This window comes from Mastomys coucha, unplaced genomic scaffold, assembly GCF_008632895.1.
Source record: "Mastomys coucha isolate ucsf_1 unplaced genomic scaffold, UCSF_Mcou_1 pScaffold23, whole genome shotgun sequence".
Taxonomy (NCBI): Eukaryota; Metazoa; Chordata; class Mammalia; order Rodentia; family Muridae; genus Mastomys; species Mastomys coucha.
In genome coordinates, this window is record NW_022196906.1 from 26,925,899 (window position 1) to 26,997,987 (window position 72,089).

Genomic DNA, 72,089 nt, shown 5'->3' on the forward strand with positions numbered 1-72,089 from the left:
TGCTACAAGGGACTCATTTAATCAAAGTTACTTCTCTCCTCTTCACAGAATCCAACTCCCTATATTCAGGTCTTCTCCCTGTCAGCTTAGGTCCATCAGGTTAGAAAGTAATTCAAAGCCATTCAAATTCAATTCAAAGATTGGGGCTCATGCCCATGACTTCAACACTTGGATAATAGAAGCAGGGAGATTCAGAGTTCAAGACTAGCTTAGTCTTCATGACCTTATATCAAAAAGCCAAAAAAGAAACTGAAAAATAATAATAAATAACATTAACAACAATGATAATAGTAATAAATTCATAGTATGGCATCAAAATATCCCTGGAAGACTCAGCAGGTGTTCAGTTTTCTAACATGAAAGACATGGTTTCTACTCTCAAACTGCTCTCACGAGTTGGGGGAGAGGTCTGCCAAGATCCCATCTCAAGCAATATCTGTTTAAAGAATGAATTTGTGCTACTCAAAATTCAGAAACTACAGGAGGAAAATTTCTAGGAAAGGATCTGTTCTTATGGTGGGTGGTGATCGGAGAAGAATCCCCAAAGATGTGTTATAAAAACACTTTGGTCAGAAATACTGGAATTTAGGGTGATAAGGGAGAAGGAATAATTTGAAGAACCCCAAAGCTTTATTGAAAGCTTTATGTGTGGGGGGGGAGTAAAAAGAAAAGGCAGGACAGATATGCTGGGGTAAAAGCTGTTTAATATACTTCAGGGGAGACTGGGAAATGCTCAAATACTTAGTTCTCTTTCAGTGTTCCCTCAGTACTCACAGAGAATGAGTAGCATTCTGCTCACATGAGTTTCTTCAGAAGCCAGGGCAATTTACATTGATTCCTTTGAAGCCTTGAAACCATACTCCATTTGCACCCCTGGGGTCCAACTGACACCCACAACTCAGCACTCATATGACTTTCTATGCAATGGCCATGTACCAAGAGGGAGAGGCTGGGGTCTACACAGAAACTGAGATTTACTGAGGGGCATGAGGCCCCTCATGCACCCTCAGGTGAACATCCCTGCCAGATGGGTATCCTAGAGGAATGAATGTACAGACTTGGAGGGAATGAAGAAAAGGATCTGAGACTTGAAGCTGGGTCTCCAGATACTCCAGGATGATTGACATGGATGTAGTCAGGGGATGGTGGGTCAGGAGAACTTTTTAAGTATGCCATCATCTACTTGTGACACCTTTAGAAGTCTTATTTATAGCCTCCTGCAGAGGTATGCTGAGATCAGTGAGAGGGAACACAGTTGTTGGCTCACTTGAATTTCTCTTTTGTGCTTCCAGGCTCTGACATCCTGGCATGCCTATTAGGTTGACAAATATTTTTTTCTTTGCCTGTAGTTTCTAGCTGGATTGTAAATTCTGCAGCAGCAGGCACCCTGGCTGTGGTTATGTGGTTCTTTTGAAATTACTCTCAAGATATAGCTTAGTAGTTGCTCAATAAACAGCATTTAAGGAATTATTACAGAGATTTGTGGATGGCCAGTTCCTTTCTGGCTATGTGAGATACATACTTAGCAGTTTTGCAGATACAGATTAGTTGGGTGAAATCTCAATTAAAACTTAAATCCATTAAGGCTTCTCTCTCTGGAAAGAACTTCATCCTTTTGAAATAGTGCTGAGAGACCCAGAGAGAATAGTCCCTATTCATGTCCTACAGAATCTGATTCTCTCTAACTCTCCTTCCTTCCCTATGGGCCAGGATTGGTATTTAGGGTAGCAAACACTCAGGAAACACTTGCTGAATTGACTTTTTAATGTGCTATATAAGAAAACATAAGAGAAAACATTTTAGATTCTTCCGAAATGAAAGAAGAACTTTGGGTGAAGATCATAAGAATTGTAGAATGAGTCTACCCAAGAGCATATCTAGCTTTGGGCATTAGTCCTACCTTTGTTGTATGCACGGGCATTCTAAGAGGAGGCAATGCCTTCTTGACTCCAGTTAAAGGGAGTTATCAATCATTTGAAGACCTAAGATTTTCACCCAAACTCCTCCACTTAATATTTCCACTTTTCAAGAGGGAGAAGGTAAGCATGGCTGGTCTATGCGTGAAGAAAAAAACAACTGAATGAGGTGAGGGAGTTGGATAAAGAGTTTGAGAATGTACCTTATTAGCCTTGGTTTCTCTTAGGCTTTGTAGTTCTCTCCAAGGTTTTCTCTATTCATGCACATGCAGTCCTGTAACTATAGACAACACCCCAGCTACACACACACACACACACACACACACACACACACACACTGATAATTTCTGCAGACATCTTTGATGAGTATCCTCGAGGCCACATGTTCTTTCATTCATGCTTTTTTTCTCTTTTAAATATTTATAAAGGTTCACAAGCTGAAATAAAAGTCCTTTGGATAGAAGGCAAACTAAAAATAGTCATTGTATTCCTTGCCAGGCAATCTGGCATCAATCAAGGCCATTGCAAAGATGCTCCGGAGGAAAGAAGAGCTGCTGATAACCTTTTATGCAGTTTTTTGGTCAGCCCTTTCTGTTATTAATAAGTAAGAAAGATTGGCAGCTTGAGATGCAACCCAGATGTTTCTAGATTCCTGCTGCTACAGATAGCTGCTGTTTCATGACTTCTTAGATTAAACATGTTCTTGAGGAGAGGGCTTTGAACTAGCTAATTGCCCTGTAATGTTGGTTCTCTGGGCAAAGAGGAGGCTGGGTGGATGTTTGGATGGGTAGAGACCTCAATCTTTAGATAACTCCCCATTTCTGCTGGATAGGCTTAGGCAGAGTTTTAGGCTCTGCCCACAGAGCTGTTGTTGACTAATTCAAGTGATAATCCCCATCTGCTTACAGAGCCATGAGATAAGGCTGGGTTTGGAGTACAATTACCAGAGGGGAGGGGAGATGAATAGACAAGAGAATCAGCAAACAGCTGAAATGAAGGAATCAGCCTTTGGCTAAGAGGTAACATGATTGGAAGAATGGATACAACGTAACTTACTGACATGTTTCTTGGCATGGTTTCAATATAGGTAGGAAAGCATTGGGTAACAGAATGACTGGATTCATTAGTGGTTGAGGGCTTAGTGTGAGAATTCAGAGACAGAGGGTGGCCTGGAAAGAAAAGTCAAAGCCTGGCTGGTTCCTCCTGATATTTTCCTCTACTTCTCTCATCAGCTTGGTCCAAATTATGTTCTCTTGGCCTTCCATGGCTCAGGATATGATCTGAATGACTTCTCTAAAAAGCTTGAGGGAATGAGGGGGACAGGAAGTGTTACTAAGTGATTGAATCCCTAGAATAACTTCTAGAGCAAATAGGTCACTCGTGGAATAAATGTGAGCCATGGATGAAGGAAAAATGATACCTGTGCCAACTAAATGTCACTCAGATGTCAACTAAGCAGAGGTACTGTAGATGCAGACTGAGTGGGAGAAGGGTTTATAGTCCGTGTCTCCTCATAATAGAAAACCTCCTTCCCTTGTTCACTGTCACATGCAAAGGCTCCCCTGTCTGTGTTTTTATTGCCTAGGGTTTCAGTTACCCACCATCAATCATGATTTGAAAGCATTTAATGGAAAATTCTGAGAAACTCAGTTCTTGTTTTTAAAATAACTTTTGTTGCAGTACATAATATAAGTGTGTGGTTTCATTATCACTCATTTTTTTCTAATCTCTTATTGTGGATAATGAATAGATATTTACCTGTAAAACGTTACATGACCAGGTACATCATTGTCTGAATTTTATTCATCCAATGGGTGAATCCCTAGTTTTGTTGAGGGTTACCGATCAGTAAGTTTAGGAGACTGTGCTTGGTATGGTAAACCCGGGGCGACAGCAAAGAGGTGACTGTGATTCCAGTCACTGGTGGACCATATCCCATCTTTACCAACAAGCTGGGTGATTTTTCTGAAGTTATTTCAAATCTCCCAATCTCAGTTTCTCATAGAGTAGGAGGCTCCTGTGGGGTTTCTAAGGTTCTACTCAGCTTAAAACTCTAGCTTTTCACAAACATTGTTGACAGTCAAGTATGGGGGATGGAGTTCAGCCCTGTATCTGAAATAGATCCAAGAGTCGGCTGATGTTCGCCACTGTCCTTGATATAATTCATATAGAAAACATATTGTATGTTTACTTTACATTTCCTATCTTTGTAACAACCTTTAAAAGGAATTTTTTTCTTTTTAAAAAATACTACCATTTTAAAATCATAACTTACTATATAATTGTAATTAAGAAAGAATTCTCAGACCAAGGAACTGGTACTTTGTTAATAAATTCCAGTGGCTCTTAGATGTGTGATGTTCCTGCCTCAGTTTCTTGAGTAGATGGAAATAGAGTCCTGCCCCACTAGAGCTAGCTTAGAGTTCCTTTTGGTTTAATCATACTCAGCTTTTGGTTGAGTATGAATAGTCGTTCTTTATTAGTTAAGCTTTAAACTGATAAGTTAATCCAGTATGTGATCATACTCTATTTTGACTGCAGCCTGTATGTAGATCTAAAATCTCAGGAGGTATGATAGTTGTCCTGTTTAGGGGGCTTCCGAATATCTGTCAATCCTGTTCATAGTAGTAAAGGAATTTAACAATGTTTGTTGTTTAATATATTTGTCTGTCTTTATTTTGAAATCTGCTTTTTGCTGAAGTAAATGTTTCTAAAGGCTTTAAGTAATACCCAGAAGATATGGGAAACAAGGAATAATGACATGTCTCTCTATAAATATATGGCAATGGGAAAAAGAATTTGCATAGTTTATATTATATAATTTTTTCCACTAAGAATAACAAAACAGGAGGAATTCTAACCTAATCAGTAACAAAGAAAAAACATCTCCATCAATCTGAGGTCTAACAGCGTATGCATGAGTTGGGGAGGTCAGGTTGGGAGCTGTTGACTCCATCCGGAAGGACTATTTTATCACCAACATTGCTTAGAGCTGCCTGTGTAATGATGATAATAAGAAGCAGTCTGTTTCCATCACGTTCCTATTGTTCTTAAGTTCCTACAGGCCACAGTACACTCTATCATTGCCCACATGCGGAGGGCAGCTCTCCATTCTTGACTCTTGAATGTGCCTGTGGAGGTTCATTGGTTTAAGAAACCCAAAATACTAACCTAGGAGAGTGTGGGCTAGCTTCCATGTCCCTCCATCTCTGTAGATGGGAGCACTCCATAATGAAATGCTATACTTGAGAGGAGCCTTTCTGAAATGAGATGTAGATTGCTCTCTCAACTCTCTTTCATACATTTATGTGCAGTTAAGGAAAGGTGTGAAGTAGGTCAAATAATGGGTGAAGCACAGAGAGTAAACTTCAAATCAGAAAACAAAAGCCTCTGAAGACTTATTTACTCCATAGACCATACACTTAAAATGGTTTATGTTTTATGTGTGCTGGTGATATTTTTATTAGAAACTAAGCAAAGGCAAACAAACAAACAAGGAACCCAAGCATTTAACCATTTAATTTGTTACATTGTCTACTGTCCTACCAAGGATTTGGAAGCTCCGAGAGGTAACCTGGTGTGCTCAGGCTGCACGGTGTCCCATCCACCTTCCCTAACCAGGACACTCTGCAGAGCAACTTCTCAGAAGGGAGCCAACCTGAAGTCACTGTAAGAGGGTATATAATAAAACAAAGTACCAACACTTTTAGGCTTACACACAGCACTCCACAGTTGCTTTCTTCTACTGTCCTGTTTCCTCATCTGCAAAACAAGGTATCTTTAAAAGAAATTTTGTTCTCACCGTTTTCATTTAGACATTTCAGCTCCAAGGTTCTGGGTCTTTGGAGGGTGTTAGCAAACACTACCTGCACAGCACGGGGAGGAGCCAGCTTTCAGGGCATGCCATCCTGAGACAAACAGGTTGGGGTATGAGGGGCCTTTACGCTTCCCAGCTAGCTCAGGACTCCTGAAAGCTTTTGCTGTGCCCATCAAGCAGATTTCCCAAAGTACTTAGCAATGAAAAGCCAACCACTTAGGAAACCCTAGTGTTCTATTGCAGAACTTGGAATTTCCCAGAACAATCTTCGGCATGCAAGGCTAAGTGTAGCCTGCCTTTCTCTTAAACTAAGATCTGTTAGAATATGGCCACATCCATTTGTTTTCACATGGCAGAGACACATGTTTGACAAGAAGAAAAAAAGAACCTGCCAGTAAAACTTTGCAGTGGTTCCTGGGGGAAACTGATGAGAAGAACAGTTTTTAAGAGATTATGGAAGCTATCTACTCCCCTCTTTCCCCAGTATACCTGTCCTTCTGGTCAGGGCATTTAAGGCTAGATATGGACTCACAGCTCCTCAAAGCAGTTATTACATTGCTGCCTAATTCTAGTTCAAGAGTCCCCTCTCCCACTACACCATTGTGCTTTCCCGTTTGGGTTTGCACATACTGGCAATTGACTGCTTCCCTCTGCCCCTCTTCTCTCTCTCTGTTTATCTCTTTGGTGGGTAGCACTGCTGAGTACTTACTTTATGGCCTTTTTATTCACTTTTGAATATTAATACAAAGCTGTATTTAAACCTGTAAAGTCATTCTGAGATCTGAATGAATGAGATCTGAATCTATATCATAAACGCAGGAAATCTGGTCATTAAAATACAGAAATTAGTGCTGTTAATTGTGAGGATATTTTTAAGTGATCTATGCTAAAGGATGTTGAGGTATCCCACAAAGCCACTTACTGGTATTCAGCTGACTAATTCTGGCTCGTAAAACTCCTCCATGTCAATGTGTGAGTTCTGACATTGGTGCAAGCTATTTCATTTGGGCTCCTGCTGCCTTCTTGCTATAAATGGGAAGAGCTAGTTACTTGTTCTTAGCCATGCATACTTGTGTCTTTAAGGACAATATTTTTAAACACTTTCCTCTTCCTCTCTTTTAGATTCCTATGGAATCCTATTCTTCATGTTTTTCTAGGTCCCATGATCATGTTATTTCCTGATTACAAGAAGAACTGATGATTCCTGGTGTTGTAGACATTCACTCATTCAATGATATGCCAGGCACTTTGCAGGTGTCAAAGGAGATCAACAGATACATAAATTGTAATTCTTGTCTGCAGGTTTCTTTTAAATCTAATACAGAGAAGCAGACACAAATAAGTTTGTTATTAGACATTATAAAGGAAGTACTAATTAGGATTACATCTGTCAAATGCAAATGTTGAACTGGAGACATTGGAAAAATGTTTTATGGAAAGGGCAGGATTGTAGTTCATATCAGATTTGATATTTTATAAGCAGCTGCAGTGCAAGAGGTAGTCCTCATTCTTAGCCTTAATGTGGTATTTGACTGTTTTGGGGGATCCTATGGTATGGCTATAGAGCAATATACTTCTCCTGAGATAATAAATATCTCAGGTTGAAATAAATATCTTAGGCTGGTTATCTGCCTTAGGTTGGGGTCTCTGTCTTCGCTTCTAATCTCTGTTGTTTCATATGAAATTAGTCAAGCATCATAATAAGTGGATGAGTGTGGCTATGTTTTATTTAAAGTTCATTTACAAGATGGCCTGATTTGGCCAATAAACTTTATGTATTTGGCCCCCTTGTGACATGCAGGATGGGTGACAATGAGTCTAGAGTGAGCCAAAACTGCTGGGCTAGGGATATTTCTGGATAATTTTCTATGGTAAGGAAAGAATTTTATAGAAAAGAAACCAACATTTCTGGAAATGCTCAGGATAAAACCAAACAAAAAAAATAATGTACACTAATTGATACACTAATTGATGAAATGGTTAAAAGTAGGCTTTGCTAAAAATTGATAAATATCTAACCCAAATAGCAGAGTATTGAGCAGGACCCATGAGTGAACTCTTTTATATATCTCTTGTACAGTCACAGTGTTAATTGTGTAGATCAGGACACCCAGTGCTTTGGCTGGGTAATCCAAGAAGGATTTAGTTGAGACTATTTACAGAGATGTGGATAAATTGAGGGAAACCATAAGAATTTGTGTGGTACTTCAATGATCTTAAAAATAGGTTATTAGGGTCTCTGAAGTGGTGAAATTTGAGAACCCACAAAGACAGAATGGAAGTAGATAATGGGGGAGCTCTGGCCCCATTTATGGTGATAATAGGAATAAACTGGAAACATTACCTTGACTTGCTTATCCTCTCCTACTGGTTCAGGAGCAGAAGAGGGACAAGAAGGCAGTCTAAAGCATAGGAAGTCCTAGGTTAGGTGAACATTGGATTCAGGTTCCATTTTCTAAAGCATGGATTAGGATGGGGAAAGGTAAAGAATGGCCCTGAGAGGAAAATTAAAATATTTGTTTTTATGATATATTGATGATGAAATAATTGTCCTTTAAAAAGTAATATAGAAAAGATACTTCTGTCTTTTCAGATACTGGTGAGTTCCGTAGCTTCTTGTATGGAGAAGGATGTGTGATGGATATGTACTAATGGAGATGAAGGAAATGTATACATCCTTCTAGGTTGAAGTTCTACAGAGATCTCAATAGACACCCTGACTCTTCCTTTGCTCTGGCAATGTGGAGGCCAGGTCTGGTATAGAAGATCACTGGAGAAGTAGACAGGAGCCTGTTCTCATTCACAGAAGAACTTTTGCCTGGAGTATCTCAACCATTAGCAGAGCTTGGACCATTTGACAAGTTTTGTTGTATTGCTGTTGAGTTTCTGAGGATTTGTTTCTTCCTTCAGCAAAAGTGAATCGTGCTGATGAGTATAGTTAGAAAAACTGTAGCCTTGTACACAGAACTCTCCCAAAAGTAACCAGCTAGTATCACTTTTCTGAGAAGTTTAGTGGTGTAGTATATTGTGTGATGCATTTATGAAAGACTACCAATCATTGCCTGCTAGCTAGCTATTTCTTTCTGCAGGGCTGTGATACAATTTTATAAACCTGGCATCTTACTCATCAAAGTATTTGATGAAGTTATTTCTGAATGTGTTTGTTTTCCCAATTTTACCCTGTCAGGCTTTCCAGGTGTTACAAAGTCAGGCTAATTATTCAGGGTTACTCTCTGGAAGTTGAAATGCTTGATGTGACTTGGATCTAAGGTTGTTCATGTAGACTCATAGCATCTCCCTGTGGAAAGAGCTTAGACTTTCCAACCTGAACTATCCATGCTTGAGTTTCACTCTGGTCACTCATTAGCTATGTGATTTCATGCATGTGGTTTAAATGAAACTTATTTATTTTTGGCAATCAAATGATGATACCTGTGGGGAAAGATTATTGTGGGTATTTAAAGATCAATGTCAAGAAAAATTAACACAGTGGATGATTGGTACCTTGCAAGAATGGAATGGTTGATACTCTCTTTGTATTCGGACTATGAAAATTCTGCTAAGATTTTAGTTGGCAGTATTTGAGTTAGCCAGAACATAGCATTAAGTCTTAACTTCCTGTGTCATTTTGTTGGTTGGGCTTGAATCTCAATAGAGTTACAATGAGTAACAAAGAAAGTAGTTTGAGAGAATAGTCTATAAAGGATTCTATTCAGTTAAAATCACAGAATTGTCAGGCATTGTGGCACATCCCTATGATCCCACCACCACTGGGAGGCTGATATGGGGGGATTAAGGATTGTGAAGCACAAAACAGTTTGGGTTACATAGTGAGATCTTGCCTGAAAAAAGTACAGAACAATACACACACACACACACACACACACAAACACACACACTTTGGACTAATGGATCAGAGGTTAGCATATGAGTTAAGACAGATAGATGGTAGACCACAACCACCATTTTAATCACATAGTGTGTTAAATCACTTATTTTATCTAGGTTCTTGTATAATCAGCAATGGATTGGAAATGTACCTTCTTATCATTTAGAACTCACAATATTGCTGTAAGGCTCAGAGAAGAGCACATATGCAAAGCAAGAAATGGCTACTCAGAAAATACCATGAAGGTCAGTTCTTCATACTTTTGGTACCTCGCCTTTGACAAAATGCCACTGAAAACGTGAAATACATGAGTACATAAAGAGAAACTATTAGTGCCACTCAGATTACAGTTGGTCTCCTAGTGATGGAGGGGTCAGAGAAGGATCTTGGAGAGGATGCCATGAGTTGAAAGTCAAATAGCTTAATTCTTCATTATCTATATATCTGTAGCAGAGCATTTAAGTATAGAAGGAGAACTATCTTAAGATACTGGCAAAGCCAGAATCCCAACACTGTAGGATTTAGAATGAGTACTATTTGCGTTGTTTCAGTGTCTTTCAGATTTGATGAAGGCATTGTACACACTCCAGGAAGAATGCCTAGCTATTGTTAACACATCTGTCTGTGAGATTATACCTGCACACTGTTCTCTACATAAACAAGCTGTGCAGTCATTGATATTTAACACTTTCTTTTTTTCCCTAAGAGTTCTGAAGGGATATATAATTGTCTTCTGAGAATTCAAAATTGGTGGTTAGGTTACCTATACCACCTCTTTAATTGAATGGAGGGTAAAACATGTTGAACTGAGCCTGCTTCATGGGTCTAGATTCTAGAGTTTCCATGCAGATGCAGAGGTAAAGGTACACGAATGCTATCACATACATAGTTCTGTCATTAATGAACTATCTATGAGGCACTGTTCTTGCAATAAGGATTCTACAATATCACTGGGGTTTGTTTTTGTTGTAGAATAAATGCTGGCTTTTAAAGGCAGGATGTTCTGTGATACTGGAATCTACTTCAGTCTGAAGAAACTTGTTCTTGGTAGTTTGGCTGCCAAATAGAAGTTCTGGTAACTCACTACTCTTAGCGACTGTATATGAGATGCTTCTTGTTGAGTGGGAGTTTGTTCACTTGCTCCATGACTGGAAATTGATGATGGATCAATTCTTCCATGCCATTGATGCTTCCTATCTTGGAAGTAACTCAACACTGGATATCAGTGAAGCTCTGGGAATGTGCCATACACATGTATTCTTGTATCCTCTAGCCTTGGAGAACTATGCAGAAATTTGAGGTTCTCTTGATTTCACATAAACTCAATGGAAGCTCAAACTTCTGTCAGTTGATTACAGGGATCTTCACTTTAAGGTCTGGCTTAAACCTAAGGATCCAACAAAAATGCAAATGAAAATACTTTCTCATCTCCTCCTGGAAGAACATGCTTTCTTTACTCATACGTTTGGGTATCTTTACCGAAAGTGATTCCTCAGTTGTAATATATGATCACTTATTTTGATCACGTAATTGTATTCACAGACTAAATATATATCAGAAATCATCAGGGTCAGGGTTTCCATCTGGTGTTACTCATTTTCATATGAAAGATGTTTATGTTTGATTTCTAGAGCAGACTTAGAGCTGATTATGAATCCTTTGATGCAATTGATTAGACATGAAGATTAATAACCAGGGCCAAGTGATTTTAGGATTAGTCTACACTACTGGTTTGTGGAGTTTGTTGCATCTTGTGGAAAACAATGGGTTTGCAGAAGAATGGACATGAGGCCCTGTGCTCACCATTCATGAAACAGATGTGTAGACTGGAGAGTATGTTTCTGATTTCTCTTCTCCCATTTCTCATCTGCATTTTTAAAAATAACACTAATTACTATTTGAAAGCTTCTCTTTGTCATCTCTTACCCTGTGACTGGTGCCTTATCCAAGCTGAGGAGAATAAGGTGAGAAGGTAATTTTTTTCCCACTGTCTATCATCCTTGCATGTGGTCATAGATGACACTTCCTGTAGCGGATCCTTAGCTGCTGCGTGACCTTATTCAAGATGTTTGATCTCACTCTGGGTCTGAAAACTCAAACCAAAGAAGCTAATCTATATCTGAGCACTACATTCCCCAGAAACACTAAATTTCAACATTTCCCTTATTAGTTAAGTCTGAGGTGAGACAATTTCATCACATACTAAGCAGGGAAATGGGAAACCACAAAGACAGTATCAGAAAACACTAACAAAAATGAAATCAAATAACAAAATGAATTGTTTTTTGTCAAAACATGAATTTTCAGCATCCTGGCTTCAGAATTAGGTGAAAGGGCAGGTCAGAGCCTTTGAAATGGACCAGTGAGAGATCAGAAGAGCCAGTATGTGGTACATAGTTTCCAGGAGAAGACACAAATGCAGGTATCTGTGGCAACACCCTCTTTGTCTCGTTGTTTATCTCTTCAGCCGTCCTTCAATCTACACAGAACCACCAGTGCAAAACCACTGCACCCTCAACACGTTGGCCCACATAGATCTTACAGAGCTGACCTGAAAACTAAAACGGAAATTAGTTCACTGCCCAGTACCTGCTTTTGGCCAGGGCTGAATATTAGCCAGTATCAGGCATGTGTGCACTGAATTCCTACTTAGTCACAGTGACTTAGGGAAGGCAGTTTGGAACAGAATTTGGGAATCCCCCTCTTTCACCTGCAGCAAATCTAAGCAATTCTCCAAAATGATTCTTGATCATTTAAAACATGTTGTTTTATAACATGAAGCATTTATCCTTATAATTATATCATTTAGCACAGCATCTAGTATTATCTGGCCACAGAATCTCAAAAAATGTTTCCTTGAGCCAGGCACAGAAGTATATACTTTTTAACTTATTTTACCACTCTGAAGTCAGAGGCAAGCAAAACTTTGTGAATTTTATTCTATATTACGAGTTTCAGGCCATCTACAGCTAACTAGTGAGAGACTGTTTTTTTTTTTTGTTTTGTTTTGTTTTTGTTTTTGTTTTTTAATATTTCCTTGAAAGGTTGGAGATGACGCTTCTGTCCCAATTTATAAATAAGATGTGGACAGGATGAAGAGGTAAATGTTTCTCCTTTAAATTTACTAAACTCATGTAGGTGTTTATGATTCATTGTGGATGTATTTATGTATATGAATGGGTAAGGAATTGCCTGAATGTGCAACTCAGACGTTGGTTTTCAGAAGTCCCCTCTCTCCCTCTGCCTTAGGAGTTCGGGGAAGTGAACTTGTGTTGCGTGGTCGGGTGGCAGGCACCTTATCCACAGAGTTATCTCACTAGACTTTTGTCTACTTTTTCAGAGCTGAGAATTGCCAGGGGAGAAAAACATCCACGAAGTCATTCAATATTCAGATCTGTATCTGCGGGGCCTGGAAGTGTCCGTGGCCATGAATTTCATAGGGGCTATGATAAGGGGGTTTCAAATCCTTTAGTGTATCTCCTACACTTCTGGAGAAAAACATATTTGTACTGTTTATCCATTATATATTGTACAGGGCAGGATTTATCGTCGAGGCAACTGTGCAAGCCAACTACTTTTCTAATTTCCCCTGAATATTCTTTCTATAAGTATTTATAGTATTCCCATTCTGGAGCACCCTTCAGTCTCCTGGGTGACATTTGAAAAGCCCTATAGTCTAGCCTAAGGTTTTCAGTGCCATACTTTACACAGATACATGTATCTCAAAGCCAGCCTTGGAACTATCCATGTAAGTCTTCCTGCCATTCTCCCAGCTAGTTTCACGCCATGCCTTTCCTCTCTCCAGCTTCTGGTTGGCCCACTTCCTCCATGGGTTCATATTAGAATGTCCAAACTGTCCGTGCATCACTAACTGCTGTGTGTCTGTAGTGCTCTACAGAAGTCTAGTTGAACTTGTCATATCTTGCCTGCTCTGTGATTGTCACCTTCAGGCCCCGTTTATTCTCTCCCTCCCCTGGTAAACATAGCATGCATTGAAGACTGATTTCTGGTTGTTCTTTTATTGAAATACTTCTCATAAGTCACTTTTATCTTCAGACTCACCCCAAACCAAATAATCTTCATTTTCCGGCCTGTGTCCACTTTTGTTCATGTGTTCTAGTGTTCCATGTATACCCATCCAGGAAATCTCTCTCTGTAAATATGTTAAGCTGTGTTGAAGCATGCACGTGTTTGTTAAGTTGGTTTTATTGCCCTTAAACTCTAATTGAAGTGTCAGGTTCTTCACAGAGCCCATGACCGAACCCCTAAAGCCTCCCTTACTTACAGTGCAAACCCTTGCTTTCCTCACAGGGTACATATTTATTGGACTTGCAGCTTTTAAAGGCTTAGAGTCCATGCTTCAGGTGGCTTTAGGTTCCTGTTTATATCTCAAGTACTTGTCAGAATATTTGGTCAGTTTAAGAATAACGATTGATTAGTTAATCAACCATTTAATCAATTAATGGAAGATAAGTAAGGTGTAATAAGATAGTAAGTAATTCCATGGTCCAAACATTGAGGGTTTAAACGTAGGTTTTTTTTGTCACTTAATGTCCTATCACCACCCTTGAAATAAAGACTGTACAAGTCCTTATTGGACTTGTTCTGCCAAGTGCCTGCACTTGAGTAGAGACCCTGTAAGCATTTGTAACACCTCTGATTTGGCTGTAACACACTCCTGTAAGGAGGAGAGTATTGCACAAACTGGAATAGCTGGAAGAAGCCTCGGAAGGTAGATAGGTCATCAGTTGGGTCCTGAGTAGTGAACCATAGGAGAAGACATGTCCTGTTTAGTTTTTCTGTTTCTCCTTGGGTATCACCAAGATGCTTTCCAATGCCCACTGTCCTTTCTGATCTCGATGTTCTTTCTCAAACCCAAACAGCGGTCATCTTTTAGGATCTTGTGTTCCAAGGCTCCTCTTTTACTGTGCCTGGCTCTCATTCGACAAGAGGGCCATGAAAGCTGAATTCAGCCTGCGTACTCCAGGCCTGGAGCTCCTCCAGGCCTCCTACTGTCAAATCTTGTGTCTCCAGCCTTGCTGGGCTCAGTCCAGGAAACATCTGCAGAGACAGCTGCAGGGCTACATTCTCACTCACAAGGCCTGGCTTGAGCAACCTGCAGGGCCACCTTCTCCAAAAGACTGTATGGGGAAGCTGAAGAGAACCAGGAATGACATTGTCACCTGAGGCACAGAGGGTTCCAGTGACGTGACCCTATTGTCTAAAAGTCAGCTGGTTGTTGTTTTGTTCTTTTCAGTACAATAAATAAAGCCTTCAGTTGCTATAGCAATATCTGAACTGCCACAGTACTTCTGAAGGTCCCTTCTGCAGCCCCCGGCTGGGCTCTCAGCCTAGAGAGGTTATGGGGCACATGGAAAGCAAATTATTTGCACAGATCCAGCTAATGAATAGCTTTGGACAGGGGACTTCCTGAAGCTGGTGGTGTGCTCCACCCAAGCAACTTGATTGAAAAGTGCATTGTTGTATCTTCCACAAGGCTAAGCCATTTGTTGGGCCACGCCTGCCTGGAGGCCAAGCCTGGCTCTCTCTTCTCACACCTGAGCCAGCAGAACCTCTTCCCTGCTTTGCTTCTTCACATGCTGGGGTTCCTCCTGGGAAGGCCCTCCAGCTTTTGTGATTCCTGGGTGGGTGCAGTCTGGTTGGATGGGGTTGGGGGAAGGAAAGCCTTTGGAAGGGTCCTAAGTTCAGTTCTTTTAGGGATCTGAATGATGGGACAAAACTGTCTTCCCTTGTGCTATTCACATGCACACATCCCTACTGTGAGCTTGCAATACTACCACCAGGTACCATACCATGGTGCACAGAGATGGGTATACCTCTTAAAGGGAAAGAACAAAATATACTACAGGAGTGGTTAATGAACAGGGCAGTAGATTACTGAAGATGAGAAAAATGAGGTCTGACCTGCCAGAAGATTTTAAAGACTTTCTTCCTAAGCACGTGCCAAGGCTCTGGCTGCTTAGATCTTCTCTCCCTGGGAACCTCTGCAGTTTGTGTCTTTGATATGGAAATGTACCCATTGATCCCTGCTGGAGGACCTATAGCCTTGGACTGGGAAGGCAGCCTCAGGTTGAAAGAGAACAGAATTCAGCTGGTGGCTCTTCCCACTTCCTCCATTCTCTCCCCTGTCTGGAGGTTTGTTTCTTTTCCAGCAGTCTCTTTCCCATCTCACATTCTTCCCAGTGCTTTGGTCGGGACATCTCTTTGTTTTCAAAAGCAAAATAAATGAATTCTTGATAAGGGCTGCCATGCTCCTAAAAATCCATATGGGGATAAAATGTAGAAGTCTTCAAAAGGAAATGTGAGCTGCCAGATACTCCGTGGGCCCACCATGAATAATTCAACACTATAGGTAGACTCAGACTGGTTTTGAAGTGGCTTTTACATTAACCAACTAACCAAAGGAAAGTGTTGGGCCTGGTTGCAGGCAACACAGCCAAGGCCCAAGACACTCATCCAATATATTCATTAGGAATTCAGCTGCTGTCCTCAGTGTGTGTGTGCTATCAAATATATGGATAATTAAATAATGAGACTGAATGCTGATTTTGAAAGAACAATGTTCATATAAGGACATAAATTCATAAGTCTATGCACTTATCCAACCAAGAGTTTCTAAATATTCTTAGGATCTATATCAGATTGTTAAGAAAACAAAACAAAACAGCATGAAAATACTATGGACCAAGAAGGCATGGTACACTTGCTGTGATATGATTTTCAAAGTCCTGAAATAACATTAGAGACCTAAAAAAAACCTCAAAATTTAAAGTCATACTACAAATTTAATCCATATTAATTTGTCATTATGCCATATAATCTATAGTTATTAAATACAGAAATATTTTCCAGATTTATGAGTAAATTTAACAAATATGTATTGAATATATTTACTGTGCACAGTGTGATTTGGTGTTATATATCATCTATCTATCTATCTATCTATCTATCTACCTACCTATCTATCTATTCTGAAATGACTAGCTTAGCTAGCTAATTAGCCTATCATTTCGTATGTCTGTCTTTATTTTTATGTATTAGTAGAGATTTGGTCTCAATCATTTCCAAGTCTATAGTACAGTATGTCAGTCACCACCCTGTAGATGAGGAATCGGGGACCATTCATTCTACAGCTGGAAGCTTCTACACTTGCATCAGTGTCTTTCCACTTCTATGCTCCTCTCAGATATTGACAGACACCTTTCTAATTTTATTTGTTGTTTCCATAAATTTACTTTCTGTTTTATACTTAAGTGAAATCATACAGCATTTCTCTGTCTCTAACCATGACACCTTTGTTTCATTTGAGTTGTTTATAATGAGAGGTTTCCTTTTATACATGACTAAATTTGACTGCCATTCCTCCCACTGTGTATGTGTGTGGGAGTGTGTGTGTGTGTGTGTGTGTGTGTATGTATGTATGTGTGAGTATGTGTGTGTGTGTCATGTGTGCATCACAATTTTGTTATTAAAATTGAGTCTTGCTATGTTCTCTAGTCTAGTCTTGATTTTTCTGGGTTCAAGTGATCCTCCTAATTTAGTTCCTCAAGTAGCTAGGGTCCTAATTTGTTTTCTGTGGATTAATGGTGCTTTTGAAAGCACAGAGTTCATATAAGTACATAAGTTCATAAGACTATGAACTTGTCCAACCAAGAGTTTCTAAACTTTCTTAGCCAATTGTGTTGTTTATATTTCTTGTTATTACGAACAATACTGAAGTGCGCATAGGCATGCAGATGTCTCCTCGAGATTCAGACTTGGTTTCCTTCAGATGTGTACTCAGAGATGAGACTGATGGGTAACATGAGGCTCTTTATTTAATTTATACGGAAAAGTTTATATTGTCTTCTACAGTGTCTATACCAGGCTGCATACCCTCCAGTAATGTACAGACTTCTCTCCTCTGGATCCTCAGCAACACTGGTCATCTCTTCTGTCTCTGGTGTCTATTATATTAGCCATCTTAATTGGAGATGCTATTTCACTGTGTTTTAATATTACGTTTCCTAATGATTAGTGAAGTTAAGTGCCTCTGCATATCCTCAGTGGTTGAGTATTTGCAAAGTTTTTCTGTGAACCATATTTATGGAAAGCACGGGTAAAATAATACATATCTAATGAATCATAATGAAGGATCTCTAAGTTGGGGACCTATGCTATGAGAAGAATGTTTAAAAAAAGGTACCGCTACTGGTTTAAAGTATGAACCACAATTTACAGTCATGGAAAGGAACAGAACTATAAAGTGGTTGAAACAGATCCTAGATTCTATTCTAAGTTTTATTTCAGGATCTTGATATGACATAGGGGGAAAATCTCCTTACCGCTCAGACAGAATTTTGTCTCCTCATGAGAAATCAGTGATAAAAAATATTTGGCATATAGAATTTTTAAAGAAGAAAAGTCATTTTGTTTAATACCTCTCCATAAGAAAACTCGATAAATTTTCCATCACCATTATTGCTAATCTGTTGACCAAAAATTCATTCTTCACAATGTTTCCATTATGCATTATCTTGGGCTTTTTCTGAGGTTTAGGATGTCTCCCAGAGTCAAATATATTCCTGAAAGAATAAAAATTCACCTCCACTAAGAATGGTTGGAATATTCTGCTTCTGACTTTATGGACAATTTTAATGATTAGCTTGTGAGTTCTCCTGTGTTATTTTAGATCAGTTCCTGTACTTAGCTGGTTTTATCTGAAAAAGCAGAAGCTCAGATTAATAAGATCAATTGCCTTTCTCTTTATCCAAAAAATGACATTTGAATATCAGGTAAAGTTGCACATGGCATCCAAAAGCCACGAATCAGTATGTCTCCCAAATTAAAAAACTCTTTGTCTCTATAGGATGCCGTAGGCACAAAATCTGCATATAATCTCCCGTGGTAGGTTCCTGTCAACATATAGTGCTCTGAGGGCTGGGTATCCAGGTTTGTGGTAGAGTGTGTGCTTAGCATATTCACGACTTCAAGTTCAATTTCTAGGGACACCACATAAACAAACAAGCAAGTATAAGAGAATCTTGAATAAAATTTTATCTGGGCAATGTGTACACACTTATGTGACATCTCAGTCCCAGGGTATCTCACTACATACAAGCAAATAGTAACTTTGGCCCCAAGCATTTTACATAAATCATATAAAACCTCTGGTATTTTGTTTTGTTTTAATCAGGGGTTCACCATGTATGATTGGATGGCCTTAAATGAGCTATAGGCCAGAATGGGTCAAAGACACAGAGATTCACCTGCCTCTGCTTCTGCTAGGTTTAAAGAATTATACTGCTACACCCAGCTCCAAAATGTGTTTTGTTACAGGTCTCATATTTCTTCTCATTCTTACGTCTTTCTACAGTCTGAAGCCTCTTCACACTCACCTGGGCTGTTGTCTGCAGGTGATGGAAACATTATGGCATTTGTGACTTACTATCACATTGTATCGAAGTGCACAGCTGTCATAGGTAGGCACTCAGAAGGGACACTTATTTTTCTTTTGTTTGTTTATTTATTCACTTTTCTGTGACTAAACTAAATGTAGGAGCTGTGTGCTTATTTTCATTCATGAAGATGTATTGCCCACATAAGACAAAGTAAATACTTAGGATATGTAAGTTGAGAGGGCATTAGATGTATGCATAATGGGGAATTCAAGTCTCAAAGTCCCTAAGATGTATGTGAGAGTCATTGTCTTTTTCTGCATCTACAGCTAATGGTCCACAGCCAGTAATAGAATATTAAACATGTCTTGTAGATTCTAACACCAAGATTTTCTAGAATCCAATCTTCATTTTCTCCAACACTTCTTTATTGAGATATCTCAGTCCAGGTTGGCTTCTACCCTTGAGTACATGTAGATTGCACCATGCTGAGGATGCAGTTCTGAAATCAAGTCTTGGGTCATTCCTTTACTTTCCATGTAATTCTGGGAAATCAATGTAGGGAAAATAGTCAGCATGTAGTTTTTACCAGTCCTTAAAATTGTCTGATGCGTTTACCGTTTATCTTCCTCTGTAGGAATAACACCCATTTAATTGCTGGGACCTGTGGCAGCCCTGTAGACCACTGTGGCTACAGAATGAAAGAGTGGCCGAGACTAGCAGCTACTCACTTGTAGTACGCACTATCATAAATGGTGGTATAGACTGTACATGGTGACAGATTCAGGTTCTGATACCCATTGGATACTCAGTGATGGAAGCATTAATCCAGAAGGCTTCACATGCATGCCATCTTCATCTCCCTTTAATTCTCTTTTCATTGAGATCCAGAGTACTTCTTTATTGTATCATCTCATTGGTGCCTTTATCAGGTTTTATGGACCCTTTAACAGATCCAGTATGATGGGGTGAGGACTTTGCTCTGTAGTGTAGCTCTCTAGACCACTATGATCTAGATTTTTATCTAAAAAAAAAAATAAGCTCACCTTCTGCTTCATGTGTGCTGCATACACGGCTTTCTGCACATGTAAGACCCTCTTCTTCCTGCCCCTTTGACAGGTTACTATCTCTGTCTATTATATCTGCTCAATTCTTAGCACACACCCTCCGAGTTCTTTCACTATTACAATTCTGTTTCTATTAGTATAACAATGCCAAGGCATTTTAAGTGCCAGTCATAGTAGTATATAATGGAAGATGTGCCACTCTGTTTCCTCATTCATGAAAGGAAAGTTTTTCTAGCCTCCCCTTAGGTACATTCTAGAGTTACTTGATGACTTCAGTGATGATAAGGTTGATTGTTTAGCAGGAGCAGCCTTAAGAGAGAGAATTTAGGTTCTCTGGGCAAGCTTCTGCCCCGTAGCATAAAATCAAAGAGGGCACGTTTTGTTAATGTGCTTTATCTTGCCCATCAGCTCTGAGGACTAATTCCACAGGGTGATCACAGTTACTGTGCCTCCTCATCTAAAGAGATGCAATCCTAGGAACAGCTGCCCTTTGACCTACTGTCTGCCCTGTGCATTACTCACCCTGTCACTGGTCCGGAGTCTGGCCCATCACCTGCTGGGAACTCTGCAGTCTGGAGCAGCAGCAGAATGAAACAGGATGCTTGCTGGGTGAGAGGGCAAGGGTGGAGACTATCACACTGGGAGGAACATGCAACTCAGGCCAAACACATATAGCATACTCAGCCTTTGAGCCCAAGGACAGAGACAGAGAGAGGGGCCAGGTGCTCTCAGAGAATGAGGTGCCTGGCCGTTGATATCCAGATGCTAGGAAAAAGTACGGGTTTGCCAAAGCAAAATTAAGGCATGAGAGTAGCACTGATTGATGTGTTGGTGACTCTAGCTGTCTTCTGCTTTTGTTCTCCACTCAGAACAGAGCACCGGCTGTAATAATAAACAATGCAGAGTAGCCAGAGTTCCCTGGTGAGACAACTGAGCCTCACAGACAGTGTCCCTGGGCTAGTACCTGACTTGACAGGGACCATATCCAGGTAGACTGAACCTTGAAAGATTCCATACCAGATGTGAGTCTTGAGGGCTTAACAATACACTAGTCCAACATGTTCCTAGGAAAGTGAAGGATGGGTGAAAAGGGATGAGGAAATAAGACAAATTAAAGTATTAACTGAGAGAATACAAGACCTTGGTAACTGAAGGAGGAGGAAAGGCAAAGCCTTAAAAACTCCAGCATTGTCAGGAACAGGACTCTGTTGCAGAATCACGCCGCAAGCAAATTCCTCCCATCACCCTGAGCTTCACTTTATCATCTCAGATGTGGACATGCAAGGGGTGTCTGTGAAGTTAAGTTTGAAAGCAGTGAGAGATGATGGAAGCAGATGCACAAAGCTACTCTTCTCTCCATTCACCCATCCCACAGAAGGTGATCTTTTATGGGAGCAAGTCAGAGATGGAAAGGAAAGAGATCTTAGGAGACACAAATGTTATGCTTCTGTGAAGGCTATGCTTGCCTTCCTAGATATTTATCCACTTGGGCAGCCTTTTATCTTATTTATGGTTGTTCTTATGTTACACACCTCCAGCTACTAAACTCTGGAAATCTAGGGGGTGATGTAGAAATTGCAATTATCACTCTTTCTATATACTGAGAACCAAGGAGAGGATGATGTCTGACTCAAAGCCAGTATCTTTGGCTTTAACATAAAATCCACCATCAATCCAGACACGCAGGCTGGATTTGCTGCTGATCACATGGAAGCCCTTTGTTCTTGGGATGTTTGCATGTAGACAAACCTTTAGACTAGGCCATGTTGGCTCTCACTGAAGCACTTGCTGGAATAAATCAGAGCTGATGGATTCAGCTTGAGGAGCGGCTGGAGAGACGCTGTAAACAGGACATGGAGGAAGTCGGGAGCTGGATTGGAGCTGTTAACCCCCCCTGCGCCCCATTGTCAGGAAATGTGGGGAGCTGACAGCTACAGAGCACACAATGATGCAGCGGGAAGTGGCCTTTATAAATACAGGGGTCAGGGCCAGCCCTGCAAACAATAGGGGAAATGATGAAGGCAGGCAGTGGGCGTGGGGGGGCAGAGAGGACCTGGATGATTCTATCAGTGACAAGAACTGAGCAGGGAGGTGTGGGGGTTGCTGAGGGAGGTCTGGGGGTTGCAAATTAAACAATACAAGTTGCCAGGTGACTCAGTAGCCACAACAGAAGGCAGTGGGGTGTGTAAATAGTTTACTGTATGGGCCATTGTTCCTTCAAGAACCTCTCCCTGGCTTGTACGTGTCAAAGGTCTCTATGTTGCTGACTTACCGGAAGCTAGTCCAGTGTTTAGAAGATGCTATTCTGTGCCATGGGGGAATGGGCTATTGGGCCATATTCTGTGTCTGTGTTTACCTTGGAACCCCAATGAAAGCAAGGCAGAGGATCTGCAGGAATCAGGCTAAGGGTCCAGTGGTCAGTTTTGGTGTCATCTTCCTGGATCCATTTAGTAAATGGATGCAGATGAACAGAAGGAGATGTCATTCTGATTTGCCTATTGGGAGTTACATTGTTAAGTCATAAATGTATCCTTGTAAGTAAGCTGAGACAGTGAACAGTACAGGAGAGGCAAGAAATCAAAGTGGGCTGAGTGGTTGCTTCTCCAGCATGAAATTCCCTGTTGGTTAAGCAGGTGAGCATGTGGCTACTTGTAAAGCTTTTTAAAGAACCTACAGTATTGACTTAGTGGTCAGGCCTTATTCTTCCTATGAATAGACTACCTCAATCTTTTAGGCTCAGTGTCCACTCAGTACACAGGTACCTATGGAATGCTAGGCTTCTAGGAACAATGAGATTCCACATAAGAACCTTCTTCCTTTTCATGTTTCCCTGGGCAGCCCATGTCTGTGGAATATTGGATAATCCTGCTTTATCTTGACATGCTAGCTGGGTTAAGGAAGCAAGCATATGTTTCATTTGTCCCTGGAGCCTATGTGATTGCACTGTATATATATATAATTAATATATAATGTGGATCAGTAACTATTCTTTGTAAATATGGAAAATTTGAGATATAAAACTAGATATAGAATATCTTCTCAATTGTAAATATACACATAAATTTAAAAATATTAAAAAATGTAATAGATTAGAATTTTTCACTAATTTTGCAAAGGGAGTTTTTTCTTGATAGAATTCTTAAAATTCTAAAAAGAGAAGCCTTTCTTTTTCTAGAATTTTAAGAGAATCTATTTTAATAACCAATTTATGCATTAAAAACATTGGTAGGTATAAAGTTGAAATGTCAAATTTAGATCTCTCTATTATTCCCTTGGACAGAATGAAGATATAAGAGTCTTCAAAAAAATCAAAGACAGGAAGATATGGGGGTACAGTTATGTCTTGCAGGTTTTTTGAAAAGCTCATGGAGCTCAATAAAAACAGTATTCAACAGTCTGAAGTATGATGACATGAAGGAATGGAGATCTTCCAGCTACCTTATAAATTTATGGAATATCTATCTATCTATCTATCTATCTATCTATCTATCTATCTATCTATCTATCTATCTATCTATCTACTATCTATCTCTCCATCTATCAATCTTTATCTATCCAGCTATCAATCTATCTATCTGTCTATAACCTATACATCAATTTATCTATCTATATAACTCCATTTTCTATCATCTATCTATTATCTCCTGGCTTCTGAAAAACTACTGAAGTGAAAAGAAGAGAATGTATGAAAAGTTCCTTCATGGTATTGAGTAAAGGCATTGACAAATTTATGTGAGGACCCAGAGGCTCAAATGATCAACATTGTCATGTCTTTTATTTGCAGATAGACACCTGTTTGATTAAAGGATAAACAACCACAGTACAAAAAGGCAGCATGGTTGGATGTTGGGAACGTAGGATTGTTTGAGAAGCACTCATTGATTCTCTTGATTCCCTCTCTTATGTCATATATCATTAGTGGTACTTTCTGTGTGCTAAATCTTTGAATCCTTGAAGTGAAACTCATTTTTTAGAAGCTTTTGTTGTTCACATTTTATTACTTAGTAACCTGAGACACAGAAAGTGAAGCAACTTTCCCAGGGGTCACAGTCACAGGACTAGTTGAGAAATCAGGAACTGAACCTGAGATCTGTGCAAGGCTCTGCTTTTGAGCTCAGTTGTCACTGAGGCCAAAGACAACAGTTGTGCCCAAGTTAAATGGCCTTGCACTGATCTATTTGCATTCCTATGGTTTCTTCAGGAGGCTTCCTTCAGGGTAATCCCAAACTACCTCTTAAATGAGAAGAAAGCTGTGAAAGTAAATAGTGTGTTCGCTTAAAAATCAAAAGTCCTATTCAATACTCATTCATTTAGTAAATATTTATTGTCGATATCCTGGAAGCAGAGACAAAAGTCTTAATCCAAAAAGACTGATAGACACAGACATACCAATCAAGGATATGTTGATTATATCTGGGAACTTGAAGGAATTTGAGCAACATAGATGCCCTTATATTTTAGACATGTAAACAACGACTAGGATACAACAGGGGTGCAGGTGGGGAGATATTTAGAAGTAACTTAGGAATCAAGGTCACATATATTGAGGGTTTAATATATAAATGTTATCTGAACTGGAGGAAGGGGGTTAAGTGGTAAGGGCACTTGCTGCTCTCACAGGGACCCAGGTTTAGTTCCCAGCACCCATATGGTGGTTTACAAGCAGCTTCAATTCTAGTTCCCAAGGATCTGATGCCTTCCTTCTGACCTTTCTAGGTCCCAAGCATGTACATGGTACACATACATACATATATGCAAAGAATCATACACAAAAAATACAATGAAAGAACTCACTGAAAGGCAGGAAAGCAACAGAAATCAGGAATTATATTAGTTTGGGTACCCTCAGTAAACAGAGTATAAGGACTAATCTTGCTTGTCAGCCTGCCACACTAGGAAAGAGGAAATCCCAGTTGAAGAATTGTCTCTGTCCGATTGGCCTATGGGCATGTCTGTGGAAGATTTTCTTGATTGGTAATTGATGTACGAGAGAACCAGACCAGTGTGGAAAATATCACTCCTAGGCAGGTAGGTGTAGGATGTATTAGAAATGTTGCTAATCAAGAGCAAGGGAAGAAGCCAGTAAGCAGCATTCCTCCATGGCTCTGTTTCTGTTGGTGCTTCCAGGTTCCTGCTATTAGCCTCACTCAATGACAGATTGTAACTTGTGAGACGAAATAAACTTTTTCTTTCTCCAAGGTGCATTTGATCATGGCTTTATTGCAAGGTCAGAAAAGCAAACTAGGACAAATGGAATCCATTGTATCTAGGAGCTGTTAACAAGTTTAATGTAGGAACTATTTACAGAGTGCGTTTGTGGCTTTAACACATATAATAGGGACTACAAAAGAATTGGCAACACTAGCAGCAGGATTCTTTAAAACTTCCAGGATGGGGACCATCAGGAAGTGATGCTTACTAAAAAAACCAGACAAAGAACCCTGTTTGAAGGAATGTTTGGTGGAGCTGGCCTTGTGGCCAGGACTCAGTCATAGACACCCTACAGGGAAGAAATAAGGTAAAACTCAGAACATACTCTCCTATCTCCTCTTAACTTCCTGCTCAATCATCTGGCAGCGAGAGAGGACAGAACTCATCAGTTCGTGCTTCCATGCTCAGTCTCCTTGGGCTTGAGGATGGGTGAGGAGAAAATGAAGCATGAGAGGCATCCAGGAGATATTTAAGTCAGTGACATTTGCATATGTACCTAAGAGGGCCTACAAGCTGTCATGACTCTCAGGTTTGGGCATGGGACCAAGTCTTGAGAAAAGGAGTATAAGACAATATAAAGAATAACAAAACAATGCATTCTGTTGATTATGGAATCTGTTTTTGAAGTATATATAACCAAGTCATGTATGACTTCTCAAAGGCATATATATATGTACATATATACATATACATATATAATACACACACATACATATATATGTGTAAATACACACATATATTCCATTCTGTTGAGACAAATAAGCCAGTTTGTGTAGGTGACACATGAAGCCACATTAGCAAATGAGGTTAGGAGGCAGATGGGGCAATTTGAAGAGATGATTAAGGTTCCCCAGTTTATTATAGATATGAAGAAATTATCATTACCCTGAAGAAGTAGCTTTGGGGGGTTCAATTTCCACAAAGCTTCGCCTTTTCCTATATGCCAGGAGTCTTGTTTTGTAAGGAGTCTGTGGGTTTCTGGAGTCAAGTAATTGATGCCTGGTGAGTGGATTTTACAGCTTTAAAGTTACATATCTGAGCTGTTCTGCTGGGCTTCAGAATCAAACATCCACCAATGACCTTTTGTCTTAAAGCTTCCCTTTCTGGGATCCAGTTCTTTGGCCATTCTCTACCTTGCAGGGTGTTTTTAAGGATAAATGAGATAATGTCTATGAACCCCCTGGAGAGGAAGCATTGTTCAAGATAAGTTCACCCTCTGATATTTTTAGCTGAAGAGTGTTGGTTGTCCAGGATATGCCATTTAGCAATTTCTGGATCCTTGAAAAGGAAACAGAAAGGGTGGCTGGGGGCAGGGAATTGGTATATTCAACAATATTGTTTTTCGAGAAATCCCTCCCTCCCCAAGTGTAAGAATATACGTCAAAGGAAACAAACACCATTTGTAGATAATACAGGAAGGTGACAGATTTGCTTGCTTACTTGCAACTGTGACGGCTTGAGGCTAGTGGGCTCTGTCTTGACTGCTCTTTCATTCCTAAGGGGCATAGATACATGGGACAACTACTCCACTGATAATGAAACAACCCTGCAGTGACTCTTGCTTCTATAGAGAATGGCAGGAAACATCTTTACCACCCATGACTTCTTCAGAAAGTAAAGAGTTTAAGGAGGGGGTGTACTTCCTGTCCCGATTCCAAAAGTGGTTCTCAGTATTTAGGGAGGTAGGGGAACTAACATGCTGACCTAACACAAGCAAGCCTGCAGAACAACAATAGGGACCCATCTGCTCTCCAATCCATATCTGCTTCGTAAGCAAAAGGAGTTCCAAAAGGAATAACAGGAATTTGGCTCTGATAATTTGATTAGAGACATGTCTTGCCTGAGTTTACCCAAGTGCTTCATCAGTGTTCTCTCTTTCCATTCTGTAGCGTTTATCTCTCAATCCCATGGTGCTGACCTGAGCATCCTTCTCTGTGGGAAGTCAATAATGTTTGTTTATTGCTCTCCAGGCTGAAAGATTAAGATTAACATTTTATAAGCTCCACATAACTTTTCTTGAAGCTAGTATTTAGATATTATGGGTACATTTCCATACACAAGCCCTGGCAGATATCTAAGATTGAATGCTAATAGTCACGTCTGGATTCAAATTCTGCCTCCACTGGAGGAGAAGCATAGTGTTTGGGAAGTACTTTAAACATTTCCAGTTCATCTTCTCTATTCATAATTTGGAGAAACTGATGTTCATCATTGTATTGTTATGAAAATTCAATGATTTAGAGTAGACAAAAATTAAACAGTTCTGCTGTTACACTCAGAAACTTAAAATGAGGGCTGAGGAGACGGCTTAGTTGGTAAAGTGCTTGCTGCGCAAAAATAAGGACCCGAGTCCCATCCACCAGAATCCATGTAAGAAAGCTGAACACAGGGGTGCATTGCAGGAGTCACAGCAGTGGTCTGGGGCTGTGTGTGCAGAGACAGAAGCATCTGTTGGGCTCCCTGGTAGATATGTCCAGCCAAATTGGTAAGTGCCAAGCTCATCAAAGGCATCCAGTCTCAAGTCAAAGAGTAAAACAAAACAAAAAGCAATGTGCACACACACTAATGTTAAAATAAGAAAAAAATGACACACTCTCTAATTATGGCCTTTCTTTTTTTTAATAAAGATTTATTTATTTGTTTTATGTATATGAGTACACTGTAACTGTACAGATGGTTGTGAACATGTGATTGTTGGGAATTGAATTTAGGAATTCTTCTTGCTCCTGTCAACCCTGCTTGCTCTGGTAAGCCCTGCTTGCTCCAACCCAAAGATTTATTAATCATTATTATAAGTGATAGATATACTGTAGCTGTCTTCAGACACACCAGAAGAGGGCGTCAGATCTCATTATGGGTGGTTGTGAGTCACCATGTGGTTGCTGGGATTTGAACTCAGGACCTTCTGGAGAGCAGTCAGTGTTCTTACCTGTGAAGCCATCTCGCCAGCCATTATGATGTGTTTCTTAAGTTGCTTTGCTGTAAGCAGACAAGTTGATTCGGAGTGGGATGAATTGGAGAAGACAAATTTGCCTCCATCTTGGTTACCATGAGAGTTCTAAATCTCATAAAACATGGACATCTAGGTTCCATAAAGAGATCCTGCTAAGGACAGAATGCATTTTGGCCAGCTAGTGGAGAAGTTCATGTCACAGTCCCCAAAAAGTCTCATGTTGAGAGATTATCAATCTAGCACTTGCTTGAAAGTAAAGGACTGGAAGAAATAGTTTCAGTAGAAGATGAGAAGCTTCTAGTTATGCAAAATCCTAAAAGTATAGCTTCACAAAAAACACACTTCTTTCAGGTTCTAATCAGGAAACTGGGTACCAGTTAGGAATGGGTTAGTGAGTGTGGGAAATGCTCATACAAATTTTGCATCTTGACTGGACAATTGTGTGTCTGACATTGGACTCTGTCTCTCAGTCATAAGGTTTGGTTCTGAGTCAGGTCAAAGAGTGACGTCCTGAAGAGCTACTGCTCCTGTTTTTTTATGTGTCAACCTTCTCTTGCCTATGTCCTCAGGAAGTCCCCACTCCACTCAGGGAACACTGAGGATTGAAGCTGCTGCCACATGACAGTGGTCATGCTGCCAATCATATATCTCTGGCACTGAAAGCTTCTTACTAAGAGGGAATTAGACCAAGTGACAGACTTAATTCCAAACAGGATAAAAAAGTGCTAATAGCATGAACCTTTTGCTGCCCTGGGAGACCTCAATTATGCCCTGATAGTGGACACATGTCTGCATCTGTAGTCAGAACACTCCTTGCACCATTCATCCGAGACTTTGATTCTCTTCATGTTCTGAATATGGAGGGGATCTAGGCATTTTCTTCAAACTGAGATTTGGACATTCAATTTGTATAAAGGTTCATGAGTATTGGCTAGAAATGAATGCTTACAACGAAAAGGACAGACTAGCTGGTGTGTCAGCATGACTGCTATTCTATGAGTCTAACCTTCAGGAGAAGCCACAGATTCCATGAGGAGCGGAGGGAATTATCAGCCAAGAGAGTGCAAAGGTTAAATGGATTTCATCATCTCCTTGCCAAAATGATAATTCTGGTGTCAGGTTTCATTTTGGTGATGACTGTGAAAGGGGAAGAGCCAGCAACCTGCTCAGCATGCTCAGGGGCTGGAGAGGATATTCCCAGAAACACCAATATGTTGTTAGAGAAGGGAGAGTGGTAACCTGGTCTAGGTATGATCTTGACCACCTCAGAGTGTTGAAGAGTTCTCTGTCATATGGAGTTATGTCAATCTATGTGTAAGCCATCTACCACGAGGAAACCACTGGCAAGGCCAATGTGGGGTTTAAGATTCTTGGTGGCACCATTGTCCTGTTTTGTCCTTTCTCAAACATATCTGATGAGCTATGCATCTTCAACATTTAAACATTTTTTTAAAGATTAAAATGTGTGTGTGTGTGTGTGTGTGTGTGTGTGTGTGTGTGTGTACTATCTGAGTACTAGAGGAGTAGAGGAGGTTATCAGATTGCCCAGAACTTGAGTTACAGGCAGTTGTGAGCCACCTGACCTGAGTGCTGGGAACCAAACTCTAGTCTTTAGCAAGGGCAGCAAGTGTCTTAACTACTGAGCTATTTGTTTCTCAAGCTACTTTCTTGTTTTTTTCTAAACGATGGGAATATTAAGGCAAAAGAGAAGGCATCATGACAGCGGATCCTCAATATGTTTGTGTTGAATTTAACACTACTTACTGAACATGTTGTACAGTTGGATTTGTTCCCCAAAACTCAGCTATTCAAGATGTGCTACAAAGATTTCCACCATCTTCCTTATTTAGAAAAGCTTTAGAGGAGACAGACCTCAGGTCCTGCTGCAGATCCCTGCGAACAAAGTTTGTTATAGCAAAATTCTCACTTGCTTTCTGGATAGTGACGTTGGAGGAGTCTGCTGTATTTTTCCATCCAGTGACTGGTAAGAGCTTTTGTATCTCTAGGCTTAACTATAACAGACCTCACAGAAGTGAATAGACAGCATGAAGCCTATTCATATCCTATTTTAGAAAAGAGAATGTAGCCATTAAAATAACCTCCTGAGAAATCTTTTACTTCTACTTTCAAATATTACGATGGCTGTGTCAACTGCCTTGAGTTCCTTTAAAAGTTTTACCTTGTAGGAAGAATCATATTTCAACTGGACGTACATAGCTCTACAATATGACACGTTTACTAAAATGCTTAAATTGTATAGGTGAGATAGACAGGCTCTGCTGACCAGAAGTATGGCTGGAGACCTTGGTCACTGTACACTGTCTCTTCAGAGCACCAGTTAGAGTTCATATTTCAGTGTTCACTTCTTTTATGTTGGTTCCCTATGCTCAATAACAAAGCCAAGGAGCATCACATATGCTCCCATGGGTTCTTGCTAAATAGCTGGCTCCACAGTGACTGTGACATCTGTTTAGGTGTGTTGAACATTTGCGTGGTCAACCCACGACTGGCCATTCCACTTGGAAGGAGACACGTTTTACTTGCATGCACAAATAATCATGATTACTAATAATTCTTCTTTCCCATTTAAAAGTGTCTATGAACTCCAACAGAGCCCTAATTCGGACTTCCTTTGCTTCTTTAGAGAGAAATCATTTTTACTTCTCTGCAGTAGAAACTCAGTTTCAAGCTCTGAGTCCTGGGATTTTTTCCCCCTTTTTCATCTTAAAAGTGCCTTTTTCAAAGAAGGTGGTGGAATGTTCTACCTGCAATGTCCCTCTAGTCCTTTGGCCCTCTGCTAGGTGGCAGATAACTGTAATGACTCTTTGTAGAAGGCAAACCTCTTAAAGGAAGTCATGCTGACACATTGATAATACCATTTGAAAGACTTTACTGCCTATTTTCTGACATAGGAGCCCTTGCTCCCGCCCATTTGGTTTAAGCTGTTGTGGGGGTGTGTGTTTGTGTCTTTGTGTGTTGCTCAGTTCTGTGGTGATTCTGCAGCTGCCTCTACCACTCTGTGGGTGTTTTCTTGAACTGCAGTGGAACCACTGACTGGCTTGAAGCCTCGGCTGTTTTTGCAGTTCTCTGCAAAAATGGCTTCAAGTGTTACTTTGTTGGCTCCGCTTGGGGGCAACCACAACGATGAACAGACACGAACTCCTTACCATCTACGGTTCACCTCCGCAGCAGCCCGATAACATCAAACAGCAGTGCTGTGAGTGGTCTGACATACTCTGCTCTGGTGCTGGGCAGGAGACTAACTTGACAGTCTTCTGCTGCAAGGGCTCACTGGAGCTGCCATCTTCCCCTACACCCTACTCCCAAGGAGGGCTGACCTGAATGGGGAGGGGTCCTGCTGAGTTTTCAGACAGACACAGACCTAGAAAATCTTACTTGCCAGAATCTTACCACTGTACCCTGAATCCTGGTGATTCCCCGGTCCTAACTTGATACTAAGAAGCACCTTAGAAGAACAAGGATTCACACGCAGGTCTGTTTGTTCCAAGGCTCTGACCCACATGTCCTCCAGTCATTTCTCTGCTCTGATAATTGTCCCATTTCTGCTCCTTGGCTCATTGAAGCAGGGTCATACAAGGTCCAAACTAACAACCCAGGTAGTGGGACAATATGTCTGATAGGGTTTCCTAATTTCTATTTGTCACTTAATGATTTCTTGTGACTGAAAGAAAACAAGCAACCATTGGTGGAAGGATTTAGTAATTGATTTGTGGGCAGGGATTATCTGAGTCTAATCTTTATCATCAGAATAGTAGTCAGTAAATTCAAGTGACAAAACTAAGTAACACTCAGTGTTAGGGGTTTGTGGACCCCTTTCTAGAATCTTGTAGCCAGCTGAACTGAGAAAGTTTTGTTTTTGTTGTTGTTGTTGTTTTTTGTTTTTTGTTTTTGCAATACATGAAATAGAGTTGAAAAGGAGAAAATTATCTGGATTAGGGACACTCAGCAAAGTCAACAATGCAACCATGAGAAAGTAAGGAGTCATGACAGGGGGATTGTTATTTTTTTCTACAACTCACTAAAAGACATCTATCTGTTCACATTCAGAAGCTGTTCATTTTAATTGTTTACAGAAAGATATTGAGAAACAGAAATTGTCACAGACAAGCAGAAGAGGGTATATAGAAATGGTTTTGTTGAATATTTGCATCATTTCAACGAGGTCCCTTAAGGGGTTATTGCTAGCTTTGTATTTTACACAGAGAACTGAAGGCTTTAAGTTACTTGCCCAGATTCACTATACAGAAAAGGGAGTGGAGCTGATATAGGAGCATGGCCAGCTGCGACGTATTCATCCATTATCTCCTCATCCATATCTGAAAATGCAAAGCAGAGGTGCTTGTTCAGCACTTGTAGGGCTCACGGCCTACCTCAGGGTTTCTGTTGTCCATGTTCTCAGACTGTGAGTAGAACTCTCTCTTCTTAGAACATGCTCATCCTGGGAGGTCATAGCCATTGTTTTTTCAGAAAGTACTGAGGTCTCATATCCTCCAGCTACCAATCTCTGACCAGCCTTGGCCTTTCTATTTTTAGCCACAGGTAGTTGTCTCAATATGAGCTTTTAAAAAATGGCTTTGGTTCTTAGAATGAGGGAAGTATGGTAGACTGAAGAGTGCCCTAGCCCTCTTTGACATTCCAAAGAAATTCAACAATCATCACAGAAATGAGTTTGACATTTAGAGTCCATAAACCTAGCAGAGTGATCATCCAATTCAAAAGGGGGAGCAAGGCAGCAAGAGGGATGACAACATCCGAGATGGCTCATGGCATTGTTTCCAAGCTTTCTACTCCCCGGGGCCAGCAGAGGGAACTTAGAATTTAAGGGTATGACTGGCTCTAGGAGTTCATTCCCAAGAACATCCTGGCCAAAGGGAATTCCTCCCCCTGAAATGCTTCCACTGCTTTTGCTTCTTGTGTCCTTCCTTGGCCTCTCTGGGTTAGCTCTCAGTTGGCCATTTCTCTTGTCCAGTTAAAGATGCTGACTCAGTGCTGGACTTCATGACCACTGTTGGATGAATAGTTTCCAGACCTATTCATTGCTCATTCTTTCAGGTTTGAACAGCATGTATGTTTGTCCACCAAACTCTGGGGTCTTCAGTTTTAAAGTAAAGATTGGGCCAACTGATTCATGTTCTCCAGTGGAATTTTTCTTGATCCATGTGTGAGTAATTGCTGGTCAGGAGAAAAGGGAGAAGATACCGGCGGCCACAATCATGCCCTCTGACATATTCTCTGAATACCTAACTTTATCATAATTTATTTTTCCTTAATATACCTTACATAACAGGAGAGAGCATTTGTGTACACATCACAGAATACTCAACACACGTCCCGTGACAGTCTCCCAGATACACTGGTGCCTTTCCCACTCAACACCCCGTTGTCTTGGAGGTTTGGAAGAGCTGATAACCTCTCTTGCTTGCAGAAACATTACTTGAGTCAATCTTGTGCCAGATCCTTTATTTAAAAACCTTGCTCTAACAAGAATGTAAGCCACGATGATGCTGATGATGGAGATAATTTTAGTGCATGGTGGTTTTACTCCATGCAATTGCAGACTGTCAAAGGTGGAGAAGTCCTAAGAATGCTTCACTTCCATTTATCACATTTTGCTAATGGTGAAGGGAAACATTTGGGAGTCAAAAAGCTTTGGGCTCCTAGAGTGATCAAGGTTTGCTGCCCTCCAAGTCCCCAGGCTGCCAACCCATGATGTGGGCTTCAGGCCTGTCCTTTCTTTTTATTGTGTGTAGCATTGGGACAAGAAGGTTTTATAGCCTGATGCCCTCGTCACCCTTTCCTGCTTCTTGTTCTTGTATTTAGTTTCAAATCTGGCTGTGACCCATGCTGGAGGGGTCACTGGAAGTGACAGGGAATGAGAGAAAAATAAGCCTGGTCATGACCCAATTGGCGCACTCAATTTCCCAGGGTTAGAGTCTTTTACAAGGCAGAGAGGTAGAAGCGGGTGGGAATAGAGGTGAGATTTAGAAATAAAAAGATGGTTACCTCAACACAATTCATTCTGGAGTTAGATACAATGCTAGTGGCCCATGCTGGGATCAGAAATCTGATAAGAGCATGGCGATCAGGCAACATCTGCATAAAAAAGCAGTTCCAAGAATTCTCACTTAGCTTTTACTCAGCCATTGGTCAAAATAGAAAGACTAATTAAAAAAAAAAAACAATCATTAGGCATGGTTTAAACCTAGTGGTTCTTAAATTTTACATGTGTTAAAATGTGACATCTTGGTCACTTACCAGTGTCCTACATCCCAAAAGTTTAGTGTGAAATCCAGGAATATGTTTTTCTTTGTGTTCTATCTGTGTGTCTCTGGTGTGTGTGTGTGTGTGTGTGTGTGTGTGTGTGTGTGTGTGTGTGTGTGTGTGATGTGTTAAATAAAATTTTTTTGCCATTAGGGGAAAATAAATTTATATTTGTAAAGAAATTGCAAACATTATGTTTAGAATATGGTATGTAATATTAACCCTTAACAATTTATCTTGAATTCTAATTAGAGATTTAGTCCTTTATTTGTTTATGTGTGTGAGTGCCTGTGCATATGTGAGTGCATGTGCCTGTACACATTCAGACCTCATACGAGAGTGTCAGATCCTTTGGGGTTAGATGCTGGGGTCTCTTCATGATGCCTGCTAGTCAGCTACATGCTGGGATCCAAACTTTGGTACTTAGCACCACTTTTCAGTCCTTTTCCTCTAAGTTTTAAATTGTACAGGAAAGGCCTTAGTCAGTGGCACTAAGTGCATAACAGTGTTGTGCAGCTACCACCATGGTCATCTGCAGATCTATTCACATCCCCAGACTGAAATTCTGCACTCGTGAAATACCAACCCCCAATTCTACCCATCTACACAGTGCCTGGTACCTAACTGCCATTATATTTTCTTCCTATACATGTTGAATTCATCTTCATACCTCATCTGAGTACCTGATCTATGTAGATTCTTACAGTATTTATCCTATAGGATATGGCTTATGTCAGTAAGGCTCTTTAGAGTTTCCTGAACCTACAGCCTGCTCATTCGGGTGGCATCTATCTTGTACTGCCATTAGTGCAGACCAGAAGATTCACACTTTGGCTTTGCTGGACAAGCTGTGTGTTCTCTTAAGGAAGCACTTCTTTGGGTGATAGTGGGTGACCAATTTTTTTAATGTACCTGATTTTTTTTTTCTTGCCAGAGTAAAACACCAATCTCTGTAGTCTTTCAAGACACTGTTGTAAGTTTTATTTCTTTATTTACTCAACTCATTTTTTTTAATTAAGAACCACATATTTCATAGGCATTACTAGACCATGAAGATGCACATGGCCATCATTAGATTCTGTATTTAGATATACACCACCTATAGAAGAAATGCCAGGTGTAAGCACACCTGTTTATTCTCATTTTATAATTATTTTGTTCATTCGTTTGACAAAACCATGAGGTCTAGTCTCAATATAGCCATATGACTTTCCTGTGAGACATCACAGGTGTCATAGAGGGCAGTGTGCCTGAAGACAATGGAAGGAGGGAGCTAAAGGCCTTCCGGTATGGGGAAGGGTTGTCTGCTATTGCTCCAGGCAGATGATGTTCTTCTCCAAAAGTATTTTTAGTTCAGTATTTTCACAGGAAAGCTTTAGGAGCAGATGTAAAATGTATTCAAGGGGATACCTCCATGATAAGGAGATGCATCCTGAGGGCTTGCCTTCCATAGTAAATGAGGTGAAGCCCAAAGCAAAGCCTACAGGTGCTCTAGACAAAGGTAGCAATAAGGAGGTGAGAGGCATTTAGAGAGCAGAGGACCTGGATTCGAATCTGGTTGTTATTCTATTAATCTCCAGGGTCCTTAGCTACAGGAGAGGCAGTCATGACCTCAGTCTCAGGAGATCTTTCTATCTTCTCAGAGAGATGTCAATTCCTGGGGACCCCCTTGTGGTATCCCTGACTCAGAAGGAAACTCATCAGTTACTATAGCACACCATCATAGACCACTTCCTGAAAGACTTTGGGTTTTCCCTAGAAGGCTCTTGTTCATGTATAGCTCTGCCAGGAACAACTGGGGACCAATAGTGGGGCAGCCTAACTGAAACAGTGACCTAATTTTTAACAAATACACACACAGCACAATACACAAAGATAGCCACTGGGAAAAGAAAATAGCTGCAGAGGAGAACTGGTCCCTCCTTTCTCTAATCCCCTCTGCTACTCTCCATCACACACACACACACAAACACACACACACACACACACACACACACACACACACACAGGCAGACCCATGTCCACAGTTTGTTGTTTGTGTTGTAATTTGTGCATCATAAGTAGATACAGAAAGAAGAGAACCGGAAATAACCTTGACAAGAAGAAAGAAACCATTCATAACTGAGGGTTGCTAATGTTTTGACTTCATGTGTTCTATGATAAAAGGTTATCAGGCAGAGGTAGGTTCTGTGGATGCCTACATTTAGGAAAAGTTGAGCAAAATAAATAAAAGCCTTTCTCGTTTGGTGTCTCGGAATTGTCAATAGGCTAGTAGCATTGTAAATCTGTAGCCTAGGAAATTCTCTGAAAAGCTTCTCATGATAGAAATCTGTAGAGCACACCCCTAAGACGACACAGAGGCATGGGCTGATGAAGTTCATTTGAGCAATAGCACTCCCTGGGTTTTGGAGCAGTCAAGGCAATTACAGGGATATGAGAGGTTAGAGTTTATTCATCAGATTATTCACCACAGGACTTCTTGTATTTTTTAGTAGGATTCCAAGTTATAAATGAATTTTCTGAATTTATTATATAATCAAGGAGGTAATTTTAAGATAGAATGTGTTACTTAATAATGTTTGTAAACATGAACCATATTTAAATATTATATAAATTTCTTTAAACACTCAACAGTTACATTTAAAAATATTTTACTTTATTTTATTAAAAGTGTGTGTGTGTGTGTGTGTGTGTGTGTGTGTGTCTGTGTGTGTGCGCGCACATGCATGCATGCCCAGGTGCACATCTGGAGATCAAAGGACAACTTGTGGAGTTCTGTCTTTCTACCACATGGGTTGTCAGGCACGGGAACAGATGCCTTTATCCATTAATTCATCTCACCAGTCCTTATTTATTAGTTTTTGCTACATCAAGTGTTGGATCCAAGCCAAGAATATAAGCTGAAAACTTAGCTGTTGCTTCCTAATCATCTGCTTGATAAAAACCATCAAGATTAGCATAGCTGATACTCCTTCTCCCATAACACTAGTCATTTATCTGTACCTTACATAGGAAGTTGAATTTTAGCTTTTGGTTCTAATCTGTGGCAGAACCCAGAAACTGCTTCCTGATTGAAGAAATTTCTACAAGCTTTTAGTACCAGATAAAAATATGATAAAATTGGACATTTGTCATATCATTAAGAAGTCTGGCCTCTCCTTTTGCTTTACTAAAAGGCCTTCCATCTGCTGTGAAGGTGAGTCCTGGGAGAATGCTGCAGGAAGCATGAAGACCATCTCAGGATGTCATCCACTTCTTCTGGTAATTCAAAGAAGGAGAGAGTAAGACCATTGCCTTCCTGGGATGAGAGGTGAAATTGGTCATGTCATTTTAGCCAAGGAGAGGGGCTTCAGGGTTTTTTTTTTTTTTTTTAATATTTTAGTTCTGGTAACAGAAGGTGTTTTAGAAAGGAGAGGAACACAGAAAATCTTCATCATTTTTTTTTTATCTCCATGATGTCATTATACCTTATTAACACAATCAGACTGGGGACTGTTATAGTGAAAGGACAGATAATGGAGAAGTGAATACTTTCAAACTCAGTGTTTCTATTGTAGATGGTGATGCGAAAAGAAGATCTCATTATTAAACAATCAATAGCATCATTCTTATAGATACTACGAGTTCTCCCTGATTATCTCTCCTATTGCCTCACCCTAAACACACACACACACACACACACACACACACACACACACACACACACACAGAGCAAACTAGATATGCTTCCTTTACTTGGTTCATCAATTACACCCAACACTTCTCTTTAACAGATAATTAGAATTTACCACATGATATTGAAATCAACAGCTACTTGCCTTCTCCTACCTATGAATTCCTCAAAGATAAGGCTCAGTATACAATTTTCTTGAGATCACACTGATGGATTATGTATAATACCTCTAAACTAAATTTATGGGTGCACCCTAGGCCATGGATAAATTTGTTCAGATAGAATTCTTTGATTTGATCTGCTTTTTAAAAATGATGAAACCCCTTTAGGATGATCAACAATATGAACTTACTAGTACCCTCAGAGCTCCCAGAGACTAAACCACCAACCAAAGAGTACACATGGTGGGACTGATTGCTCCAGCAGCGTGTGTATAGTGGAGGATGGCCAAGTTGGTCATCAATGGGAGGAGAAGTCCTTGGCCCTGTGAAGGTTCTGTGCCCCAGTGTAGGGGAATGCCAGGGCCAGTAAACAGGAGGGGGTAAGGTCGCGAGCAGGGGGAAGGGGGAGGGGATGGGTTTGTTCTTGTTGTTGTTTTTTGTTTTTGTTTTGGAGGGGAAACTGGGAAATATGACATGTAAATAAAGAAAATGTCTAATAAAAAATGATGAAACCCATCAGAAAAAGTTTTCCTTCTCAGACTGGAAAGTGGAAATTGCCCCTCTAAAGAAGCCACATAGTAGCCAAATTTTGTATCACAGGCCTCCCATTCCAGCCAGTCTGGAGGCTGGAGCAGGAGGATAGCAAGTTCAAAGCCTGCCTAGGCTACAAAGTGAATTCAGGAACAGCCTTAGAAATACAATGAGACCTCATCTTGAAAGAAAACGTTAAGAGATGGCTAGGAATGTGTCTCAATGATAAAATGCTCGTCTAACCTTCACAAAGCCCTAGGCTTGATCTCTAACACAATGGGAAAAAATAAAGAAGGCAATCAGGGGTATATAACTTAAGCATCATGAATAATGTCAATCTGAAGACAAAACCAAGTGAGTCTAATTTTTGAGTTCAAAATTGAGAAAATCAGAAGAACAGGATTAGTTACAGGATGAAGAAGTAAGCAGGCTTTCTACTACCATTTGAGCTGAGGGTTCCCTGCATTTCATCAACATTTATTTCATGTCTGGAAAGGAGATTAGAATGTTCATGCCTAAGAAAATTAGTTTTAAAAATCTCATCCTTATATACAAGTAGTAGGAATTCTTTTAAGAGGATTAAACATTAAGGTCTTTAAGTTTTGATCTGTAACCTAACATTTTCTTAAAGAAGTGATATGAAGCATTAGAAAGTTATTCATCAGAATATTCTTCAGTAGAAATACAAGCTACAAATAGAACTTTTAAAAGTTCCTATTAGTCTCAGGAAATAGTTTCATCATGATGGTAATAGTTAATTAAGAATTATAATAATTTATTATATTTAATCTAGTACATATAAAATATTATCATTTCAGTATGAAACCATTATAAAATATTCATAAAATATCTCATTCTTTTTTAATACTAATTCTTTGAATCCCAGCATGTATTTTATATGTAGCATACATTTTTGTGCTAACCACAGTTTAGTGTTTGATAACTGCATGTGGCCAGTTGCTGGTTCAGAAAACTAGTAACATAAGAAAAAGATCTTGATTTTTCATATGGTTTTGCTCAAAAGATATTAGTATCCCAGCTTGATGGGTCTATGAGGGCTGAATATAGCTACCCTATTTAATAACAAATATCCATTGACTTCCTGGTGTTCTCAGAGTTGTTCTAAGGACTGAGAGTGTAAGTTGTGAACAAAAGCCCATACGTCCTCCCCCGTGGAGCTGCTATGAGAGAGCGATAATGTAGACCAGTGTTTCTTAACCTGTGGGTCATGAGCCCTTTGGCAAACTTCTAATTCCAAAAATATTTACATTAAAATTTGTAATAGTGGCTGAGTTAAAGTTATGAAGCAGCAACAAAAATAATTTCATGGTTGGGGGGGGGTGTCATCACATGAAGAACTGTATTAAAGGGCCACAGCTTTAGGAAGGTTGAGAACCACTGATATAGACAGTCATATTGATTAGTTTATTGTAAATTATGATCAGTGCTAAGTCAAAATCTTAGGACGTGAAGTAGAAGATGACAAGGCCAGAACTCCAGTTTTAAAAATAGCTGCCAGTTTACTGAGGTTTGGTTAAAGACACCTCCTCCTATTGATAAAGTTCTAGGAAAATTATGGTCTTGGGTACTGTTGACTTGAAGTAAGAAAAAGTAATGACTGTATAAAGTTATCTGTTCTTTTAAGATAAGGCCAACCAGGGGCTAAGGGTTGTGAGTTTAAAGATGAGCGATGCCCTTACAGTTTCTTTGTTCCTGGGGCTTATATCTACAGGGTGGGCATTGATTATATATTTGTAGGATGAACATACACAGTGATGTGGTGCAAAATGATATTTTGGTCAGTGATAGAGTGCACATATGAAGTCCAATATAATTGTATATCCTGTGACACCATAATCATATTGATTTGCCAGTATATTTTATAACTATTTGGGATCTATCCCTATTAGTAAGTGACATATGAGCATCATTAGAGAATGAGCAGTATGTGTGTGTATGTATGTGTATATATATGTATGTACATACATACATGTGTACATACATATATGTCAGACTGAGCAGGACTGAGGGGCTGTCTCTTTTTTCCCAAGTCAATATTGAAGAAGGCAGCAGAAGAATGTCTCAGAAGGCAGAGAACATCTCCATTTTTGTGAAGGCTCAATCTGCAGATGGTCCAGGCAGTGAATTTAGGTGTATCTGTCTGGTATGAGTGGACACGGTTCCATTAGACCATGTTGAAATTTAGGGTGGGAGTCATGGTTTCTTGTAAGCTCTACTAATGATTTTGCTTTTTGTCTTAAGATCAATGGGAATCTATTGAAATTGTTTTTTTTTTTGTTTGTTTGTTTTCATTAAGATTTGGTGGAAGGGAGTTGGGTAAGAATTTGTTGAGTTGTGAACAGAATAGTCATTGTGTCTTCCTTCATGAAGCTATTATTCTGTTATGGAAGACAGACAATAACCTAGGTGAACACATTTAATAGTATCTACATTAAACAGTGGTAAGTGCTGAATAAAAATATTGAGAGGTAAAGAAGAATAAAGGATGTTAAGGCAGAGGTTCAGGTCTAGGAATGGTAAATGATTATCTTCCCACTGAGACAGCAAGGTTTGCTTAAATTATATAGTGAAATTGGTGAAATTGGTGGTTTTATTTTGGAAATTTCAATATAAAGTTGGGATGTATATCCCATGATTCCAGGTTACAGATTCTTTGTAATGAGAGATTTGAGTCCATCTAGGCTCTGGGACTCTCAATTGGAGGGAATGAATGTTCATCTGAAAGTCAAGCCCTCAGAAAAGAGGCTCTTAGAAGACTTGTACAGCCGGGTGGTGTTCAGGTACAAATGCTAACAAGACAAAGAAGGACCAAGAGTTCTATTCAGAAAACATTCCAGAAAACTTTGAGGGGAGTGTTAGCTGCCTAGGTCTGTATTGTACCCAACAATTTAGAATCCATACTTAATGTCAATACCCTGCTCTGTGGCTCCCATTCTCTTTGTTCCAACATTTTACATTCTGTTTGAAAGTGAATAGAGGACAAGGGACAGTTATCAGCCAATACTGTCAATTACAAATGGTTCCAATGTGCTCCAGCCGCAAAACCCCTCACTGGCTGATTGAGGTTCTTTAGAAGTTGTTCAATTACAGGGCTTTTAATTTGTGCCTGTGAAGATCACATTTAACCTAACCTAATCTAAGAAACTTGAAAAGGAATTATCCAGTTCTTCTTTAGAACCTAACAGAATAAAGGACAGAGAGTTAAAAGATTTTGATATTAAAACTTGCTTTGAAGTTTTAATTTGATTAAAAATAAAGCAGAAAATGATGACCTTGAGCTGTAAATTCATTATAGAGAATTCCTCTTAAATAAGCCATCTTGTTGGTCAGCTTAATGTGAGAGTGGTGGCCAAAACATATTGAATTATAGCTATAGTGCAATTCTATTTTAAATATGTTATCCTATATAACCCTCACAACCACCCCATGTCACAAGTGCCATTAATAATATTATTACCTAAAAAAAGTCAGCTGAAACACAGAACTTGCTTCGAATCAGGGCGCTGCAAGCCAGGATTTTGGCTAGAGCCTTGCAGTGTGACACTAAGGCTCAGGTGCTGGCCCTTTTACTGTTAGATTGTTGCTATTCTCCTCTAAGTTGGTCAACACATGGTAAGGTACCCCTTGGGGTTCATGGTGAATGTCTTTTGCTAGGATATGTATTCCTTGTGCCTACTGAAAAATTGTTGGGTTTCCTGTTTTTTTCACTTCCCAGGTTTTTCCTGGCCTGAAGACCACAGAAATCACCACAGCACATTATCTTGATCACTGGTCATCTTGTTGGCATCATTTTCCAAACCCTACTGTGCAAGTAGTTCCTACTGAGTGCTAGTGGCTGAGCACATCTTCGAAGCATGCCCAAACTCTCTGTAGTAAATAAAGATGAGCTTTTCTCATAACTTCCTCTTCTTCCATCTTCTTGCTAATTTTCATAAGCAGAATATATACAGTGTGTGCCTCCAGGCCTTTTAACCACAATGAGTCCAGGCTGCTAGCTCATGGAAAGTTTATTTCAGGATACCAAAAGGAAGACTTAGTAGTGAATCCCTTAGGGCTATGTGATGATGGGAAGGCAAACACTGGAACTGGCCAAGCAGGACAGAGTACTTAAAAAGAAGCCTGGACAGAGAAACATTCACTGAGAGAAGAGGCTCATGAACCCTTCTGGGAAGGGGCAAATTAAGCCAAAGAAAACAGGTGTATTTTAGCTAAATGTGCTTAAAACTTGTAGGAAGAATTCCTGGAAGGAGATAGGTCAAGACAGAGCCTCATTAACTGTCACTGTCATGGGAGATGCTGGGGACCAATGAGATCTAAGCAAAAGGAGGGACTTCTGACCTCTCCAAATAGTCTCAACTGAAAGCTGAACCCATGTGTCCATTGAAGTCCAGTTGTCCCAAGGCTTCAGTGAAGTGTTTGTCCTTGAAGCAAGGGGTGAGGAGCTGCTCTCGGCTACCATCTTCTTGCTGTAAACAGTTGTTAAACAGTCATTCAGTTAACTATCCATCTGTCCCTCTGGAGACAGGGAGATTAAGCAAATGTTTGCCAGAGCACTCTCCTTTCCAATAGGAGTGTCCATGGATATCCTCTGTGTTCCTAGCAAGGCTGTTTGTTCCACTTTCTATCATTCAGAGAGCTTCTCCCATTGAATTTTCTACCACTGGCTCTGATGAGAAGACCGGGTGTCACTGCCCATCCCTTCTAGAGGATGGTCCTTGCACTTGAGATGACACAGTTGTGTCCCACCCTAGCCTCTCCCTCAGAGTCGCACACAGTGCCTCTTCCTGGCCAGTGATAGGAGGAAGCGGTAGAAGACATCTCCAGCCGCAGCTAGTGAGAGGCCGCATCCATATTCACACCAACCATGGTCACGTGGCTGAGACTGAGAGTCTCTGTCAAACCTCCACTTCACTCATGCTTTCTTTCCTCGTGCCTTAGTGGGAACTGCTCTGGGTAGTGGAGGGCCATGCTGATGTCTCCAATGGAAGTGGTGTAGAGTTAGTTGCCAAAATGATGAAGGATCCCAGGGGTCAATATCCAGGGTACAGCTGAGGCTGACTCTAGAATCTTCTGTTCCTTTACTTCACCTCTCTCCCATTTCCAGATCTATCTGTAGTATGTCAAAGGTTCTTTGGAAGCAGTGTTACATAAATCATTTCACATACACCCACACCCACACACACCCACACACACACACACACATACACACACACACACACACACACACACACACACACACATGGATTCCCAGTTGATAATGATGATGGCCAAAAAATATTTTAAAAATATTTCAACTTCTAAGGAAGAAGAACAGAGTGCACTTTCCCCAGGGCCTCTTGGCAGCAATAAGCTATGGACAGGTCTGCTGAGGCGAAGGGAAGGAAGGAGAAAGGGGCAGGTGATTAACCACCTTGAGACTTCCTTGGGACTAAGGAACTCTACTTTGTAAGTGTCTGTAGGCTTTTTGGCCTCCAGTATTGTTGGGGTAGGTGTCTGCGGGGAGCTGGGGAGTGTTTCTTCCACAAGAGTAGCAGAGTAAACTGACCACCTGAAAAATTAATGAGGAGGGTAGTGGAAATACAAGAGCAGTTTTAGAACTATTCCCCACTAGAGCATTCCTACTCTCATGCAGTTCATAAGCCAAGCCAGAAGAGCAGTTCTTGAATTTGGTCAGAAAAGGCCCCAGCTTCATCTCCTGCACAGGGTTATAGGCAGAAGATGTGGTTCTAATCTATAACTCACACTGCTTCACCTTCCTTTTTTAGCTTTCAGGTGAAGCAAAGGCTGGTGACTTTGGGTTATTTAGTATTGAATGTCAGGGATGTCACCCATGTCTATACTGGCCCAAGTCTAAACTTCTTTCATAAGCCTCCTTGCCCAGAGCTCCAGTCTCTTTACTTCTCCATTCGTCCATCTAATACACATGCACTTGTTCATGACTGGGTGCCAACAACTAGTTCAAACTCTCCTTCCACACCTGGAGTGCTGAATAAAACATCCTTTCAGGAGCTTAAAGTTTGAAGCAACTCCCTGGCATCTAGATAGAACATTTGATCAAAATTTGTTAACATCTGTATTGATGCAATTTGCAAAATGAAATTTTTTGTGACTATCAGCAGTCTTTCCTTGACAATGAAATCTCTTTGTTGAAAGTCCAAAACCTTCCTTTGTTTCTTTTACCTGTGTCTCCATGCCTCCTTATATGCCAGCCAAGGCATTCACAGACTGGCTAATTGCTCCTTCACCATGCCGTACAGTTCTCCTCTCTGTCCTGTTGCTCCTGCCGTGGTGTACTTATAATCAGCTTAGCTGCTTTCATGTTGTTTTCTGTATTGCCCAATTGCACAGAAAATTCTCAGGATATGGGCTTTTTCTCAATCCTTATCTATTTCCCTTGGTAACTAGCACCATTGAGCTTCAGTATGAGGCCAAATTCTAACCTCTCTTTTTCTTTTTTGCATTCTGCTATTGTTATTATGCATTCTGCTAGTCTGTTTATCAGTGTATACCAAATATTTCACTTGACTATGACTCATTTCTTGATATTTGTCTTATTTGATGCTGTCACTTGACCATACCGGAGCATCTGTCTTAGTCACCACTACATTTTCTGCACACCACAGGGTACTTGGCAAAGTAATAGGAACTTAATACATGTGTCTTTCTTATCGATGAATTGATTAGCCAGCTGGGGAAAAAGTGACAATCTGTACAATTTACAGTGTGACCAACATTGTGCCATATACAGGAATTTCATGGTTTCCTTACAGTGTCCTAGATGTATTTTGGATTGCTAAGGAAGCTGACAAAAACATTGGCAAGCATGATGCTAAATAGATGTGATTTGGAAGGAAGGTCCAAAACTGTGTGTTCTTACTATTTAGCTCATATGAATGAGATAGGAGAGAGAAGAGTAGAAAGAGAATGAGAATGAGAGATGGGAAAGAAGGATAAAGAAAAGGAGGAATAGAGAAGGGGAGGACAGAAGGAGAGGGGAGGGGAGGAGAATAAAGAGGAGGGGAAGGAAGAGGAGACAACATGGGGAAACGGGGTTGAAAGTCATTGCATGTCCATACACCCTGCTCAAGCTCTCTGAAATGCCATGATCATGCAGCCTTCCATTCTACTCTATATCTAGAAACTGACTTGAAAGTTCTGCCCTCATCCTATGAGTGCGCCACCCTGTAAGGAAGTTGCAAAACTGTAAAGGGTGCTATTTTCCCACTGTATTGCATCCACACATGGGCAACATGAGCAGCTTCCCACATGATGCCACTTCCCCAGTTTTGTCAGCAGCTCATACTCTTCTACGTCAATCTGCCACAGTGTGAGAACCCTCTGTCTTGAAAACACTGCTTTCCACAAAGGCTGGGTCTCCAGTGACTCTTCCGGCAACACAAAGCTGACATTTGACCTGAACATTGGGGTTAACAATAATGGACCCAGGTGACCTGCAATCTCTAAAGAACTGGGTCCTACTACAATGGGCCACAGGAAGTTTCTTGATGAAGAATTTGATATCCAGAAGCTTTGGAGCTAGAAGTATGGAGATCAGAGGATGGTGGGAGGACCCTTTAGTGGAACTCCATACTGTGTTAAGTACCAGGCCCGTTTACTTCAGCATGGCTTTTAAAGGTCGGGCCATGTTCTTCTTGGTATGTAGGAGACATCACAAACTATCTTGATTTCTGTTTTCTTGTGAAGAAGCGAAGCTCTCTTTCTTCAGGGTGTGTCTTGTTGCCACAGTATAGAAATGCAATATTTTTCACCGCACTTTGAAAACAGAGTGCAGTTCTGCGGCTGCCTCTACCTTCTTTGATTCTGCTTACGGAAAATAGAGACTCAACACTGTGCAGAAATGCTCAAGCCTAACACTGAAGTATCAAGTGCACTGTGGTCACGAGTTTTATTTGTCACAAAGGTGTTAGAAGCGCCACTGCTCCTCATTCTGTGAACTTTCGTGTCTTGTTCTGGGGGAGTCACTTTTTGTTGCTTGGTGTTCGAGAGTCTCTATGAACATTTTCCCTTTAGGGAAAAATTAACACCAAATGTCAAGTCATTAAAGTTAATCAGCATAAATAATTGAAGGGAGGCACTTGCTAGCATGTTCCTTCCTGTGAGAATGTCCAGGTCCATGCCTTCATTGTTAGCTTTGCTGCTTGTGCAGATGGTCATCTTATGCCAACCTCGAGTTGAGGGCTTTTCCTCTTCTTTCCCTGTGCTTTGTCTTCATTCGCAGGTATAGAATCTAAAAGGCCACTTCTGCCACCATTGCTCTTTTTGCTGCACTGCTGGGAGAGCAAGGAATTCTGGTCCTGAGGCAAACAAAATCTCATCCAATGAGTGGAGGATGAACATTTTCTCACTTACAATGACCACAATATTGTTTTGTTTTGCTAGGAAACAAACACAAGGGCTTGCTAGGCCCACCATTGAATTCTCAAACCATAATAGTATACTTTAACTCTTACCAACAAGACAGACCCAAGGCATGTTGGCTATCCAAGGGACCTAAGAGAGGGCTTAGTGGCTAAGAGCACTTAGTTCTTTTACAGAAGACCTAGGTTTGATTCCCAGCACTCATGTGATGGGTAAAAAACCATCTGTATCTCCAGTTCCAGGAATATGACTTCCTCTTCATCTTTGGAGGGCACTAAGCATGCATGTGATGTCCATACATATATGTAGGTACTCACACATACACTTAAAATAAAAATAAGCTTTTTTTAAAAAATGGTTGATTTTTCCAACATCTATTTGGAATTTCAGGAGAAACATAACCCCCCCCCAAAAAAAAGAACCCAACCAATCAACCAACCAACCAACTAACCAACCAACCAAACAAACAAAAAACTCAACTACTCAGAAAAAAAGTAAAAGTTAACTCTTCTGTTGAGGAAACAATCATAAATGGGAACTTGGTCAATTTCACATGGTATTAACTAACATTCATTTCCTATAGGCCTCTTGTCTCCTAAACTAAGGCTCTGGGGCACTAATTCATCAGACTGGAGATGCCAGGAGTTATCTGTCCTCCACAGTTTTTGCTGACAGCTGATCTCAAGATGGAAGGACTCTCAGTGATCTAACCGTTAGGGAGAAAGGAATCCAAATTTCATTGATACCTAGATGAGAGCCCAAGACAGCGCCAGAGTGTGACTGGCAATTAATTAGACAGATAGCATCTTATATTTGGAAAGGACCTCAGAGATCTCGTCCTATCTCCTTCCTGGTACAGAAACCCTTCCACAGCAAGCTTGACAAACAGTGCTCTGGCCTGGGCCTCTGCTCTGTGATTTTAATGGTCTGGATGAAACAATTACAGCTCCCCTCTAAACGACTTGCCCCCAAGGTACCAAATCCTTTGCCTGGAAGCTACCAGTCCATCTAGCTGACACGCATCTGCACTCTGGACATCTGAAGACTGTAGTTATTTGTTGATTCCTATGTTCATTTGCAGTCGTGTCTTAGACCTCTTTAAAATAGTTCATCCTTAGCAAAATAACCACTTTCTTTATGGCTTCCATATCCACTGATTTTCAGGATTTTCTTCAGAGGGCTCTTGTTTTCCCTGAGTTTTGGGGAAAATATTTGCAGGGTAATAGTATGCGTCATATTTTTGCTGCTTAACCTACACCAGTGGTGAGGGTCTTGGGATGCTTTCGTGGGCTGTGAGCTTTGTGCCAGAAAAACTTTGTCTGCCAGTCTCTTGATGGTATCAGCACCCTCGGCTGACTCCGTAGCCTACCAGCCAATGAGAACTGGTTTTCTTCCTGTAGTTTACCTCAGAAGCCACACCACCAGTGAGGGCACCAGAACTCATCGTCAATATACAACACAAGTCACTTATCACCACACAGTGCAGTTTTGGGCTTAGAAAGCTTTTTGCCTATCTAGTATTGCATCTCTTAAAACATAGAACAAAACGATCAGGTAAGTCATTTACCAGCCTCTTTGACAAATATACCCTGAAGGAGATTGAGTGACATTTGGAAAGTTGGTAAAAGCCACCAGTGTCAAATCAACTTCAAAAAAAAAAATTTTTTTTTTTTTTTGTGGCTGTGCTCTGTTTAACCAGGCCACACCTGCTTTTAGAAACCACTGAGAACATTCTGCAGATAAACAGAGATGCCAGGTCTGACAGTCTCTAAGGCAACAAGATACTGATCAATCATCACACTGTAAGAGACAGAGACACTGGTGGAAAACACCAACCTGATTTTCTAGTCTTCTCAAGAGTTGTCACAGCAGGTGGCGCCGGCCCTGTCTAAAAGGGTTCAGGAGGTCCCATCCCACATGAAGACTGAAACCCTAAATGTGAATATGAGAGAGAGAGAGAGAGAGAGGGAGAGAGAGAGAGACAGAGAGACAGAGAGACAGAGAGACAGAGAGACAGAGAGACAGAGAGAGAGAAATCCTTTACTTGTAACAATCAACAATCACTGGAGCACATGGAACTCACTTCTTCCTAAGACAGGAAATCCACAGCTCCATTACAGACTGCAACAGACTTCTGTGGGTTGATTTTAACTCATGAGATTATGATTATGTGTAAACACAGACACACCCTGTTTTCTGAGCATTTCTGTCCATATGTCTGATATTGACCTAGGTTATAGTTCTACCTATAGCCAATGCCATTTCTGTTTGATTCTCTCTCTCTCTTAGCCTGTGACAGTGTGTTAAGAGTAAAGCAGATAGGCATTTTATGAGAAATTGGCAACAGTGTGGGGAAGAAGCACAACCTAGTCTGTCTGCTTTCCAGCTTTCAGTTTTCTGTAGACCTAACATCACATTCTGCACTGCTCATTGTCAAGATAGAGTTGTTGGAGTGAGTCACCCTGGAAAGGTGCCTTTCTAAGTCACTGCAATGAACTGATATCACAAAGGAGCAGGAAGCGAATCCATGACACGAAGTGCCTTCAAAAGGGGATGGGGGATAAATGTCAATAATAGTGTAGGTTTGTAAGATTAAATCATGAACAGTAACAGAAAAACTAAGACTCAAGCTGGCCAGCAAGAGCTACCTTCTCAAAAGTCCTGAGCAGCATGAGCATTGGAAGAAGTTCAGTGAGAATGGGACATACAGAATCAGCTATGATGGTAAAGCAGGTCTGGCTTCATTTTAGCACTATGGAGACACTCCAATGCCAATCTCTGAAATGTCAATCTTTGAAGTCTGGTTTTATATTTTATTCTCAAAGGTATACATAGTATATGCAACTGAAGATACAGTAAACATCTTAGTCATGCAGCCAAGTAGTGTTTCCGGGGCTCATGTTCTATATGTGTCCTGCCAGCCTGTGCTTCTCTTCACTAATCATTGGATATACTACTCATAGAGGTATCCGTCCATCTTGTTTTAAAGGATGAGATCACATTGTATGGTGCTATTTTGTAACTTGGTATTTCACTGGACTACAGTCTGATATTTGTGTATTTTATTTAAATATTTTATATTATTCATGGCAATGGAAATATTATATGTACATGTATTATACATGTCATGGACTAATGTCCATTTAGACTGACTCTGAGTTTCGTGTGTGTGTGTGTGTGTGTGTGTGTGTTTGTGTGTGTGTGTGTGTGTGTGTGTGTGTATGCATGTGCATGTTTGTGTCTGATTTTTTCCTTCATTTCTTCTAAAAGGTATTTTTTTATGTGTGTATATACAGGCTTGCATGATGTTCATCAAGAATGTACAGGAGTTGGCAGACACCAGAAGAGCCCACAGCATTCCTTTAAACTGGAGTTATAGACTGCTATGAGCTGCTGGGTGTGGTGCTGAGAACCCAACTGAGAGACTCTGAAAAATCCTTAAGTGCTCTTCACTGCTGAGCCATTTCTTCAGTCTGTCTGTCTGTCTGTCTGTCTGCCTCTGTCTCTGTCTCCCTTTCTTTCTCTCTCCCACTCTCTCTTCTCTCTCACCTCTTTTCTTTCTTCCTTCCTTTCTTTCTTCCTCCTTCTCTTCTTTCTCCTTCTTTCCCTCTCCTCTCTCTGCCTCCCTCTCTCCATTCAGCTCTCTTTTCTTCCTTTTTTTGTATGTTTAAACTTTTCTTGAGTATCCTTGCTAGAAATCTCTTAATATTGTTTTTGGAAAAATTCATGAAATTCTCTGTTGGCAGTATTCATATCCATATATGAATCTTTTTCTTCTTTTAATCTACTATGAAATGTGGCTGAAGTTTAAAAAAATGATATGCTATATATCTACTTCGTTTTTTCAGAAATGTCACCATTGAAAAACAAGAAAACTTTAGGGGAAGTAATTGATTAGATCTTTAAACTTGGTTAACACTTTGGCAGTTATTTTTGCATAATATTTAGAATCAGGTCAGAGCAGTATCACCCCAAGGCACATTTACATCCTAAAGAGTTAAGTAAACATTATTGCTCATAAAGAAGAAAAGAGCAAGAGCCTCAAAAAATATATTATTTTAAGAAAAAGAGACTGATATATTTTTTTTAAAAAAATATTAAAATGAAAAACTTTTTCCAAACAGTGGCTTCTGGCTTTTAGCTGGTCTCTCTAGCTGACCTTTCTACCTGCCTTTATATGTCACCAAATATCCTCATAGCCCTTAAACTCCACGCTCATGTTTTATCCCTGGAGACTGTCAAACATCCCCTTTTCACTCCTGGCTTCCTAAAGAGGCACCACTTAGCTTGGTGAAGCTCTGGCTGTCTAGGTCTCATCCCAGCTCCCCTGTGGACTTCCCCTGTGTAACCTTGCAAGCTCCTGAGCCACTGGGTTCTGGTTTCCTTCTTTGTCAAAAGTGGCTCCTAGCAGAGCCTTGAATTGGAAGTCAGTGAATACTTGCAGTTGATGGGAATTCTGCTGGCCCTTGTTAAGTATACACATCTCCTGCTGTAGTTAATTCCTTATTCTGAGACTTGTTTGGCTAAATGGCTCTGTGAAGGACTAGGGGCTGCTTCACTCCGAGAATAACTTTAAAATTATTTACTGAAAGCTGTAATTCTAAGCCCTGGAGGCCCCGAGGCATTAGCAAAGACTCTGGGAAATTGGTAGAGGACACCAGAGACTCATTGCTTTCACTTACATGATTATTGCCTCACCAGCCTTTTCCCACCCATCGATGCAACACAAATCCACAGAATAATAAGAAACATGCATGGCAGTTGGGCTGAAAAAAAGAGCTGAGCTGAAATCAGCAACAGAGTTCTCACTATTCAGCTTGTACTACGAATGCCCTGGTTTACCACGCCTCTCATCCTCTCCCGGTGGCTAAAGAAGAGGCCACAAGCATACAGACACATGTGTATACACTTCTCCTAGAGCTCCCACCCCTCCCCCCTGCTCCTGGGCAGTTAAAGCTGGTCCCTAGCATCAGATAAATTGATTTCCCTGATTCCAGGCTCTGAATGAGGGGATATGCCTCTCAGGGCCTGTAGCATTACCAGAAACATGTCGAACTGTCCTTTTAAGCCACACCATGATATAGAATAATGGGCCAACTTAGTCACCTACCCACCTTCATTCATGTAATTTCCTTCTCAGCTCACATTAAGCAATGCTTGCCTAGTGGCTATTCCAAATATCCTGAATAACATTGCTCTCCCAGCATTGACAGTGATGCTAACAAGTAGTATGGAAATAACCCTGTTGTGTTGGACAGCACAGTTGGGAGTTCAAATCTCATTTGTAAACATTTGCCAGTCATTGTGTTTTCTCTTTTCTGCTGAGCTTCTTCCCTGATTATAAAGGAGAGTAGCTATGGGTCTATTTTTATGCCATTAAATGCCAGATTGGTGAGGGAGATGAAGCAGGGGCTCTCAAAAGGAAAGGGGCTCTTTCTGTTTCGCCAGAAAGGAAAGAAACAGTAGCTAAAACCTTTAACTTAATCTGGAGTTCCTTAGAGAAAGCCAGGAGACTTCCTTGATCTGGGCTATGTCTCCACTTCTCTTTAACAAAGATAGTCTCTATCAGCACTGGGCTTCAAGACTCAGGATTGGATTCTAGCTCTGCATCATCTCCTCACATGGACAAGAACCTCTTCAAGATGGTCTGCCCATCCTTAAACTTGGAGATGTATGTTGATAGCCCCTCCTACCATATTGGTGAGGCTGGTGGCATCATGAGTGTGGAAGCATCTTATCTACAGAATACTTAAAGCAGTTACTAAGAGTTTTGTTGCTGACAGTCTTTCAGTACAACACCTCGCTACAAAGGGGTAAGGTCTACAATGGGACATTTTCACTCGAACACAATGCCAGACAGTAGATAAACAGATGTTGGGCAGCTTCGAACACCAAGTCCTGCAGTGTTGTTAGGTTAAAAGGCAAAAGGCAAAATGGGAGACTGAAGTGAGTTTGAGAAGGTAAACCGTTCACAGCATGGAAAGCTCTGCCCTCCTCATTTGCTCCTTGGCAGAGGAGGCCGATTCCAGCTTCAGGCCTTGTATAATCACAGCTGTCCCCCCCCCCCCCCCCCCCCCCCCAGAGTGAAAAGACACTAGCCATGTTTGCAACCTAGTGGATTCCTAAGAGGCTTTGTTCTCTTACAAGTTTGTTTTTACTAATCTCAGGAAACCTCCAATTTTCTCAAATTTCCAGTTATAAATGAAAAAAAAATATTGTGCTGGATTTGTTCCCTTTTATATGCTGGCGTGCTTCAATACACGAGGCAGGGTTTTCAGCCCCACCCTTCCTTGATGCTTTGTTCTAAAGATAGTGCTTGGTGCTGCTGCCAGGTGTTAATTAATCTCCATTTGTCTCCTGAGAGGCATGCAGAAGCCCACAGATTGGGAAAGGGAGGCATAGATGTTTAAACAATCAGTCTGGAGACTTATCCAAGGTCACCAAGTGAATAAAATGGAACTAACAGCCGTCTGATCTGGTCACAAAGTTCCCCCAGGAGACTCATCTCTGCCCGCCTCAATCCATGCACAGCCAACATTTGCAAGAGCAGATGTCTTATCAAGCTAACTGCACAACAAGGCCCACCCTTGCCTATCAAGTGCTATCTGCTTTTATTATGCTTTGGGGCTCTAGCATGATAAGACCTCCCATATGGTACTTGTATTAACATTAAATAATGGCCATTGTATTGTGTACACTATCACCATAGAAATATTTACTTAGCTGGACACAGACACCGGTCAAGCATGGTGATTGAAAACAAGCTAATCATAAAAACCATTCATGCTCACATCTATTTATAAAATCTGTTTCACTTGTAGCAGTTAAGTATAGGCTTTGCTCTAAACAAACACACGCAAGCCTTCTGCACACCCGGGGACAAGAAAGGCACCCCTCCCTTCTCCCCAAAGAAAGGCAGGCCACAGGGAGAGGCTGTATCTGAGCCTGGGCTCAGCTACTCCTGACTCTTGAGGCCTGAGTAGGAAACTCTTGCTCTGTGTGGACCTTTGTTTTGATCACACTCCCTTTGTGGGGGTGCCCAGGCAAATTCTTAGAAGTCTCTGGCCAGTTGTACTGACTACACTTTTCTAGCTTCAAATTGCTTTGAAGTGGGGCCTAGGAAAGCTATAACGTGTGGCAGGCACAAACAAAGGTTGCCTTTCTGATGTCTCAGTGGTTACCAGTGAGTTGATCTAATGACAGCACTCCCTCATTGACTGGATGTAAGGAGGACGGGGATAGTACCCTTAAAGGGTGTGAGCTTAGCACATGGTTCATGCTGTGAGAAGTGTTACTGTTTTACAAGATTTGAGCTAGTTGTTCTGACCCAAGCAAAGTATTGGGGAATGTGCCTTGAGAATACTGTATACACAAGGACAAAGGTGACTGGAATTTGATACCAGCTCCATTATCAAAGTACAGGACTGACTTTGGGCAAAAGTCTCTTCTTTCAAAGAAGTCTATAAAACGTAATTTGTGTAATTTTAAAGATTATGAGCAGGATGATCTGTGACTGGAGCTGGAAGCCTTTAAAAAGACTTCTTGTTTCCACCCCACCTTACTCTGTTCTGATCTTAGACCTTGGCCAGGGTAAACCAGGAAGGCCTCTCTTCTTTCTCAATAAAGAGATACTGAGCCACTATGCTAGGGAAGTAGTGATCTGCATGCTGGGAATATGGCAGGAACAAGTCTGCATGACCCACGTCTTCCTTCTGGTGACCATAGGCCCAAGGTCACAGATCTGACTTAAGCAAAGGTGCTCCTTGCTCTATGATCCTAAGTGTTTTCGGCAGACTCAGAATAGAGAGGGCATTCTCTTTCCTGTTAACTTTTTTTTTCTTGCTTTAGATTTATTTATTTAATGTTCTGTGCATGGAGAGTTTTACCTGCATGTATGTGTGTGGACCACGTGTTTGCCTGGTGCCAGCAGAGATCCGAAGAGGGTGTTGCATCCCATGGAACTAGAGTTATGGATAGCTGTGAGTCATGGGTATAGATGGTACTAAGAATCCAACCTGGCTCCTCGGCAGCAGCAACAAATGCTCTTAAGGACTGAGCCAACTGCCCAGCTCCTCTCTTCTTTTAGCTCTGTTGTTCTTTCTGTTGGTGGCCCCTTTCTCCAGTCTATGACACATACACCAGGAGCTGAGTCTATGACTGTAGGAAAATGCTATTCTCATCCACAACTGTTTCCTATTTACTCATTTATTTTTTAAAGATCCACTCATTCACCTATTCATTTCTCCCTCTCTCACTACCCCCACCCCTGTATGCACACATACAACATTCCTAAAAGCAGTTGCGAATTACTTAATGTAGGAGCTGGGAACTGAACTTGGGTCCTCTGGAAGAGCAACATACATACCTAACCAATGGCCATCTCTTCACCCCTTAATTTCCTTGCTTAAAGTAGAGAGTTTGAAGTCTCCATCAGAAAATCTTTTCAGTTCTGTAATTAGTCTAAGTAACTCAGTGGAAAGAATCCTGCCCATGTACCTCCATTGCCTGATATGCTCTCATCTCCCCCATATACCCAAGTCTAGAGAGGGCCAAGCCATAGGTTAACTCTGAAGCTGTGTTGAAGAATCTATAGCTATTTCTTCCCCACCAAACCCCATTTATCATTTCTATGGTCCCAATGGTATATGCTTGAGAATGTTTTGATTTTTAGGTCTAGCCAAGAGATCTATATATACCAAGTGACAACTCCAGAAGTCCAGAGATGGGCATCGGGACTTCTGAGGTGTCTGGCTGTTAGATGCAAGGCAGAAGAAAGGAAGCCATTCTTCATGCATAGTACCAATCAGACTGCCCTATATTTTCTCTCTTCTCCGGCACCTGCGTGTCAGTGGGATCTGCTTTTCTGGCATAAGATAGATCCGGCTGTTCTTTCTGTTCTTTTCTCCTGGTTCTAGTCACCATCCATTCCTGCCTCTGCTTTGGGAAGAAAAATTGTAGAAGATGATTCTGAGTGGGTTGCCCTGAAGCACATCTCCCAGCGCAATGGTTTAGGCCAGGGTATACCACAGTTCTTTTCCTATTTGTTCCATGTGTACCCATACACCTCACACACTCTGTTTGACACACCAGCTAAGACCTCTGTAGAAGGTAGCCTTCCAAGGAAACTAGAACCTTGACCAGGAAGCACACAGAGCAACCTGACTGGAGTCACTACTCTAAGAAACCTGTTTTGTTAAGTGGGTAACTTTGGGGGGACACAGACATCCTTCATCTTGACTCCCCCCTGCCACAGTGATCAGCATCTAAACTTTCTTGTGCTTCCAAGAGCCTTTGCTAAAACGATTCAACCTAGGAGAGCAATCTGACCCATAGAGCTGTGGAAAAGACCCAGTGAAAGCAAGTTGGTTACATTAGGGATTGGGGTTCTGTTTATTGACAGGGTCATGGCCTCTTCTGGTTATGACCCCCGAGGGACCCTGGCATGAAAACAGGATTTGTAATGTAACACTAACAATAACACACTAGAGACAGCCGTGACAGGGCCTGGTTCTCCTACACAGTGCAGCTGGCTCCTGAGGACAAGGACAGCTTGGGGGTTGGGGAGTTGGTGGGGAGGCAGACAGGGTGGGCATGGGGTAGGAGACAAAGGAGCAAAATAAGGTTGGTGTAACTAGTATGTGCCCCACCCTCACCCCTGGGGGAGGGCATATGAAGTATCCAGCCATGGCTTCTATTGTCACTTAGTTGGAGAATTCATTTCTGGACTTTCTAAGCTGCCATGGTCCCTAGGTTATTCTACCTCTCTGAATAGAGTTATAAGCTCTGGAGTACCTCCACACTATCACCATCTTGGTAATTCTCCCTCTAGAGAGCAAATCTGTTCTCCTTTTGCTACACCATAGTCCTTGCTAGGGAAGTTATATGTCTGTCGGTCTATTTTCCTGTCTGAAATTGGGAAGGTGGGACAAAGGAGTGGATAAAATCTGAAGATCCAAGTTCTCTCATTATTTGTTTGCCCACCAGCAGCCTGGCCAGAGCAGAGGTAGGATTTTTTGGTAGTTTTCTGCCCTTGCCTGTTCAGGGAGTATCTTAGGGACTATGAAGTATATCAGCAGGTTGTGTCACATGGGAAAGCCTCATTTCCAGCATTCACCTGTGGTTTCTGTTCTTGTCTACAAGAAGGAGATGTCTTTATAAGTGTACAGGATGGGACACTGGTATGTAGTCCAGTTGGCTGATTAGGGCACGCCTTAGAGGAATAACTGAAGGTGGTTTCTTCTGTGTTTTCCATCAGGCCCACACTTCACCTCTTACCTATGCAGTGTACACGAGTGGAAGTGCAGATTCTAGAAGAGCCTGGCACTCATTCAGAGGTGATTTCCAAGGGAAATGCTTAGGAATCTTCTCTTTCCCTCTCAGAGTCTGGCAGAGCCAGTTTCCTTGAACCGTGGTGTCACAGACCAAAACACTTAACAACAGACCATGTTGCTCTCAACTGCAGCCCTTCCTCCCCAAATTCCTGTAGGTCCACAATTCCCAGCAAGCTTTCTCCTGTGATGCAGTGTGCTTCCCTGCCTCAGTGACATCCCGTGGTTCTCTGTGAGTGCTGGCTCCAACGTAGTCACACCCTCTGAGTTTGCACACTTGAAGGAGAAGCTCCAGGCAACTTCAGGCTGGGACTGAAGGATTAAACGTTCTCTGGACATGGTGTTCTTGACCCTGCCTAATTACATGTGCTGCTAGGTTTAACAGACAAGCTACATTTGCTTGACTGCTTCAAGTAGTAGTTGACATTCCCAGGCTCACAAAGCAGGGAGCCCTCATTTATAATTGATTTGCCATCTTGAAGATTTCCTGTATTCAGTGATCAGAGTTCATACTGAAAAGAATTTGCAGGGCCTTATATTGGCTTATACTATGGAGACATGGGACAGACAGTGGGTACTATGTACTTGCTAGTTACACATGTAGAAGAGCGTGGGTATGAAGCAAATATGATTTTTAACTTATTTTCTTCTTCAAACCCTGTACATAGATGTGTGTATGTCTGTGTGTGTAAACTCACGTACATAACATTCATATCTACCCCAATGATGACCTTTCCTACACCATAGTTTACAGATGCATTTTATATCTCTGTTTGACTGATTTTCATAAAATTTGCCTTGGCCTGCAGAAACCGTTACCCTACATCATATTTTTTTCTTAAAAATACTCATATTGTATTGTTATTTCCTTCAGGTGTCTTATGTCCTCCAAACAGGTTATGGTCTCTGAAGATAAAAGCTTCCAGAATGCTCTCATCCTGTGCTGGCAGAATTCATGGTAAGTGTGCCATCTTTATATAAGAGCCACAATGGAGAATCACATGGTTTGAAGTTCAGGTTCAGTTCAGAGTTATAACAAGGGATTTTCTTAAAGACATTGAAAGGGGAGAGTCCCAGATGAGTTGCAAGTAAGTTGTGTATCATGGGCCCCATCTTTGCCTTAGACCTACATGATAATGGTCTCATTGTAGGAACATTTTCAACTTTCTCCTTCTTACTCCTCCCCGCGTCTCTCTTCACAAACGTAAAGACCAACGTTACCGGAAGCCTCGAGATTGTCAGAGTTCAAAGCCCTTGATAAACATTTGACATTTGGAAGCATGTCTCCCACCCCTCCCTCTACATCCTCATCTTGCTTGCATGGGCACCAGCCTTAGAGATAACCATATCAGGCAGAATAAATGAAACTTGTTTTCTTCTAAGATGTCTTCCTCCTACACAATGCAACTAGGTACCCCGGGCTTGCCTGCATTTACCTTAGGCGTCTCTCTTTTGACTTTTAGGTCAGCAGATAGAAAAATTAACATTTTTCTAGCAAGAGACAGAAATCATGGAACTTTTAAAGCAAAAAGGAACTAACGGAATATATCCTGTGATAGTCTTGTTTGCTGCTGCTGCTGCTGCTGCTGCTGCTGCTGGTGGTGATTGGAGAAGTTCACTACATTGTTTGCATTCAGTTACATATGAACCAAACCTCAGAAGTTGTATAAAGTCAAGACTGACATGCCTAGCATAAAAGCTTGGTCAGGATACATTTGTTTTATCAATAATTCTGAAAGTTTAGACAGTGAGCTTTCCCATACTCTATACACTCCAAAATCTCTCATGAATTCATAGGAGAGATTCCGATATCTTTCTTGGGAGGTTCGCTGGAGGACAGAGTAGCTCTGGGTCTAACCTGGAGTTTGTGTTTCAGGCAACAAGATGAGCTCCTTGAGCTTTGTGTAACTGCTGTATACCCAAGACTTAAATGTTAAAACTTAACCTTACCCCACATCCTCCTCCAGGCTTCAAGATGTTGAGGGACACTGAGTTTAATTCTCTAATATCAGCTGAATTGGTGACAGAAGAAAGCTGGAGACAAGGTTGGGTCCCTGCTTCCTACAGTTTGTGGATATCCAAAAAAAAAAAAAAAAAAAAAAAAAAAAGAGTGTTCAAAGTACCTCATACACACATACCCTAAAGGGACAGAACACTAGAAAAGTTCTTTGTTTTTGGTCTTTAGGAGATTTTTAGAGCAAAGCCAAACAAAAATGAAATGGGCTCAAAAAAATACATGATAATATTCTCCTAGGAATTGCAAATGTGACCAGAGACAAACAAGAAGAGAGAAAATGGATGGAATTCACAAACTTGGATTCCTCTCTCTCCTCCCATCTTGGATCACATTTGGAGCTATCTGGTTGGAAGACCAGCAGAGGTGCGTAAAACTTGGTTCATCTGCCACAACATCATTTAGGGGCTACACCCGCTGGGCTCTTCGCAGCAGTGTAGTGCTCCATGTAGTTTGTAAGTGGTGGAAAAGTGGGGTCTAGAAGTAGCCTTGGAATCATAGCCCCCTGACACACACATGTTGTTCACTCCTGAGGCTCCCAGCTCACAACCAACCCTTTGCTTTCTCAAGGATCAGTGAGATGGCCTATTTGAACACCATGGCTGGCTCTCAGTCTAGGGCACGACCCCACCCGGTGCTCTTGGCTAGAGGTCTTGTCCCACCCTCAGCCTGCAGGGTCCTGCTGAAGCAGAACAGTACACGTCTGGGCCCCACACTCCACTTGCGTGCTTCCCAGCCCACTAGAGAGATTTTTCAGAAAACTATTTTTAAAATAGTAACCTCAGAGTAAGCAAGGCAGGCACTCCAGATTGGGCGTTTTGTTTTTTTTTTTTTTTTTTTTTTTTTTTTCTGGGGCAGCCGAGCTAAGGAGCATTCCTTTAAAGAGAAAGGTGTAACAGATACCCTTTGCTGTTCAGCCCCAGGATCATTTCAGATTCCTGGGTTTGACTCCCTCTAGTGTCGTGATTAAGAAGACAAGCCTAAATAAAGGCTTAGGAGACTTGTTGGAAACCAGAACAAAAAGTATTTTTCTTTGCTTTGTTCCTGTTCCTCCTCTGCTTTCCACTCTCTCTTTTGTGACAGAGTTCCCAGCATGGGAAGAAAATTAAGATTAAATATTAATTTAAGAATAGTAGAATAATTTATTTGCGTCTTTTTTTTTCTTATTCCTGGAAGGATCAGTGATTAAACAGAAGTTTATCTCAAGAATGAGGCTATAATGTAACTTCTGGATATCTCTGTTTACATAATGTCTATTCCCTGAAGAGAATCTGCATGTGCCCTGTTAGGGAACACTGTGTACTGTGCATCTCGTTTCAGAATTAGGGTCAGCAGTTCTGCTGCTTTTGGAGAGGACAAATTAAGTGGGGTGGGGGGAGTTTGTGGGCACAGAGACAAGGCAGCATGAGAGACTTTGTAAATGTAAGAGACACAGGCGCATAATGCTAGCAGCACAAAGCAATGTGTCTGTCTTTGAAAGTTGAAATTATTGGTTGTTTTATCATATTTCCCTGTGAATTTGATGAGCTTGCTTCAAGAAGGAAACAGAAAAAAAGACCTAAATGAACTTTTCTAGACTTCTGAATGTGAGGATTCTAAAACCAAGTGCAGTGAGATTTCCCTGATGGAAAGGAAGCCTAATTGAAGGAGTCTTCGGTAGCCAGGAGAGCCCAGTCCTCCAGTTGGAAAGTTTATCAGGACGGAAAAGATGCGGCAGACAATTATCTGGTTCTGTTATAAATGGCTGGATTTCTTCTATAACCCCACTGTGGCTTACTAACGTCTGAGTTACAGAGTAAACCGAAGTGACTGTGGGTAGCAAGAGGGAAAACGTGTGTGGTGCACACTTAAGACATGCTCATATCTCCCTGCCCGTTTTGAGTCAGACTTTGTGAATTATGGAACAGCAGTCATTCATTCAACAGAAAGCATTCCATTCACAAACACTGCAGCTAAGCTCACAATGGTTCATTATGAGTTCTTTTGCAGAAGGGCCGCTTGCCTTGCCTCGCCAGGGTTAACAGTCTCTTCTTTGACTGTTTTTCTGTTCTCGTTTACCATTTTTACATATTTCTCTTCAGAGCTTATCTGAAGTCTAGCAACCCCTGGTGGGGAGACTGGAATGCTCACCCCCTACACACACACACACACACACACACACACACACACACACACACACTCAGCCTGTATACATCAAATGATTTAATTCTTGAAGGTGGACTATTCTAGTGCTGACTTTCCAGAATGTATCGGTTTGTTTGCCTTTGCAGCCACAGAAAACAAAGGCATGGGCATTGGGTTGAGAAGATGGCTAAGTGTGTAAAATGCCTGTCTTATATGATCCTGATACATAGTCTCCAGACCCACAAAAAGCAGAACAAACAAACAAACAAACAAACAAACAAACAAAACAGTTGTATGCTATGTTCAATGACGATCCTGAATTGTGGCTCTGAGGATGATTTTACGTGTGAAGAGAGTATGAATGAAAGCCTGTGAGGATTTAAGTTTCAAAGTGTTGCAGTATGGGTGGGAAATGTCTTCCTTGTTCAATATACTGGAGGCTCTCATAGGTGAGGGCAGGGCAGTAGTTGGGGAGAAAACAAAACTACTGAGCTGAAATTGCAAGGAACTCAATTGTTTTTCTTTTCTGTCCCTTTTTTAAAGTTTTCATTGGCTCTTTGTGCGTTTTCCATCATGCACCCCAGTTCTGCTTATCTCCCTGTCCCCTCATATCTGCCTTTCGCCCTGCAATCCTCCCCCCAAATAAAAACCAAACAAAACAAAGCATAGAAAACACCTCATTGTGGAAGCTGTAGTGTGTCACAGCGTGTCCCACAGTATATCCCTCTGTCCACACATCTTTATTTGCAAAGGTTCATTGCAGTGAGTCATTGGTTGGGTCTGAAATCTCTGGCTTCTGTAACACCATCAGCATTGGATCCTCACCTCTCCTCTACCTATTTATTCTGTTGTTGCCCTGTGCCATGGAGATGCAGCAGTCTTAGAGCAGCAGGACCCTTTCATGCCTCCCAACCATTTGCAGATGTCATACATTTTGTTGGGCCAACTTAGAGCCTTGTGTGTGGGCCTAGGAGGTAGCTGAGCTGGTCAGCCTGTCTTGGCTCTCCCTTGTGTGTAGCACCAGGGTGAGCTCTCTAGCACTGCTCCAGCTAGGCCAGCCAATGCCACCACCCACAGGAGGCAGGGTCAGTTCTCCTGCCCTCGGGGCCAGCTCTCTTGACTGCCGCAGGTAGTGAGCAGCAAAGGGGCTGAGAGCATCCCCCATTTTCCCCCCTGGCCACTTCACATCCAATGAGTGGGAAGGTCAACTCTCCTATGCTCTTGCCCTTGGAACCCGCTCACCACACCCTTCCGCAAGGACCAGCTCTACTGTGCTGCCTGGGTGAGGCACAGGACCTGCTTTCTCCAGTGTTGCAGCTGGCAAGGGGCAGGGCCAATTTTCCCATGCTCATCACCCTGTGGGCAGCTTTCCAGACTGCTGAAGGTAATGAAAGATAGGGGATTGGGGCATTATCTCTGAGCCTATGCCACCCCATGACGGACAAGTGGTAGGATCAGCTCTCCCACCTACACTGACACCCTTGGGTTTAGCTCAACCACACCATTGCCACCAGGGCCAGATCCTCTGTACTGTCCAGGTGGGATGCAGGGCCAACTCTCCTGAGTGCTACCATGATGGGGCCAGATCTCCAGAGTGCTACAGCTAGTGAGGGGAAGGACCCTTCCCCTGGACACCCACATGGTCCCTGGTGGCTGTCCCAACCAGGGATATCTCTAGGTTCTCTAGTAATAATATGAGTCACAAACAGAGACACTGACCCTGCCACTGTGTAGCCACAGACCCTGACATGGCCCTCAGTGACACCTAGGGATGGTACCCCATCACGGCCCCAGGTGGCAGGGCTGGCCACTCTCTCTTCATAATGCTCCAGCTGCTTCACTTCTTCCTTTAACATCTATCCGCCACATAATCACTCATTGTGGTGGCCCCTGCTGCAGGTGGGCCACATGGCTGGTGGGCCCCTGGGTGGCCTTCTCCAGCAAATTGGTGTCTATAGTCTGCTTGTTCTTTGAGCAGAAGGGCAGGTCTGTGGGTGGCATGGTGGTTCACAGGTCTCTCTATCTGTCTTCCTCCTCCTGCGATGTGCTGCCAGGATTTGACTTATGCGTCCCTAGGCATAGAACAGCTTAGGCCACCAAGCCAGACATCAAGCTAAGATAGCAAAGAACTTCCATCTGCTCTGCCCTTGACTGATATAAGACCAATATCAACAACAAGGTGTCTCTTTGCCCTTGCTGGGGGGTGAATTGCTTTTCTTTTTTATTATTATTAAACGTACCTATTCCCTTTTCAACACAATATCAGCCCTTTCTCTCCTCCCGGTAACCCCTGATGCAAGGCATTGTGATGATTAGGAGAAGGACAAGTTCCTATTCTTCATGCAAGGCTATGATACACAAAGTCTCTAGAAGACAGCTATTGGGAATTAAATATAATTACTTATAGTAGGTTAAATAGAATTCTGACAATCAAACAAATATGCACATAATATGAAATATCTTAAAAAATCATAGGTAGTGAGAGCACTGAAATTGATGGATGTATTATTATCTCATTAATATAGGATAACACACAGGCATAGTACAATGAGTGATCAGTAGGGCATGTGGCCAGAGGGTAGTGGAGATGGACCACTTAAGGTCCAACCTTGAATTTTTAGTTCTCACATGTTAAACTCAAGATTTCATCTTTTCTACAGCCATATTTCTGTGTGTATTTGTGTGTGTGTGTTTGTTCATGGAACAATTTTTTTTTGCTAATATTTCTCTAAGCAAACATGTGATTCTAACAGAATGTGCTGAATTTCAAACATCCACACGTGTATGAAAGCTGTCCAAGTCAGTTATTTGTAGAACGCTGATTTTCCATACATATCAACATTTGGCAATTATCATCAGAAGTATTCATGCAAGTTTAAAAGTGGAAATAAAATTAAGAGAGATTGAACAAGAGCCTCAGATGACCTGGGTAACCCTTTGAGGCAGTCAGTCTGTCCTTTCAGGGAGTTGGTAAGCATTCATCCTAGGAGGTCATATGTTCTTACCTTGGTTTCTCTGATCCATGTGATTAACAGGTGGGGCTCTGACAGCCCATTCACTGATGGATTGCAATTAAATAGTAGGAAGCATATTTCTAAATTGACAGATCTGTACTTATCTTTTCCCAGTTTTGTAAATTTCCCAAGGCCTGTCGTTTCCTAGGTTTTATTATCATTGTCATGTGGCAGACTTTTTTCTCAAGTAGACATAACACATATAACTACTGACCCCAGAAAGGGGACCCAGGACACAAAGTTACTATTGCACCAGAATAGAATTTTGGTGGCCCATTGAGCTCTTATTTAATTGGGATTACCAATACAAGGATGGATGGGACGTTACTCACAAGAAGCAGGAGTAACTCTAAAGCAGCTGCATTGCCAGGAAGCAACCCCAATGTGGGTGATGACTCCATAAAACTCTTACTCTGGAGCTTCCTAGAAAACTTGCTTGTGATTCCCCAGTCCAACATGTTTCTTCTGCAGTCTGTCTGGTCAGTCTCCACAACCAGAAACTAGCTACTCCGTGTATACAATTGATAGGGACTCCCAAGAATCTCCTAAGCTTCATTTATTCTTGGATATGTGACATCTGTTTACCCCCTGTTTACCATCTGAGACTAGCAAACAAGTTTTCAAATTAGTATCAGTGGCATGACATATTACTTATGGACAACTGTGTGTCAATTTACTCCCAACTTTATGGAGGAAAACAACACCTACCACTTCTCTATGGGTTTCAATAGGTCATGAATACAGAGGTGACTTAGCTACTTGGTTACAACATAGGGACTGTGAATGGCTTTGCTCAAAGTGGGAGCTGTGACTGCCATCCTTTTAAGTCTCAACTTAGGGAGGATTCTATTCCAAAATTACAGTGTAGCTCCTGGAAGCTTTTGTTTCACACTGTCCACAAGGCAGCCCCAATATGTGGAGGATCAATTCACTCAAATGAACTGGACCCAAGAAAAAATAAGAGAAAAAAAATCTATGGTAGACCTATGGTCTTATAACTAAACAGAGCAGGTGCATTCTGGTGCTTCCCCAGTGTTCTGTTTACTGGCAGCATTTAGAAAACAAACACACAAACTAACAAACAAACGACCCCACATCCAAGTGAAGAAGAGTATACAGGGCTCTATGATTACACCTGTTGGGGACTACCAGGGACTAAGTACCACCCAGGAGAAATCACACACACCTCATGTAGTATTGATGGGAATCTGATAAGATCTAACCCAATAAATCCTGATAGGAATTTAACCCAATTTATGCCTTTCAGAATGTAGCAAAAGTGAACAAAAATATACTCCACCCTGACTGCAAAACTCCATGTTTTCTCTAATGTATTAAGCTATAAAGCAATGCGATATGTTGGTATCCATCTATAAAATTTTTCAGCTAAAATAAGGAAATATGGTTATGAAAATGATCCAGCAATAAAGATTTACTAAATATACTATGACATGGACTACTCAGACCACTGCCCTTCAGAGGCTATAACTATGGAACAGGACATGCTCTCACACGTGTAGCAGGACTTCAGAATCTGGTCCTCTTAGCAAAGCCAGTATAAGATGCGTTATTCTTTATAAAGTGAAGTGGAAAACATTTAAGACTGGTCTGAACTCTTCGCACAGAGGAAGGCTGCCTTAACCAAGCTGTGGATATGAGAAAAACAGAGTCTATTTTAGGTCAACACTTAGGTTAATACTATGGCTTCTCCAGCCGTAGTAGTTGGTTAGGTTTACAGCAATGAGCACGAGTTATCTCCCACCAAGCAGACCATAAGTCCTGCTATACAACTGTTGGCTAACCCCACAATAAAAGTGCTGCTATCATGTAAAGTCTAAGAATAACAGAAACTACCATCAGTATTGATTCTTGGATTATAATAAAATTATACAAAGTTGTCAGATTTACAAATATGACTTCATAAATAATGTCTACTGATTCAGGAAACAGAGCAAATCACATTCAACGACACAAAATAGAATATTTTATAATAGTTTAAAATGTAGGAAGTGCTACATTACACAAAGTTAATAACCAAAATAATCTAAAAGGTTATCAAGGCTGGAAACTGCAATTACTGAAGATAAAAACTCAATGGATAAGCTAGAAAGCAGAAACTTTTGACTAACTAAAAATATTAAACATTGAAAAATTTCAAAACAATTAGTGCTAAAAATAGACTTTAAGAGTTGTCCAAAATACACACTATTTTAAAAAGAGTTTCAGAAAGATTCACATACTACATAAAATCCAGCATAATTAGCAGTCTTTCCAGAAAGGAAAAAGAAATGTAGAAGAGGTAATATTTGCAAAAATTAACTACAATTTTTCATGTTTGAAGAAACTCATAAATATCCATGTATAAAATGTAGGGATAGTGATGAGAGAAACTGAATACATATTACTCAGCCTTTCATTATTATAAATGAAGTACCAAAGGTAGATAGCCTTTATTTAAAAATGTTTTATCTAGCTTGTGGTTTTGAAATCTTAGAGGTGGAAAGAGCACATTGCTGGCTGGGATGGGGGGCCTGATTTGGCTCTGTCGCTTCATGGCAGAGGTCACTGTTGGAATTGCAAGTGACAGGGGACAATTGCCAGTAAGACCTAAAGCCTGAAGAAGACCAGGGTCCTATGGTCTCTACTCAGGACAAGTCTTCAATTGATCTTATGACCTCCAAGCAAACCCTTTACTTTGAAGGTTCTGGCCTTCAAGTGAAATTCAAGGATCCAACAGGTGAATGTTTGGGACAAACCATAGTGAAGTTCTAGCAGCATACACTGCAATAAATGCGAGGATGCCAAGAGTAGAAAAAATATTAAGACTGTCAGCAATGAAAGGAAATATAACATTCAAAAGAAACCTTTCATAAAGAAATTTGGGTTTTAGAAAGAAATGAATTGGTGTGTATATGATTATAAGTATGTGAAATGAACTAAGCCAGGCACAGAAAGACAAGTATCATGTGACCATATTCAATATGAGATCTTAGGTTAGTTTCATAGAAGGTCAGGGAGAGTAGAACAGATGTCATGAGAGGCTGAATATTTCAATATTGCTTTGATATGTTTAAAACAAGAAAGAGAGAGAAAAATAAACCTACTTGAAGTCTGCTATGTTTTGAATATGGAATGCTTCCAGCGGACTCATGGTTTGAATGTCTCTTCCCTGGACTCTGGTGCTATTTGTATAGGTTGCAGAAATTTTGGATGGTGGGTGGCAAGGTAGAGGAAATACGTCATTGTGGGTGTGCCTTTGAAGGTTATGGGAAGAATTTCCTTTCTGTTTCCTATCTGAACTGAAGTGAAGGATTTCCTTTACCACACCCTTCTGCCAGTGTGAAGATCTATTCAAAGGCTTGGGGTCAAAAGTCCATGGGCTTTACCTTCTGTAATTGACAGCGAAATAAATAATTCTTTTTAGTGGTTCTCAGATATTAGGTTTCAGAGGCTAAAAGGTAATAGGGAGTGAGCCAGTGAGCAGTGACTGGGTTGAGGTCCAGCCTGAGGGTCCTGGGATCTTTGATTGGTGGAAAACATTTCCCATCACTTCTAAAAGCTCCCTTGGAGTATTAGATATAGTAATAGTAGTGCATTGGGAGTGCTAGAGACTTGCTCATGGCATAAAAATGGGGCCTGAGGCAATGTCCATGAAAGAATCATTAAGAGTAGCTTCATTTACTGGTTATGGTTTCAAAATAGGAAAGGGCCAATAAATCACTGTCTTTGGACAAAGAATAGAGTAGCTGACTCATTGATTAAGCTGGAAATTTCATATGCATGCAAACTTGCATGCACATACATGTCCGTGTGTACACACACATTCTATAAAATTTACTTGTATATATCAAAGATATAGTCACACTTATATATGTGTATATACATATATAGATATACAAATATACCAAATGTATAAACATTAATTTACAAATGTAGAGCTGTTTTAAATGTATTTGACTAAATGCTTTTGATGTTAAAAATAAATTATTTTCAATGATTTGATGAAATGTTGCAGAGCTTCTTCAAAAAGAAACATTGGGTTTTTACTAACTTTTTAAATAGTAAAATGTATGGCAAGAGGCAACAATCAGAGTGGAGTGTACAAGTGAGCATAGAAATGTGAAGAGAACACCAGACAAGGTAGGCTCACATTTGAGATTTCTTCCATTTGCACAAAGATTCTTAGCTCATGGTTAAATTATTAGTTATTCCAAGAATAAAATCAATGTGTAGATGGAGAAATGTGTGAGTAAATGTGAGGTGAAAAAAACATCATTGTGTGTGTGTTTATATATGTTCATGTGTGTGTTCATGTGTGTATATGGATGTGTGTATCTGTGGTGTATGTGTTCATATGTGTTTGTGGTGTATGTGTGTATGTGTGTGGTATGATGTCTGTGTGAGTTGTGTGTGTGTGTGTGTGTGTGGTGTCTGTGTGTTGTGTTGTGTGTATGTATGTGATCATGTGTGTGACTGTGGTGTAGTGTCTTTGTAGGTTGTGTTGTATATATGCACATACACATGTGCATGTGGAAGCCAGAGCCTGACACTTTCTCCCTGCTTTTTATCTTTTGCTTTATTTCAGACGTTTTCTCTCACTAACACTAAAGCTCACTGGTCTGGAAGTGTCAGGCATCTACCTGTCTCTACATGTACCCCACCACTGCAGTACAGCATGTGCACCTCCACTTTTGGCTTTTGCATGTGTGCTGTAGATCTAAATTCAGGTTCTCATGCAAGTGTGGTAGGTACTTAGTGACTGAAGTACCTCCCAAATGCCCACACAATTTAAAAGTAAGTCAGAGACAACTTGGGATGTTGGTTAGTGATAGAGCACATGCTTGTTATATGGAAGGGGAAATCAGATTTCATCCCTAAGATCTCGAGAAGAGTCAAAGAGAATAAAAAGCATACAGCCTCTAAAAATATTGACCTGACTGCTAATTTGTGAAGTTCTTACCAGAAGGAATACAAGCCCAAAGACACAGATTTAAAGATATAAAGAAAAATGCTGCTCTAAAATGTTCATAGCAAATACAACCCTCATTTGACAAAAGTCAAAATTGATGTTTTCAATAGAACAAACAATAACACAAAGATAATTCATCCATATATGCGTATATGTACATAAATTTGACCACATCCAGACTTACAAATATATAATATGTATACATAAGTACATATACCTGTGTATGCATGTTTATGTATATATGTATACATATGTATATATTGCCTTTTGTTATGTTTATAGGTTTGTTTACTTTTCTTAAGTCTGATGTAGTCAAATTTATTAAAATTATTAATATTGTTTTGGAGAGTTGTATGTAATGTGTCTTGGGAAATTCTCTCCTACACTGTGATAAGGAGGATATTCTGTATATTTTCCTAAAAATATTATATATTAATATTCTCAAATTAAGACTTTAAGTAATAAAAAGATCACATGTGATGTGAGTTTAGTATTCAATTTCATTTCCCTTTAAAAATAACAATTACTATGACCCTATCCATGGAACTATATAAGGTTCTCTCTCTGGTTGAGGCTGTTCTTTTAGTCATGTGCACTTGTTTGTGTACATGACTCTAATTCTGGAGTTTTTATTCTATTTTTCTGCCTATGGACTTTTAAAAGTCATCTTAATCATTTGTCTTTGGGATTGATGGGCGGTCATGTGGATCCAACCACTAACCTCTAGCACGTTAGGCATAACTCTATCAGTGAGTAGCATCCCTAGATTCTATAACTGTTTGAACCTTATTTAGAAGATACATAGATTCTAATTTACTTTAGAATTCTTTGAAATCCTGAAAAATGGCATTGGAAGTAACCTTTTTATCATTATGAGAAAACCCCTATCCTCTCTGGAAATGTCTTAGTTAGAACCTTTTAAAGCATTCAGACTGTTCATGTTTGTTTTGTTTTTATGGCAAATATGTTTGGCACAGATCTACAAGACTGATATCTACAAGACTGAGTATCAGGAATAATTAAAGTTATGTTCAAGTCATCTAAACTCAAAAACCCACCACTCCACCCCTACACAATTTATTTAATTGGTCAAATAAAGAACAACACTTGAAAGCTCTTATCTACATCAGCAAATGAGACAAGTGTAGACCTCAGTAAAGTCAGGAATTGACTGAAACAAACAGATATGCAAGTGCTTATTTCATTAGAATTATTTCTGGTACTTGTTACCTTAAAGTTTATTTAATAACATATGTATTTACAATCCTAAAGTGTAGTCAAATGCATGTGTGACTGTGTTTCTGTTTTGTATGATCGATGTCACATGTATTGCTTTTGAAATGTTTTTTTTTCCTCCTCATCTGAAAGTAGAATATATCTGTACTAACCTAAATCCCTCCTCCTTTTAAACAAAGTGGCAGAGTATATCTCATCTTGCCCATGTTACCTGTTCTCTAGGGCAGACTGAATACATGCTTGAATTTACTGGAGGAAGGCTACAAGCTCCTTTATTTTTTTTACCATCCTGTTAAATATCTCATTTCTCCTCCTGATTTTTAAAGTTTTTTTTTAACATACCCATTTTCCAGATGTGAAAGAGGGGAAAGACATCTTGTGTGGAATTTCTCCTCTTCCGTCGTCTGGCAGCTATGCGATTCCTAGGACCCATTTCCTTCCACACTCCTCTTCATGTTCTCAGAAAGCTGCAGGACCTTTATGTTTTCTCCAACAGGAGCCAGGGTTCTCTTTCTGGTTTCTCATATGCTGCCACCCACTTTCACACTTCTTTAGGAACTGATGTACTTCTTCTTCTTGAAATGGACTCGTACAGAAAGAACAGAAAGAAGGAGATGACTGTTTTTGTAACAGTGAACACTGATATATGGCTCTATTTGTATAACAACAGTATTTGAAAGAATAAAGATTTTCTTACCTCATGCAGACTCTCTAATACAGAGACTGGGTTTTGTTCCCAGCACCCATGGCCAGAGGCTCTCAGCTGCTATTACTGTAGTTCCAGGGGATCTGACCCTCCTTTCCTGACTGAGCACCAGGAACATTTGAGGTGCTCATATATATGAGCAAGCAAATAACTCATACAAATAGCATGAACACAATTCAAGAAAATTCTTGAAATGATTTTAAACTTTAGTATCTGGCATAGGTGCTGGGAACCATACCCAGGCCTCTGCAAGAGTTGCAAGTGATCTGAAGTGTTGAGTCATTTCTCCAGCCCATATTTCTAGGTGTTTTTTTTAAAAGTCTCTGTATTACTCTTTTGTCTAAAACTCCTCAGTCTGAATAGACTAAAGGAGCTGTGAGCATTTGAGTATTTGTGTCTA

The 72,089-nt window shown here is 40.7% G+C and overlaps 2 long non-coding RNA genes across 3 annotated transcripts; one reads left to right on the forward strand and one right to left on the reverse strand.

Moving 5' to 3' along the window:
- Window positions 1-19,426: 19,426 nt before the first annotated feature.
- On the reverse strand, window positions 19,427-22,667 carry LOC116073533. 2 transcript variants are annotated; one of them, XR_004111860.1, is made up of 6 exons: window positions 22,444-22,667; window positions 21,837-21,927; window positions 21,228-21,378; window positions 21,052-21,151; window positions 20,610-20,969; window positions 19,427-19,565 (listed from the first exon to the last, which is right to left on the reverse strand). It is a non-coding gene; the product is annotated as an uncharacterized LOC116073533 (long non-coding RNA). The 2 variants fall into 2 exon arrangements; XR_004111859.1 differs by having other exon boundaries at window positions 21,052-21,378.
- LOC116073534 lies at window positions 22,651-42,819 on the forward strand. Its single transcript, XR_004111861.1, has 3 exons — window positions 22,651-22,720; window positions 37,710-37,794; window positions 42,635-42,819. It is a non-coding gene; the product is annotated as an uncharacterized LOC116073534 (long non-coding RNA).
- Window positions 42,820-72,089: the final 29,270 nt, after the last annotated feature.